At 37.4% G+C, this 72,089-nt stretch overlaps 2 protein-coding genes across 2 annotated transcripts in view; one reads left to right on the top strand and one right to left on the bottom strand.

Annotated features, from left to right (window-relative positions):
• Nucleotides 1–26,569: 26,569 nt before the first annotated feature.
• On the bottom strand, nucleotides 26,570–44,807 carry MDH1 (malate dehydrogenase 1). Its single transcript, XM_029937463.1, has 9 exons — nucleotides 44,660–44,807; nucleotides 39,332–39,430; nucleotides 38,392–38,488; nucleotides 35,767–35,942; nucleotides 33,868–33,990; nucleotides 28,682–28,858; nucleotides 28,075–28,188; nucleotides 27,444–27,533; nucleotides 26,570–26,893 (listed from the first exon to the last, which is right to left on the bottom strand). The coding sequence occupies exons 1-9, from the start codon at nucleotides 44,660–44,662 to the stop codon at nucleotides 26,768–26,770; spliced, it is 1,005 nt and encodes a 334-aa protein (XP_029793323.1). The 5' UTR covers nucleotides 44,663–44,807; the 3' UTR covers nucleotides 26,570–26,767.
• A 19,113-nt stretch (nucleotides 44,808–63,920) lies between these two features.
• WDPCP (WD repeat containing planar cell polarity effector) overlaps nucleotides 63,921–72,089 on the top strand; it is a 370,463-nt gene continuing 362,294 nt past the window's right edge. The window contains exon 1 of the mRNA XM_029937462.1: nucleotides 63,921–63,945. Within this exon, the coding sequence (XP_029793322.1) occupies nucleotides 63,922–63,945 (24 nt within the window). The 5' untranslated portion in view covers nucleotide 63,921. The remainder of the gene's footprint in view (nucleotides 63,946–72,089) is intronic.

The raw sequence follows: 72,089 nt of genomic DNA, 5'->3' as shown, positions 1-72,089 counted from the left end.
GTTATTTCAACAAGCATGTGTTAAGTCCTACTCTTTGCCAGGCATTGTTCTTAATGCTAGGAAAAGAGTCATGAACAAACAGATGTGGTCATGGCCTACAAAAAGCTTATAGTCAATTTGGGGAGGTTGGGAGGAGAGACATTAACTGAATATTTATGGTAGTAGACAGTTTTCTAAGATGACCCCAGCCATTCCTGCCTCCTGGTATCCAGGCCCTTGTGTAATCCCCCCGCCTTGTGTGTAGGCTGAATTTAGCAACTTACTCGTAGTGCTATGGAAAGAATATAGCAAAACTGATGGAATATTATGTTTAGATTACAAAAGACTGTGAGTTCCATCTTCCTAACTCCCTAACTGGTTCTGTCCCTCTTGTCCTCTTCTAACATGTTGGGAGATTCCCTATGGAAAGGACCATGTGGCAATAGCCAACTGACAATAAAGAACTGAGGCCTGAGTGACTCAGTCAGTCAATTAAGTGTCCAACTTTGGCTTGGGTCATGATCTCACAGCTCGTGAGTTCGGGCGTCATATCAGACACTCTGTCATCACAGAGCCTGATTTGGATCTTCTGTCTCCCTCTCTCTACCACTCTCCCACTAGTGTGAGTGTGCTCTTTCTCTCTCTTAAAAATAAATAAACATTAAAAAAAAAAAGAATTGTGGCCTCACTTCAGCAGTGGGTGAGGAAGTGAGTTCTGCCAACAACCAGTTAATTGAATAAGCTTGGAAGTAAATCTTCCTTAGTTGAGTCTTCAAATGAGATGACAGGCTCAGCTGACACCTTACGGCTTTTTGAGAGACCCTGAAGCAGAAGACTTAGCTAAGCAGAAGACTCTGGTGCCCAGAGAACCTCTAGAAGCTGACCCATGGAAACTGAGATAATAAATGTGCGTTATTTTAATCCACTTAGTTTTGAGGAGATGTGTTACATACATTCATACAAATGAATATATAACTACAAACGATAAGTTCTATGAATGAAAAGAATGGAATGAGAAATTATAATAGTGTTTCCTAATTTATATTTAGATTTCCTCCACTAAATGTCCCTGTGTTTTTCACTCTAATCTCCCTTTCTCTCATAAGAATACATGTGATTTCATTTAGGGCCCTTCTAGATAATCCAGGATAAGCTCCTCATCTCATAACCCTGAACTTGAAATCGCATCTGTAAAAAATCCTTTTTTTTCAAATAAGGTAGCTGACAGGTTCAGGGATTAGGGCATGTCTTTTGAGGGCAGCATGCAGCCCTTTATATCTAGTTTTAACTTTTTTTCTCATGAACACTGAATTTTTTTTCTGAACTTTTCAGTCATGTGTGGTCAGACCGAGGCTTGTTTTGCCAAAGACACTCATCCACTTGAGAAGAAGTTGTCAGTAGCTGTCCAGCTGAATGTTAAATAGTAAGGAAGCCTGAAGAGAGAAAAAGTGGGCCAGAGTGAGCTAGCTAGCTGAAGTAATGATAACAACAACAAAACAACAGTTACACTTGTGGAACAATGTCAGCATTTCCCAGGGATTCCAAGAAACACTCAGATCAGAGAACCCAACAAACCACTGGACTTCCTGCCATTACATAGGATGGGGGGAGGTGCAATTATTGTTATTTGGGCATTTAAAAGAAGCGTATATCACCCTTGACTTCGAGTACTACTAAGTTACATGTATTCCCATAGTGTTTTGATTTTATAATAAATAAGGATATGCATTATTTTTTTTCAGTTTTTAAATTTATTTTGAGAAAGAGTAGAGCAGGGGAGGGGCAGAGAAGAGGAGGAAGATAGAATCCCAAGCAGGATCTGTACTGCCAGCACAGAACCTGTTGCGGGGTCTGAACTCATGAACTGTGAGGTCATGACCAGAGCTGAATTCAAGAGGTGGATGCTTAACCAACTGAGCCACCCAGGTGCCCCAAGGTATGCATTATTTTAAAAAATATATTTAAAAGAGGCAAGGGAGAAATCTCAAGCTGGCTCCACACTGTCAGAGCAGAGCCTGCCATGGGGCTTGAACTCATGAACTGTGAGATCATGACCCAAGCCAAAATCAGGACCTAGAACCCTCAACCCAAATGAGCCACCCATGCACCCCAGGTCACACATTATTTTTAAAGTCTCATTTTGGTTGAAATACTTAATTCAAGCAAAATACTCAATTCTGTTTAAAATGGTTTTCTCTTTCATATTCTCTGCTGTTCATCCTAGGCAGCCACTTTCTCTCACTACTGGATCCAAATGGTCTTTCTGCATAGTCACAGGGCTGATCACACCATCAAAGAAAAGGAGTAGAAAAGTACATGACTGCAAAACAGCTGACACATCCCAGGAAAAACTTTCATAAACCACCCACTCTATCTTTTTCTAAGAATGCATTTTAACATTGGACAGAGTTTATTCAAAGCAGGGATCATCTGGATCTTGGACACTCTCCTTGCACTATTGCAGGGCATCTCTATCCAAGCCATTCAAAACACATCCTGGGCTTGTTTGTTTTAAAGACCAAGTCAAAATCAGAGAGTTACAATATGAAGTAATTGTGCTATTTAAGTCAAGGGAGATGTAAAATACTACTCAGACTCATATTTATATTATTTCCGATAGTTCTTTTTAAGTTTTTATCTTCTAACTCCATCATCTGTCATTTCTGGGTCTGTTTCTATCAGACTGATTTTTCTATGGGCTATGGGTTCTTTTCCTGAGCCATTGAATGTCTAGTAATTTTTATTAGATGTTGAACTTAAATTTCACATTACTGAGTGCCGGACACTGTTTCATTCCTACAAAGATTGTTTGACTTCATTCTGACAGGAAGTTGTTTGAAGACTACTTTGATCTTTTCCAGGCTTGCTTCGATGATTTTCTTAGGATATGTCTAGAGTAACCTAACTACAGATCAAGCTTAGCCCCACTATTAAGGCTTGACATATCTGGGGTCTTTACTAAACTCCCCACATATTTAGCAATGTCTTTCCACTCAGGCTGGTGGGAACTTGATTCAGTCTCAATTCTATGTGGGTTTTGGACACTATTTGGCTTACAGTTTCCTAGTAATTGTTCCTTCCCAATTCTTTGCCCAGCCCTAGGGAGTTTCACCCTTTGTATGCACAGACTGATAGACAGTCAGAGTCTCAAAAGAACCTCTGTGCAGGTTTCTGGATCCGTTTCTCTGCAAAACTCCCTCCTCCCCATCTCCTCACCTCAAGGCCACCAGGATCTGTGTGGGCACCCTTTCCTGAGCCACTGCCAAGAATTTGCTTCCAAAATGAAAAGGCAATTACAGAGTTCATTTTGTTTTATTCCCTTCTCTTAAACATCATAGTACTGCATTGCCTATGATCCAATATCTGAAAATGATTTTCCAATTTTTTGTCAAATTATCTAGGTTTAAAAAAATTTTTTTTAACGTTTATTTATATTTGGAGACACAGAGAGAGAAAGAGCACAAGTAGATGAGAGGCAGAGAGAGAGGGAAACATAGAATCCAAGGCAGGTTCCAGGCTCTGGGCTGTCAGCACAGAGCCTGATGTGGGACTCAAACTCATGAACCACGAGATCATGACCTGAGCCAAAGTCAGATGCTCAACAGACTGAACCACCCAGGTGCCCCTTTTTGTAAGTGGGAAACAAGAAAGAGTGCAGTTCTCTAGTAGTTACTCTCTTTTTTAATGTTTATTTATTTTTGAGAAAGACAGAGAGAGAGAAAGAGATAGAGAAGAGGATCTGAAGCAGGTTTCAGGCTCTGAGCTGTCAACACAGAGCCTGACACAGGACTTGAACTATGAGATGAAGTCAGACGCTTCACCAACTGAACTACACAGTAGTTACCCTTTTAAGGACCACAGTCTGACATTTAAACTCTCTTATCAGGGATTATATCTACCTATATACTCTACATTTTGGCTAAGAACAAGTGAGTCCAAGATCTATAGCCCACATTGAATCAGACTTAAGTTCTCTCAAAAGGTGCTATAAGCTGTTTGTATTAAGTTTGGCAAGGTTTATCTTTAGAGTCAATCGCCTTTACATTTCTGAGTCCTTTTATCCTCAACTTCCTGCAGTCTCTATCCTTTTTGTCAAAACCTTTTTCTCAGAAAGTCTATAACATTTTAATAGTGATTAAGCCTTTACTGAAGGGAATGAAGCTCCAGTGCTGATATAGTTCAGCAGATGGTAGAGACTTTGAGGCAGGCAGGAGAGCCATCTGGTGGGATCCTTTGACAGAGTTGCCCAATTTGTAAACCCAGAGACAATCCTGGTTTTAAGCAAATCAATTCCTTATTTCTCTCAAGTAAAAATACACCTTTTCTTGAATTGATGTCTATTTCCACAGAGGGCTTTACTGCTTCTCAGTAAGAGTTCGAATCCTTGAATTTCATGATTCGTGTATTGCATAAATCTTGTGACCCATCTTTACCCAGAAGGTGTGCCATACAAGTTGTTGGATGCCATGTACAAAGCTCCAAAGTTAACTAGACTCTGTGTGTGTGTGTGTGTGTGAGTATGTGTGGGTGAGAGAGAGAAAGAGAGAGAGAGAGAGAGAGAGAGAGAGGAACTTCCACTGAGCTAATGTCTGTCCTTGCCAGAACTTCACAGAAGCAATTCTGCAAATGTCATACCAGTGTCCGTGTGTGGAACCATCAGGGACATTTGCACAATTCAGTATTGCATTATCTGAACAAACACTCCTTAGAATTGCAGCTCTGATTGAGCCAGATTATGGGCTTAAATGATCTTTTTTCCTGTGTGGAGCTAAGGATTAAATTAGGCAGTTTACACCCATGAAAAAAGTTGTTACACATTCAGCAACACATGGCCAGATAATAAGCTTTTCAAAATCAGCCTGATTTATGCCACATACCCATTGAAATCTTATCCATTCTTCAGGATTCAGCTCAAATACCACTTCCTACAGGAAGCTATGGTTAGTTTTACAAGTCAACTTGGCTGACTATAGTTCTGAGTTATTTAATCAAATACTAATTTCGATATTGCCTTGGAGGTAATTTGTAGATGTGAATAACATCTACAATCAAGTGACTCTAAGTCAAGATAATGTCGGTAGGCTTTATCTAATTAGTGAAAGTCTTAAGAGTAAAAATTGAGGTTTGCAGGAGAAGAGATTCTGCCTCAAGCCTGTAGCATTAACTCCTGTCTGAGTTGCCAGCCTGCCAGCCTGCCCTAGGGAATTTAGACTTTCTAGCCTACACATTGCATGAGCCAATGCCTTAAAAGAAGTCTCTGAATGCATATATTTATACCATGGATTATATGTGTTTAGCATATATATAATAGACTTTACTCTGGAGAACCCTGACTGAAACAGAAGACTTCTGTGACATCTCCAGCCCAGAATGACTTCTTCCTCTGACTTAGCACTCATCATACACTACCTTTATTTTCATAATCTTATGTCGTCTCTCTCCAACTACATTAATAGTATGTATTTATAACATATCTAGGACAAGATGGCTATAATTAAGACTCAAAAGTACAGTGGCTTTAAAAACGAAGAACTTTTGTCTCTTTCAGCATTTAGTAGGGCGAGCGGTCCAGGGTGATAATTAGCTATGCTCCATATGGTCAGAAAGCACCCGAGGATCCATATTGTTCTGTTGTGGCCACAAATGGTGTCCTTGTCTGATGATAGTCCCAAGTTTATCTCTTTGTATTTGAAGAAAATTTCCAAAGCTCTGTAAGTCTTAAGTCCACTGGGCTCCTGCCAGGTCTCCACATTCCAGCTTTTAGCACACTTGGCGAGACATTTGGCAAGATACTTGAAAAGCGTTTATGTTGCCTCACTTCCTTACCAAGAAAACTACAATTATAGTCATTTATATTCCCACCATGGAATTTGTCAGTCCCACTTCGTTGCACCTCTCAATGCATGGAAACTATCGAAGGGAACCTCTTCCTTTCTCTCAACCTCCTCGCCATGGAGCCTCTGGCAGCTGGTCAATTGCTAAGAAAATTGATGGTTACTATGGAGGACCTCCAGGGACCCCTCAGACTGGCTAAGGATTAGCTTAAGAAGTAAAAGCATCAGTTCAAGATTTTTCTCATTTTAGTCCCTTCTCTCTAATTGTTACTTACAGCTGTGTTAGTTACTCTGAGATGGTTCTCCCTACAATCCAGTTTTTCCCCCAAAGCCAAGTAAGTTGAATATATAGGTCATATAAAGACCAGGGGAGTAGCTATGGCTAACTCCAGTACTAAATGTACTGGCAAGGTGTTAAGTCCTGAAGGGAGTGATAATGGGAACCACCTCACGTCTTCAAAATGCTTTCCACTGGGATAAAGCTATTCACTAAGGCAGAGGTTCTCAAAGTGTGGCCCTTGGACCAGTAGCATAGGCCTCAATGGGGAATTTGTTAGAAATGCAAAGTCTTGGGCCCCAGCACAGACCTGCTGAATCATAAACTTGGGGGATGGGGCCAGCAATCTGTATTTTAATAAGCTCTTCATATGACTGACTCAAACAAAAGATTGAGAAATATTGTACTGAGTAGATCTGGGAAAACTCCATCCCATTCCACCTTCAGCAAAGGTAACACCCAAACTGGATACCCTAATACCTCAGTCCAGACCCATAGAAGAAAGCACAGCCCTTGCTGATGTCTTAGCTCTACATATCGAAGTCTTGGGGAATCTCTCTGGATCACACCTCCTAGTCTCCCTGACTTACTGCCCTTGTTTCTCGTTCCTGAGCCCTGCATTGGGCCTCTCTTGCCAAATCCTCTATATCTGTTGCCTTGTCTGTTTTTTTGTCTTGTTTTGTTTTGTTTTGTTGTTGTTTTTGGTTTCTGAACCAACCTCTTCCCCAGGTCCTGTCTGTTTCCCCTTTGCTCTAAGCTCTGCAGCTGTTGGTCAGCTCTGCTCTACTCCAGACCTCACTCTTTCCAGGAGAGGGAGTAAGAATGCAAGATTAACTATCTCCTTTTTAAAAAAAGTCAACTTACTAGCCTGGCTAGCCAGGGGAATGATTTTGATGAATGATGAAATTTAAGAAGGACAAATGTATTTCTGTGGAAAATAGACAGTTCCTCAGAAAATTTAAGAATTATATGATCCAACAACTCCACTCCCAGCTATATACCTGAGAGAATTGAAAACATATTCACATAAAGACTTGTTTACAAATGTTCATAGCATGATTCACAATAGCTAAAAGGTAGAAAAACCTAAATGTTAATTGATTGATGAATGAATAAACAAAATGTGGTGTGTGCGCACAATGGAATATTAACGAGCCACAGCACAGATACACCTTGAAAACACACTAAGTGAAAGAAGCCAGACATAAAAGATTGCAGATTATGTGATTTCATTTATATGAAATGTCCAGAATAGGGAATGCACAGATACAGAAAGGCTGGTGGTAAACAAGGGATGAGGAAAAGACAGAATAGGGACTAACTGTTAATAGGTATGGGGTTTCTTTTTCGGAGTAGTGGAAGTATTCTAGAATTAGATCATGGTGATTGCTGTATGTACATTATTAACATGGATAATCTTATGTCACATGAACTGTATTTCAGTTTTTAAAAATACCATACGGAAAATAAAAGTTAAGTGTTAAATGTTGTATTTGAGTCTCAAATATCATTTGGATCCAATAATTGCTGAACAGCAGTACATATCAAAATGGTTTGGGATATTTAGTTGGCTGTAGCCTAAATGAGACAACTTTGCAATCTGACTGCTGAGAAAGCTAGTGTGCTCTTTGCTTGCAATTATTAAAGACCAGTGTTCCAATTAAGAGATAAAGTAATCATTTTTCCTGCTGTGTTCATCAGAGTGAACTACTTCCAGGGTCTTGGGTTCAGTTTGCAGCATTTAAGAGTGCTAACAAAATTCAAGAATAAAGAGAGATGTTCTGAGGCATCTGGATGGCATGGTGAGTAAAACATGTGACTGTCAACCTCAGGGTTGTGAGTTCAAGTCCCACATTGGGCATAGAGCCTACTTTAAAAAAAATGGATGTCCTTATGGATGCAACAAAGTGAATCTTAAAAGCATCATGCTTATAAAAAGACACATTAAAGGCTACATATTGTTTGATTCATTTTTTATGACATCCTAGAAAAAAACTATAGCAACAAAAATCATGTGGTTACAAGTTATTAGGGGACAGGATTGACTGAATGAGGGACACCATTTTGGGGAGATGTAAATACCTTGATTGTGGTCGTGGTTACATGACTACATTTATCAAACTCATTGAACTACATACTTTAAGAGAGTGAATTTTACTGTATATAAATATACTTCAATAAGAAAAGAAGAACTGAAAAATTCAATTTTAGAGTGACTAACTTAGTCTGCATGTGACCAGCACTTTCTCAGTGTTAGCAAAGAATGTTCTACATCCTGGGAAAAACCTCAGTGCTGAATATATTGGGATGAATGAGGCCAGGATAGTGAGGGAACTTGAAACCTAATCTAATGAGAGAAACAAGGGGTGAAGAGATGGCCTACAGAAAAGCCCTAGATCCAGTGGTGTCTTACAGGGAGGTAGATTTAGGCTCAAAACGGAAGAGCATTCCTACCATGATACTCTCCCATAGTGGGATGGGCTGCCTTGACCAGCAGTGGGTCCATTCAAGCAGCTACCCAGGGATCAGCTGTAGGGAGGGTTTGGGTAGGAATCCATGCATCAGTAAGAAGCTGGGCTATCACAGTCCTTTTAAAACAGTAGTGTACACACCAGTGTCAGGTTAGTGGTTTGAAAATAGCCAAGAAAGTTGTTAGAAATACAGATTCTTGGGGCACCTGGGTGGCTCAGTTGGTAAAGTGTTTGACTCTTGATTTCAGCTCAGGTCATGATCATCAATTCATAGGTGTGAGCCTTGTATCAGGCTCTGCACTGTTAGTGCAGTGCTTGGGATTCTCTTCTCTCTCTCCCCCCTCTCTCTCTCTGCCCCTCCCTCACTTTTGTTTTGTGCATTCTTTCTCTCTCTCAAAATAAATAAATAAGCTTAGGAAAAAAAAAAAGAAATGCAGATTCTTGAGTCTCATTCCTGGGATCCTGATTGGTCAGGTAACAGATGGGACCCAAGACAGAGAACAGACATTCTTATCTTATCCCTGATCCTAGAGGAAAAGTGTATTAGTTTGCTAGGGCTACCATAATGAAATATTAAAGAATGGCTTAAACAACATAATTTTATATTTTCTCAAGTTTTGGAAGCTAGAAGTCTCAGATCAAAGTATTAGGTTTGGTTTCTTTTGAGGCCTCTCTCTTTGATTTGCACAGGGCTGGCATGGCCTCTTGAGTCTCTTCACATGCACACCCAGAGGTCTCTTCTGGTTTTCTAATCTCCTCTGTTTGTGAGGATACCTAACAGCCTCATTTGAATTTAAATAACTCCTTAAAAGCCCTATGTCCAAATACAGTCAAGTTCTAAAGTATTGGGGATTAGGACTTCAACATATACTTGGGGGTGGGGGAGACACAATTCAGCCCATAACAGGAAGCATTCTTTCACCATTGAATATGTTAGCTTTAGATATTTTTTGTACTTGCCCTTTATCAAATTAAGGAAATATCCCTTTATTTCTATTTTCCCTGAGAATTTTAAATCATGAATAAGTCCCGAATTTTGTCTGTATCACTCAATATGATTAGGTGGTTTTTCTTCTTTAGCTTTTTAATATGATAGAGCACACTGATTATTTTCAAATATTGAACCATTCTTGTGTCCCTGGAATAAACTCCACTTGGTCATATTTGGTTTAAATATTAATGAGAATTTTTAATATTTTGTGAAGTGAATATTCATGAAGGATGTTGATCTGTAGTTCTCTTTCCTTTCTCTTCCTTCTCTCCCCCTTCCTTTCCTTTTTCTTTTTCTTTTCTTTTTCTTTTTGTGTTTGTGTAGTTTTGCTATCAGAGAAATACCACTTCTCCCACCTCTTGTAATTTTTGAAAGAGATTGTGTAGAATTGGTGTTAATTCTTCTAAACATTTTTTAGAGCTCTCTAGTAAAACTATTGAGGTTTGGAGATTTCTATTTTTTAGAAGCTTTAAAAAAATTTTTTTAATGTTTTATTTATTTTTTGATACACAGAGAGACAGAGCATGAGAGGAGGAGGGACAGAGAGAGAAGGAGACACAGAACCGTAAGCAGCCTCCAGGCTCTGAGCTAGCTGTCAGCACAGAGCCTGACGCGGGGCTCGAACCCACGAACATGAGATCTGACCTGAGCCGAAGTCGGAGGTTTAACTGACTGAGCCACCCAGGCGCCCCCCTTTTTTTTTTTTTTTTTTTTTTTAAATTTAGAGAGTGAGCATTGGAGTTGGGGAGAGGGATAGATAGAGAGTAAGAGAGAGAGAGAGAATCCCAAGTTTGATCCCATGACCCTGGGATCATGATCAGAGCTGAAATGAAGAACCAACTGAGACACAAAGGCACCCCTATTTTGGAAGCTTTTCTCTCATGAACTCCATTTCCTTAATAGTTACAGGGTGATTCAAATTACCAATTTAAATTGGATGAGTTGTGGTAATTTATATTTTTCAAGGAATTTGTTCATTTCACCTATGTTGTTAAATTTCCGAATGTAGAGTTATTGTTATAGTATTCACTTATTATTCTTATTTTTGAGAGAGAAAGAGACAGCATGAGCAGGGGAGGTTCAGAGAGAGGAGTTGCAGGATCTGAAGACAGGCTCCAGGCTCTGAGCTAGCTGTCAGCACGGAGCCCGATGTGGGGCTCGAACCACCAACTGTGAGATCATGACCTGAGCCGAAGTCAGACACTTAACTGACTGAGCCACCCAGGCGTCCCTCACTTATTATTCTTTAATGTCTGCAGTCTATCATAATATCCTTGCTTTATTACTGATATTAGTAATTTGTGCTTCTGTTTTTTTTCTTTGTCAACCATGCTGGAGGTTTGTCGATTTCATGGAGCGTTTCACAGAACCAGTTCTTTGTTTTATTGATTTTCTCTATTTTTCTATTTTCAATTTCTCTGATTTATACTCTTATGTTTACTATTTTATTCTTTCTATTTTTTATTTTCTCTTCTTTTTCTAGGTTCTTAAGGTGGGAATTAAGAGAACTGATTTGAAACTTTTTCTCTTTTCTAATGTATGCATTTAGAGCTATATATTTTCCTCTCAGCAGTGCTTCAGCTGTGCCCAACAATTTTTGATATGTTGTATCTTCATTTAATTTTGTTTCCAAGTGTTTGGAGAGTTTCATTACTTTTTAATTACTGACTTCTAATTTGATTCCATCGTGATCAGAGAGCATATTCTGTATGATTTCAACTTTTCTAAATTTGGTTAGTTTCATTATAGTGCCCAGAATACGTCTATCTTAGAAATATTCAGGGAAACTGAAAAGAATGTGTTTTCTGCTGATGTTGGGTGGAGTGTTCTATAAATATCAATTAGATACTCTTGTTGGATGTTGTTGAGTTCTTCTGTGTCCTGCTAATTTTACCCCTGCTTTGTTTTGACTAATATTTGCATGGTGTGTCTTTTGCGATTTTTTTTTTGCTGTTTTTTTACTTTTAATCTGTATCTATCATTATATTTGAAGTGAGGTTTTTTTAGACAGTACATAGTTGGCTCCTGTTTTCAAAATTTTTTGATTTTTTTAGATTTTATTTTTAAGTAATCTTTACGCCCAAAATGGGGCTTGAAACTCACAACCCTGAGATTAAGAGTCACATGTTCTACAGACTAAACAAGCCAGGCACCCTAGATCCTGTTTTTTAATCCTCCCTGTTAACCTTTGCTTTTAATTGGTGTATCCAGACCATTCTCATTTAGTCTAAATATTAATAAAGTATAGCTTAAGTCTGCCATTTTATTTTTGTTTTCTGTTTTTTCTGTTTTCTTTTCCCTGACTTCCAGTGGATTTCTTGGATATTTTTTAGAAAGGTAGTTTAATTTTTAGTTTTTTGAGTGTATCTCTTTGTTATGTTTTTTAGTACTTGCTCCAGTTATCATATATGTACCATATATATGAGATATAGTTTTTAGTGCTTGCTACTATCATATATATATTTTTATATATATAAGATATATATATAACAGGCTGAGACTTTCTAATTTTTCATTTATTTCAAGCATGGTCATAATTGCTCACTGAAAATTTTTATAATGGCTATTTTAAAATACTTGTCAGATAATCCTAACATTTTTGTTAGCTTGGTGTTGGCATCTATTGGCTATCTTTTTTCATTCAGTTTGAGATCTTTCTAATTCATGGTATAAGTGATTTTCAATTGAAATCTGGACATTTTGAGTATTATGTTATGAGATCTTAAATCTTACCCTAGATCTTACTTAAACCTTTTGTTTTAATTGATATCACTCTGGCAGAGGGTGGTGGGGAACTACTTCATTATTGCCAGCTGGGGGGAGACATCGAGATTTCTCCCTTAGCCTGTGTTGATGTGTAGTCAAGAGTGTGGGAGAGATTCCTCAGTACTGCTGGTTGAAGACAGAAATTCCAACTCTGCACTCAGGTTCCACTGATATTTCCCTGTCTGGGAGAGGTAGGAATGCCTTATTATTGCTTCCCATGTGGCCTCTACTGGCACCAAGGAAGGACTGGCCTTCTTATTAGTGACACAAGTCCTGATCCTCAAGTAGACCTTCTCTGCCAACACCATAACATGAAGGTAGAGGAAGGGGGCCTCATTACTGCTTGCTAGGGTAGAAATTCAGACTCCCCGTGTAATTTCCACTGATATCATAAAGATGGCCTCAAACTGCCATCCCTGTAGGGATGAAAGTCCTAGAATCCTGCTGAGCCTTTTTGATACTACTTCAGGGGTGTAGCTAAGATGACTCTTTACAGCATGGCCTGAGTAGAATTCTAGGATCTCCATTTGACATTTACTGGTGTGGGTTAGTGGGTCCACAGTTCTTTTTTGTAGCATTTGGCTGGAATAGAACAGTTATTGCCTGGATACTTTTTCTCTTGGTATGCTGCCCCTTTCCTTTTCTTTTGGCTAAAGAAAGCAGGCTTACATAGGAGCTTTCTTTTGTCTGCACCTGCTGATAGCTAGGTTACAGGCTTCTGGGATATATAAGGCAAAAAGAAAACCCCAGGAACTCACCACCATGTTGTTTCTTGAGATCCCAAAGTCCTTGGCAAGTCTGCCTTCTTCTCTCAACTTTTCAGAACCTTTTTATGTTTTTTTTTTTTTGAGGATGCTATGCTGCTAGCTTTATTTATTTTTTTCATAATAGTTTGTTGTCAAATTGGTTTCCATATAACACCCAGTGCTTCTCCCCACAAATGCCCCCCACCATGACCATCACCTCCTCCCTCCCTCCCCCTCCCCTTTCAGTCCATGGTTCGTCTTCAGTATTCAGTAGTCTCCCTTGATCTGTGTCCCTCACTCTTCCAGAACCTTTTTATGTTTATGTATATATAATGTCCAGTATTTTTAGTTATAGTTAGAGGGAGGAATGGAGAAAATAACACTGACTCTTCTTTTCTGGAAGCAGAAGTCCTGAGGAGTCCTAGAAGCTCGTAGCTGAGTCTAAGTGTGGGTGCGATGGGCTGGGTAATGGTGAGGCCTGTTCCAGCTCTGAGGTGCAATGTTCTATAATCTGGTCCTGGATCTGGGCCTGTTGAAGGCCATTATATATTCTCCAATTTACCCAATTGATTGTTAAAGTAATTGCCATAGCATGTGCCTTTCTCCCAGACTGCCATGATTGACTTTCTTTTAAAAAGGTGGGGGCACCTGGGTGGCTTAGTTGGTTAAGTGTCCGACTTCAGCTCAGGTCATGATCTTGCAGTTCGTGGGTTTCGGGTCCCATGTTAGGCTCTGTGCTGACAGCTAGCTCAGAGCCTGGAGCCTGTCTTCAGATTCTGTGTCTCCCTCTCTCTCTGACCCTCCCCTGCTCATGCTGTCTCTCAAAAATAAATAAAAAACATTAAAAAAAAGTAAAAAGGTGGTCAGCTGTTGCAAATGGCAGTTGTCAAACTCCTTAATCCACATGCCAAGGTGATCAGTGGGGAGTTGCTCCTCTGTATGAAGAAAAACTGAATTCCCCTAAACCAGATGAAGCCTAAACTTACAGCTCTGAATTCCCTAACTGAACAGAAGCTTAGCAGTATTTTTTAAAATCTTAGACTTAAATCTTTCTCCCTTTTTTAACATCCCATTTAGTTTTTTCACAGTTGACATTTATGCCTTTTAAATAGATACTTAAAGATGAGCTCAGTTGTTGTGTCTGTTAATTAAGTCATAAGTAGAACAGTCAGAAGTGGTGATCACTATCAAAATTTAAGGCTTAATATCAATATGTATATTTAGGAGAGGAAAATTCTTCTGTACTCACTTAGCTTCTCTGGCTGGGTCTGAGCAGTAAACTGACAACAGGCAGATTAATAGGAGAAAAGGCAGGCATCTTTACTGATTGCAGTTGCTGCAGAGGGGAGGGAGCTGTGGTTGTGGAAAAGGACAGGAGAGGGGAGCAGACAGGGGAATGAATGCACAAGGAGACTGTTTCCCCAAAACCATTGGCTTGGATAATGAGAGGGTCTGAAGTTCGGGAGCTCTTGCAACCAATGGGGCTTAAAGCCTGGAGTTTTAAAGGTCAGTGAGCTTGGCTGGGATAGAGCCCTGAGGGCACTGCCCTACTCCTGGAGAGAAAGAAGGCAAACAACCCAGGGGCAGACAGTATAGAAACAGCGAACTGAAGAACACCTGAAGCACACAACAGGGAGATTTTTCACTCCTAAAGTGTCCCTGAGAGACCATGTTAAAAAAGACACCTCTCTGGGGACAAAGGAGCTGGCAGGCACAATTTCCCTCCCTTGCCTCTCAGCATAAACAGAGAGCCACCTGCAGGAGCAGTGGAGCACTTGCTTACATCCTCCTGTGCTCTGGTGGGACTGCCCCTCTCAGTCAAGCTTGACTCAGTCATAGTGGATCAGGTCCCTTCCTTAGAAAACCAGCACTAACCCCTGCCTACACCATGTCATTCAACCAGAGAGTTCTGCAGGGCCTCACTTCTGGTGGAAGTGGTGTCAGCTCTCATTTCATAAGCAGACCAGAGCACAACGAGTTAAAACTCACCACATTCAGGCCAGGAACCAAAGAGTGCCCACAGCAGGCAAGAAAAGCCTCTGCAGATGACTGGCTGGAAGGATAGAGCAGCTAAAACATAACAGCAGAGTGCACGCAGCACATGCTGGAGACACTCCCTGAAATGCCAGGCACTACACGACCTCTACTTCTTAAGGCTGTTGCTTTCAGGAGTAGGAGGTATAACTGGATTTTCTAACACAAAGAAGACAGAAACTTAGAGAAACAAGCAGAAACAAGACAGAGGAATTTATCACAAGTGAAAGAATAAGATAAGGCCACAGCTAGGGATATAAACATATCCCTAAACAATCATAAAGATACTTGCTGGGTTTGAGAAAAGAATAAAAGACATCAGCGAGACCTTTACCACAGAGATAAAAGAGTTAAAGAATCAGTGAGAGATAAAGAATGCAATAAACAAGATTGGAAAACAGGTCTGATGCAATGAACAGGAGGCTGGAAGAAGTAGAGGAACAAATTAGTGGTATGGAGACAAAATAATGAAAAATAATGAAGCTGAACAAAAAAGAGAAAGGAGAATTATGCAACACGAGGGCAGACTTAAGGAACTCAGCAACTCCATCAAACGTCATAATATCCATTGTATAGGAGTCTCAGAAGAAGAGAGAGAAAAGGGGACATAAAATTTATGTAAAGAGATAATAGCAGAAAACTTCCCTAATCTGGGAAAGGAAACAGACATCCAGATCCAGGAGACAAAGGACTTCCATCAAACTCGATAAAAGTAGAACAATGCCCAGATGCATAGTAATTAAATTTGCAAAATATAGCGATAAAGGAAAAAAATCTTAAAAGCAGTAACATTAGGAGTGCCTGGGTGGCTCAGAAATTTAAGCATCCAACTTCAGCTCAGGTCATGATCCCACGTTTTGTGGGACTGATCCCCGCATCGGGCTCTGTGCTGACAGCTCAGAGCATGGAGCCTGCTTCGGATTCTGTGTCTCCCTCTCTTTGCCGTCCCCCACCCATACTCTGTCTGTGTCTCTGTCTCTCAAAAATAAATAAACATTAAAAATTTTTTCTTAAAAAAGCAGTAAAATTTAAAAAATGTCTTTAACTTACAAGGGAAAACCCATAAGGTAGCTGGAGATTTCTCAACAGAAATGTGGCAAGCCAGAGGGAGTGGTGTGATATATTCAATGTGAATATATTCATGATATATTCAATGGGAAAAATCTGCAGCCCTGTATACTCTATCCAGTTAGGCTATCATTCAGAATAGAAGGAGAGGGAAAGAGTTTCCAAGACAAACAAAAACTAAAGGAGTTTATGACCAGTAAACTAGCTCTGCAAGAAATATTAAAGGGAACTCTTTGGGAAGTAAAAACCAAAATTGACAAAGACTAGGAAGAACATAGAAAATTTTCAAAAACAACAACAAAGAAAGTAATAAAATGGCACTAAATATACATCTATCAATGATTACTCTGAAAGTGAATGGACTTTCAGTAAATTACAAGACATAGGATTCCGGAATGGATAAAAAAGACAAGACCCATCTATATGCTGCCTATAAGAGACTCATTTTAAAGACATCTGCAGATTGAAGGTGAGGGGGTAGAGAACCACTTATCATGCAAATAGATATTAAAAGAAAGCCAGAGTAGCACTGTTTATTTTGGACAAACTAGACTTTAAAACAAAGACTCTAACAAGAGATGGAGAAGGGGATTATATAATCAGAAAGGGGCTAATCCAACAAGAAGATATAATAATTAAAAATATTTATGCACCCAAAAGGGGAGTACCCAAATGGGACCACACAAATATATAAAAAATAACAAACATAAAGGAAATGATTGATAATAACACATTACTAGTAGGGGACTTTAACATCACACATCAATGAACAGATCATCTAAACATAACATGAACAAAGAAATAATGGCTTGAAAGACCCTGGACCAGATGGAATTAACATATATACACAGAACATTCCATCCTAAAACAGCAGCATATGTATTCATTTCAAGAGCACATGCAATATTCTCCAGAATATATTACATATTAGGTCACAAAAGAAGTCACAATAAATTAAAAAACTGAAATAGAAAACTTGAACAGAGGTGCCTGGGTGTCTCAGTATGTTAAGCATCTTACTCTTGATCTCAGGGTCATGAGTTCAAGCCCTACAATGAGCTTCATGCTGGGTGTGGAGGCTATTTAAAAAACAGAAGAAAGAAAAGAAAACTTGAACAAAAAACTCCCAAAAAACAAAAGTTTAGGGCAAGATGGTCCACAGGGAAATACTACCAAACATTTAAAGAGTTATTACCTATTCTTCTGAAACTATTTCAAAAAGTAGAAAAGGAACAAAAACTCCTTCTATGGGGCCAGAATTACCCTGATACCAAAACAAGATAAACACTCTACTGAAAAAGAGAATTACAGGCGAATATCCTTGGTGATCATGGATGCAGAACTTCTCAATGAGATACTACCAAACTGAATCCAACAATACATTTAAAAAATCATTCACCACGATCAAGTGGGATTTATTCCTGGAAAGCAAGAGTGGTTCAATATTTTGAAATCAATCAATTTGATACCCACATTGATAAAAGAAAGGATAAGAACTATATTATCATTTCAATAGATCCTGGAAAAGCATTTGACAAAGTACAACATCCATTCACGATAGAAACCATCAACAAGGTAGGTTTACAGGGAACATATGTCATCATAATAAGGGCTATCTATGAAAAACCCATAGCTAATATCCTCAAATGGGAAAAAAAACTGAAAGCTTTCCCTCTATGGTCATGAAGAAGACAGCGATGTCCACTCCCACCAGTTATTTAACATAGTACTGGAAGTCTTCACCACAGTGATCAGACAATAAAAAGAAATAAAAGACATTCAAATCAACAAGGAAGTAGTAAAAGTTTCACTATTTGCATATGACATGATACTCCATATAGAAATCACAAATGATTCCACCAAAAACACTTAAAACTGGTACACGAATTCAGTAAAGTCTGAGGATATAAAATCAATGTACAGAAATCCATTGCATTTCTATACACCATAATGAAGTAGCAAAAAGAGAAATTAAGGAATCAATCCCATGTACAATGCATCAAAAACCATAAGATACCTAGGAATAAACCTAACCAAAGAAGTGAAAGACTTGTACTCTGAAAACTATAAACACTGATGAAAGGAAATGAAGATGACACAAAGAAAAGGAAAGACATTCCATGCTCATAGATTGGAAGAACATTTGTTGTTAAAATGCCTATACTACCCAAAGCAATCTACATATTTAATGCAATCCCTGTCAAAATACCAACAGCGTTTTTCACAGACCTAGAACAAACAATCCTAAAATTTGTATGAAACCACAAAAGACCCCAAATAGTCAAAGCAACCTTGAAAAAGAAAAGCAAAGCTGGAGGCATCACAATCCCAGATTATACTACAAAGCTCTAGTGATCAAAACAGTATGATACTGGCAGAAAAGTAGACATGTAGATCAAGAGAACAGAATAGAAAACCCAGGAATGAACCCATAACTATAAGGTCAATTAAACTTTAACAAAGCAGGAAAGAATAGGCAACGAGAAAAAGACAGTTTCTTCACCAAATGGCATTGGGAAAACTGGACAGCCACATGCAAATAATGAAAGTGGACCACTGTCTTACATCATACACAAAAATAAATTCAAAATGGATGTGATACCTGTATGTGAGTTAACATACAATGTTATATTCATTTTGGGAGTACAATATAGTGATTTAGCAGTTCCATATATTTTTCAGTGCTAATCAAATAAGTGTACTCTTAATCCCCTTCACCTATTTCACCCATTACCCCACCCCCAGTAACCATCTGTTTATTCTCTAGTTAAGAATCTGTTTCTTGGTTTTTCCCTTTTTTTGTTTGCACTTATGAGTGAGATTATATGATATTAATCTTTCTCTGAGTGGCTTATTTCACTTGGTATAATACTCTGTAGCTCCATCCTTTTTGCAAATGGCAAGAATTCATTCTTTTATGGCAAAGTAATATTCCATTGCATGTATATGTGTTTGTATATGTGTGTGTGTGTGTGTGTGTGTGTGTGTGTGTGTATGCCACATCAGTTGATAGGCACTTAGGCAGCTTCCATAATTTGGCTATTGTAAATAATGTTGCAGTAAAAATAGGGGTGCATATATCCCTTTGAATTAGTGTTTTTGTATTTTTGGGGTAAATACCCAGTAATGCATTGATCAAGGCTAGTTCGATTTTTAATTTTTTGAGGAACCTCCATATTGCCTTCTATAGTGGCTGTACTAGTTTGCACTTCCACCAACAGTATATGAGGGTTTCCTTTCTCCCCATTTTTGCCAACACCTATTATTTCTGTGTTGTTGATTTTAGCTATTCTGACAGGTGTGAGGGAATATCTCATTGTAGTTTTGATCTGCATTTCCCTGATGATGAGTGATGTTGAGCAGCTTTTCATGTGCCTGCTGGCCATCTGGATGTCTTCTTTGCAAAAGTCTGTTCATGTCTTCTGGCCAATTTCTAGTTGGATTATTTGTGTTGTTTGGTGTTGAGCTGTATTAGTTCTTTATATATTTCAGATATATATAACCTTTTTTAGATATATTATTTGCAAATAACTTCTCCCATTCAATAGGTTGTCTTTCTCTCTCTCTCTCTCTCTCTCTCTCTCTCTCTTTTGTTGTTGTTGTTGTTGTTGTTGTGCAGAGGGTTTTTTATTTTGATGAGGTCCCAGTAGTTTATCTTTGGTCTTGTTTTCCTGACCTCAGGAGATCTATCTGGAGAGAAATTTCTACAGCCAATGTGAAAAAAGTTACTGCCTGCTGTGTTCTCTTCTAGGATTTTTATGGTTTAAGGTCTCACATTTAGGTCCTTAGTCCATTTTGAACTTATTTTTGTGTATGGCTTAAGAAAGTGGTCTAGCAGCCGTCCAGTTTCCCAACACCAACACCATTTGTTGAAGAGATCAATGCTTCTCGGGTATTATGACTAACATGACTCTAGAAATGACAGTCTTGAGTACAGTTAAGAATAAATGAGGTTTAGGTTTTGAACTAAGGGTTGTCTACAAGGTATCCTTTTTTTTAAATCAAGATAAAATTTTAGTATATGAGAGTAAAGTTTTAGAAAACAAAATGAGTTAATCGTGATCAAAGCAGGAAATTGTCTTTTCATGGAAATAGTCACCAAATGTGTCATTTATCTAATTTTTCATGTGAACCAGTTGTCTGGTGCTTATATTTAAATTAACAATAATTTTAATAGTCCATTACGTATGAAGCACGGTGTTAGGCTATTAGAGAACATACAATATACATCCTCTCTTCATGTGCTTACAATCTAGTGAAATAGCACATAGATCCTTGGAAAAGTAAATGATGATAGCAGTTTAGGTTCAAAGGGAGTAGAGATGAGCCAGCATATGATAAGTGGCCAAAGGAGTTAATTGTACTGACAATCTTTACAGGAGTTTTGAGGAAGAAGAATCTCATCAGACTGGAGTTTTCAGAGACAGTGGTCATTGAACAAAGTCTTGAAGGATGAGGGAAGTGGATAGATGGAGGTGAAGGAGGATGGGCACGTCAAGCCTTAAAATTTCTTCTGTTACTCTTTTTAAAGGAAGCTGGGTGATTTTTGTGGATAATCTGAGTTACCCATGACCCAGCATACTGATGTCAGTTTAAAACCCTTCGCTGCCCTTCATTCTTTTTTCTTGTTCCCTAAATGGTCAGCAGATTGACATTGGCTGGGGAAAGAGGCAGTGGTCAAGAAATGAAAGAGGGTCAGAGAATAAAGAAAATCCTCCTGGGAAACCTGCTAGTGGTTGTATTTAATTTTACATCTTAACATGGATCAGTGCTGAAACAGATCCTCCTCACAACATACAATTTACGGCCGATTTAAAACTAAATGATTATCCTTCTTCTATCAAGAGGAACATATTTTAAGGGCTGTGGTCCTTATGCTTCAAAAAGTGAACCAAGGGCATGCAGAATTGTGTCAACTAGAGCCCAGGGGTATTGAAAGAGAAATTGCTCCAGCATTCTGGGTGATCAGCATCTAAAGGATGAAGATGGGAGATAATCACTTATCATTTGACAATTGCAGTAAATAGAGTCAGAAAAAAAAATAGGTTTGACACCTGGGCAATTAAATTCTTAATAGTAAGTTAGTGATTACACTCAACTGTGCTGGATGTGTTGCAGGAACACAATGAAGTTCATTTCTACCTAAGTTGCAGATTGTACCTCCCCTTAAGCTATTAAGTTCAAAGATGCAACTCCCCCCAGGAAATAAAGCATACTCCCCGCCTTCCCAGTTCTCTACTCCATGCTGGCTGAGTTTTCATTCTGAGCATTTGCTAGAGCATTTTGGAGAATCTTCTTCTCAACAGGACGTTGGTATCTGAACAGAAAAGAAAATTGTTTCTATTTCCAACTCAAAGGTGGTTGTATTTACATAAGCTCCTCTTTCATTTAAATCTGTCTTAATCCTCAAGGATTTAGTAGTTGAAATGCAAAATGCATTTTTTTAAATAAATGAAACAACCATAAGGAAAAACAAATAGTACAGAGAAAGAATTTTAACAAATCACCTTTCTTTTTTATTTCCGTGTTGCCTAGCCTAAAAGCCATGGGGTTTCAAGATATTTGTTTGTATTTTAGTAAAAGGTTAGAGTGAAATGTATATGCATGTACATATGAAATGAAGGAATGAGGTCATGATTTCATCTGAAAATACAATGTAATCATTTTATTCTGAATTTCAGTCCACCTTTAAATTTAAAGGTAAATCTGCAAAATTTTGAGTTTGATAGCTGAGTTGAAAGGCAACTGGTGTTTGTTATCACTCCAACAGTTCCATTAAAATATAGTTAATTATTAGCTCTTGGGATTGCAAGAGCATAGCCAATGTAGATTTTTTCCCTCCTAGAGTAATGTGCAAGAATTTATTCTGGGTCATGAATGGCTTAGTTGAGAGTTTTAAAAACCTGGTGAGGTGCTAATTGTGAGAACTGACATGGCAAAACTCCTGGTTTGCATTCATTTCTAAATTTGTTTTTTTCCATTTAAACAAGCTAGACTTTCACTTCTGCCTGTGTTGGAGAAGGCATTTTGTTTTTTACAAACAAAAAATACTTAGACTTTAAAAATCCTTTAAAAAAATAAATGCAAAGGTATTTTACTAATCTCAAAGGTTTCTTTCAATTTTAAAATCCTTCTATGGATTGTAATTTATTTAGCTCTTTTCACATTATCACTACAATCCTTATTTGCATATACTTTTTTCTTTATAATAATTTTTTTCTCTTATGCATAGGATGCTGTGTTTAAGTTATTCTAATATTTGCATTGTAATACTAAAGGAAGGTAGTAGAGCAATACGGCCTCTTTCCAGTCATGAGAGGCACAACTGTCCACTAATCTGCATTACTGGCAACATTAGTGGCCAATAAAGCCACTGGAATCTTAAAATTATCTTTATTTTTCTTTGAGATTTCTTATTATAAGCTACATAGGATATATAAAGGACTCAAATTTGCATGGTAGGCTTTTTCATGTTAAAAAAATACCAAGCCTATATAATTTTCCAGTAGATTAGTCTGGTACTTTAGCAGTGGAGCAAGTGATTTCCTTCTATCACTAAGCACAGTGTATGTAGTGAAGAGAAATAACATTTATTTGTCACCTACTGAGTGTCAACAACCAATATAAACATTAATTTAATCATATGTGGTAGGCATTGTTAATCTTATGAAAACTCAGGATGGCTAATACTGTCAATACAACCCACAAAAGTATCAGTCACCAATTAGATGACATTAATAGGAAAATACGTCAAAGCTCACACTGTGTTCCTGCTGAGTCAGTAACCCTCGTAGTAACCAATCAATATTCAGAAACCAAAACATGGATAGGTTTCTGGTTTTGTTAAGGTTGTTTAAAAGCCATCATGGATTCTTATTCCACTTCCTTCCTTCCAACCTATTTTTGTTGCTTTTTGGTTTTCATAGTGAAATTCTTCAGTTTGTATACTAAAAGGGTAACTTCTAATAGACTTTGTCTCTGGCCAATATTCCTTGGGAAACAGTGTGGCTGGCTTAATAAAGGTCTTGTTGAAAAAAAAAAAAGAAAGGGTTTAGAAGAAAACCAACTAGAATGTACTATTAAATATGTAACAATAAGACCCAGAAGGCTGTTGCTTTTAAAATAAATCAGACTCAGAGCACCTGGGGTGGCTTACCTGGTTAAGCATCCGACACTTGATTTTGGCTCAGGGCATGATCTCATGGTTTGTGGGTTCGAGCCCCATGTCAACAGCATGGTGTCTGCTTGGGATTTTCTCTCCAGTTCTCTCTGCCCCTCCCACACTTGTGCACGTGTGCTCTCTCTCTCTCAAAATAAACTTTAAAATACAATAAATCAGATTCAACAGTGTTAAAGAAATCCACCATGCTTTCAAAAATTTATCCACACATATACGTACATGTGTGAAGTAACCTATTTACAAAAATAATGCAGAATTTTTACAGTAGTAAAAACTAGAAAGAATCTAGAAGTTCATCAACAGGTGACGGACTACATAAAATTGATATATTCACTTAATGGAATACTGGAATATTACACAGCTGTTCAAATGGATTAGGCAGCTCTGATCTATAGAGCTCTAAAATATATATTTATATTTTTCTTTTATAGTTTGTCATGTAGATCTAAAATATATTATGAGGGGGGAAAAGAAAGCACAGAATTGTTTATTTAGTATAATTCATGAACAGAAAAAGGAAAGATAAACATATACCCACATATATACTTGGATTATACATTGAATATTTCTGTACTATAGGCAAGGAGACAAAAATGGGCTTTAGGTGGGTAGGAGATAGCTGAGTAAAGTTTCTTTTCGCTATGTAGCTAGCTCTTCACTCAAAAGGAAAAAACCTCAAAATAAATCTATGCATTTGTATTTTTTTCTTCCTGGAATGTTAAAAAAAAAAACCCAAACAAACCCTTTTTTCGAGTTTGTATCTGTGAGAGAAGGAAGGGGCTTTTGGTTTTCATTTGATGTCATTTCACTGATATTCTGACAAGTATCTGTTACTTTTATATTGAAATATGACTTAACTGGTAGCAAGGTTATAGGGTTTTTGCACTTGCCCTTCTTTATGCTTTCATGCAATTAAAAAAAACCAAAACTTTTATTTTTTATTTTTTTGAAAAAGTTATGGCTGACCCACTTCTCTGTTGTTTAGGAAACATTACCAGGGTCATGATCTGCCGAGGCCAATTCTCCTCTAAGGTTAATTTTATTCAGAATGTATCTTTTCTGGAAAGTTTTTGAATCTAGCTTTATTGGTTTAAAATGTAATGTCCTTTGCCCTATAATTTTCCACCCATGTGTCATTTCCTCAAGTTCTAGTAAAATGCTTTGAAAGTCCTGGGACTTTCACAAATGACCACATGCTTCTTAGGGGCACACTTTCCCGGGCCTGGGAGAGGAGTCAAAAAAATGCTTTATTCTCTTAGGGTGACAGAGGTGAATAGCATAAAGAAATGGCAAGTAGGGGTGATGGTCAGCTTCAAGTTGTGATTATTCAAACACAAAGCCATGCTTCAAAAGTACAGTTGGTGAGAAATTATTTCTACAAGTAACCTACCAGATCTCTCCAAAGCATTATGACCGCTTTATGTGATCCCTGATTTTAAGGTGTCCTTGAGGTTAGTTTACAGAGTCAAATAATAGGCCAGTTTATCCAAAATGGACTACAAAATAGAGGTGAATACATTATGGAGTTAAATTAATTTTGTCTTCCAATTCTATCATGTGTATCATCTTATAACTTTTATACATTCTTTCATCTGACATTAAAATGTGCATTACATTTTGTCTTCATGCCCAAAGACATTATTTTTGAGAGACAGAGTGTGAGTGGGAGAAAGAGAGAGGGACACATAATCCAAAGCAGCCTCCAGGCTCTGAGCTGTTAGCACAGAGCCGGACATGGGGCTTGAACTCACAAACCATGAGATCGGTGAAGTCAGATGCTTAACTAAGCCACCCAGATGACCCTTTATTTACTTAAAGTAGGCTCCATGTCTAGCCTGGAGCCCAACACAGGGCTTGCACTCAGCACCCTGAGATCAAGACGTGAGCTAAAATCAAGAGTCGGATGCTTAACCAACAGAGCCACCCAAGTACCCCTTAATTGCTCTTTTAAAGACGAGTTTGACTTCTTTTCTGGCTTATGTATCAAGAGGAGTGAAGGAAATGATAAAAGCCAAAAGGGAGGAGCAAGATTATGTTGTCTTCCTCCTCAGCCTCCTGGTCTCCCTCTAGTACTGTTTCTCAGAGTTTTTAACTCAAGAAGCAGCTGGCAAAGAAATATTTGCAGAGTCCCAGCCCCAGAGTCATGAGCAGAGTATAGAAGGGTATGTTTGGAACTGAGGCTAATTTAGTAACTGGCACACATTCACACTTCCTATACATTACATTAAAAAATTCATTCATATGAAATTGTTTTATGCATCTGATTAATAACAGTTCTTTTAAAAAAAGTTTGAGAGAGTGTGGGGAGAGGGAGACAGAGAATCCATGCAGGCTCCACACTATCAGTGCAGAGCCAAATGTGGGGCTTGAACTCATGAACCACTGGGCTCATGACCTGAGCTGAAATCAAAAGTTGGACCCTTAACCAACTGAGCCACACAGGAGCCCCTGATAACTAGCAGTGCTAAAAGCGCTTTTCATTCACTTGCTGTTTTTCTTTTTTGCATATAAAATGAGATGATATACGTAGGTTTATGTAACAAATCCAACTAGGTAGCTGAGCACCCATTAAGAGCACAAGGTTAGGCCCTGAGAGATTTGATATTATGTACAATTAATTAAGTATAAGAATGGAAAGCTAGGTCTCCTTATGAATTTTGGAAAAAAGGACTAATTTTTTTTTGAATAATACTGTTTCTAGTAAGAAGCTGAGATTGAGAACATTCCCACTAGCATACATTTCTGTGGCATTTACCAGGGTCAAATGTAAATTATTCCTTATCTGCTGTAAGGTATTACATCCAGGGAAGATTTATTACCTTTTCTTCCATCACAAAAATGATTGTTCTAATTTCATCCAATGGCATTAAACTGTTAACAGTATTTCTGCAACCTATTTAACAGATAATGTTAAAATCAAATTACCTACAGAGCATGAAGTAACCTTTAAGATGTAAAAAATGTAAGTGTTTAATAGTCTAATGTAGGGACGTTTAAAAATATATCCTTCAGCAGACGGATCCATTAGCACAGGGGGATTTTCCTATTCTGTTTATTAGAAGAGAATTATGCTTTATTTTGTAACATTTTCCATCTTTATTGCTTTTCTCTGGTTAGAAGGAGAAATCAGTATTAAGCTGGGGTATGTGCACATTTGTTTTCTGAACAGAAAGGAAATGTTAGCTGGAAATTAGAGTCTGAATCATCTTCATTTGAATATATATTTTATTTAGAATGCAGCACTAACAGCATGATGATAAACTGTCACAAATCTATACCAAGAAGCACACAATGTCTCAAATGTGTTGTTTTTCACAAGAGATTTAAGTAATAGCATCACTGTTGTTTGGTACGAGAGTCAAAGACGACATTTGGATTCTTCAGCTCTGGAGCTTTTAGTACCATCGAAACGATGGTCTAGTCAGGCAGAAGAGAGAAATTCAAAAGCAGTTTCTTTTTCTTCTGCCAGTTCCTTTGCAGTCAGATCCATCTTCTCACGAGAGAAATCATTAATAGTGAGACCTTCAACAACCTTCCAGGTCTTATTCTGTTTAAAAAATAATTGCGAATAAAAGATTTACAATTAAATGAGAACTGATCTTTCAGCAAGCAACAACTAAGATTGATGTTAAAGCTACAAGAGTATCTGTTTTTAAAGTCTGAATCCAAAGAAGCAAATCAAAATCCAGATCTCACTAATATATAATTCTGGTAAAAATTCAACACTTGGATTTAAAACTCACTGACTCTAGGAAAAAAAAAAATCTTTAAATGAGGATTGTTAGCAAATGTGAAAAAAACCCAACAACCAAAACCTAATGACTTTAGTATGGTCATAATCAAAATAAGATTCTATCGGTAGGTAGCCAATACTAGAGACATAATAACAAAGTGTGTCAGTGGCAAGAGCTGAATCCTGCTTTCCAGATTAATGTCATTCTTTTAGTAACCTGAAGGTGTCCTTAACACAATTTTAAAGCTGAGAAAAATGTCTTAGTAAAAGAACAACCTTCTAGACTAACTTATACCAATATTAATAAAAACATGCAAGTACCCTCCCAGAAGGGAACGAGGGAAATAACCCCAAAATACCTCACCTTGATTGTAACAGGGAATGAGTACAGCAGATCATCAGGAACACCATAGGGGTTGCCATCAGAGATAATGCCCATGGACACAAATTCTCCCTAAAAATAATCATCAACATTTTGTATTCTCATGGTGCTTAGCAATTAGTTTACACAAGCAAATGAACATGAACTAATGAAACTACACCAGGTCCCGCTTTCTCACTACGTGCTAACTCCAATACTGTGTAAGACAGCATCACCAGGCACTTGCACGACAGGGTAGCTTTTGTGTGTATTCTCTCATTCCACTCTCCCCATCCATGTGGGAAATAGGCCAGAGAAACATAATCCTCGTTTTCTAAATGAGGGAGCTATGGCCTTAACATAGGTTTTAGGAAAACAGTCACAGTCCCCATGTGAGCTAGGTGTTTTCCATATGTCATCTCATCTAACCCTTAACAACCCTGTGAGAAAAGCCACGTAAAAGACACAAATAGTTCAGAAAGGTTAAGTAATGTTCCCAAGATTTTTCAGCCAGTAGGCAGCGGAGCTAGGATATAAACCTAAGCTGCCTGACTGCAAGGTTATGTTCTTTGCACAGCACAACATCAGAGGCCAAAAATAAAAGAGCGGCCTGTACAGATCACTGAGTCCTCACCTCTGGGGTTCCAAACCAGATGTCTCTGACATGGTCACAGATGGCTTTTGCAGCAGACATTGCACTGGAAAGCTTTCGAGCCTTGATGACAGCAGCACCACGCTGCTGCACGGTCTGGTTGGGGACAGGCAGAAACAGTGTTACTTGATCATGAGAGCAGATGAGAGCTAATCCTGGGATGAGAGACTGCAACCATAGTTTAACGTCTTCTCCAAAATTATGCGACTACCCGGTGGGGGCCTTACCAACCTATTTGAGTTGTAAGCACCAGTGTTTCTGAAAAAAGAAAACTACAAGTTCACACAGGAAGTTTACTCCATTCCATACAAAGAAATGGATCTCATTATAAAGATGAACTGGGTAACTGGAGGGAACTTTAGTGTTTCCCATTTTAGCAGTCAATCTTGACTGCCACACAACAGACCGGATCAGACTGGATCAAGACTGGCTTTGTATGACCTGCAAAGAAAGTATGTCGTCACCAGAGCAGTTGTGAAAGGCCTGCTCTCCTTGAGAACCACTTCACCCCCACCCCTTGGAGAGACACTCAGGTCAGGAATGTGGTGTGTTTCTCAACAGGCACGGCGGCTGAGAGAGGTTTTCTTACTGTAATGAATTCTCCTTTGAGCCAGCTGTCATCCTTCAGAGCATCATAAACACCAACTTCCTTTCCTTGCAGTTTCACCTTGGCATGGCTGACATCTGGATACTGAGTGGAGGAATGATTTCCCCAGATAATGACATTCTTTACGTCATCAGAAGTCACACCAAGTTTAAGAGCAATCTAGTGAAATAGAAAACAAACACATTACTTACACAAATGCTTTTTATTTCAATTTGTGCCTGACAAACACCCTTAAAATAAAAAGCCTCTGAAACTTCAAGTTACGTTGATTTGTAAAATAATAGTGTTATTATTATTATAACTTATTGCTTGGTTATTTCCTAAAGCTTAATAGTATAAGCAAAATGTGAATGTAAAACATTACAGAGTAGAATATTTGAGAGTAGAGAGCACCTCAGTTTGTGCTTGACTTATCATTACAGTGGGTTTGTAAAATATAAAACACCAGCAAGAGGTTAATATGGTTTGAATATATAAATGTGACTCTTGCTTTGTTGTTAATACTTCCTTGGAAATGTCTCCTCAATACTTCTGGGCAATCAGATCAGAAGATGGAAATTCCTCCATATTTAGGGGAAATTTTTATTATATACCATATAAATAGATTAGCTAAGTTTCAAATAATCCTATGAAATGTTGGAGTTGGAAGGGATTCAGATTGCCAAAAGGATGACTGTCCTCAGTTTACAGAACAGGAAACCAAAGGAAAGACTCAATATAATACTAAAATGATACCAGAAGTAACAATTTTTTGCTGTAGGTTCAAAAAGCACTTTAAGGGACATCTAGCTGGCTCAGTTGGGAGAGCATGTGACTCTTGATCTGGGGGCCATGAGCAGGAGATCCATTTTAGGTGTAGAGATTACTTTAAAAACAAAAAAACAACTGAAAAAAAAAAAAGCACTTTAGGATCCTGTATGTCTTATAGTTACACAACTATGAATTAAGCTATGTAGTACACTAGCCATAGAAAAGGTTAGAAAGTTATGTTTGGGGTGCTGGGTGGCTCAGTAGGTTAAGCATCCAACTTTGGCTCAGGTCATGATCTCACAGTTCATGAGTTCAAGCCCCACGTCAGTCAGTGCAGAGCCTGTTTGAAATTCTCTCAGCCCCTCCCTGGCTTATACTCTCTCTCTCAAAATAAACAAACAGCGGCACCTGACTGGCACAGTTGGTTGGGCATCTGACTTCAGCTCAAGTCATGATCTTACAGTCTGTCGGTTCAAGCCCCCTGTCGGGCTCTGTGCTGGCAGCTCAGAGCGTGGAGCCTGCTTCAGATTCTGTCTCCCTCTTCTGCCCCTTCCCCGCTCTCGCCTCTGTCTCTTTCTCTCAAAAGTAAATAAACAGTAAAATAATTAAAAAAAAAAAAAACTTAAAAAAGAGTTAGGTTTTGAAAGATTTAAATAAACAAAATCAGTAATTTTGCTATTGCCTGATAAGATAATGTACAAAAAGAAATTATGGTCAGTTGTATGTTTATTCTTAGATAGCAGAATGATGATCAACCAGAAGGGAATGTTTCGGGAAATAGTTTTTAAGAGCTGATGTGTTAGGGTAACATTGTGCGTGATTTCTCTTTCTTTCATATTACATTAAGAATGGGAAAGAAAAACAGCTGTGCCAGAGCTCACAGCTTTTGCATACATAAATAAAAGCACTGCATCAAAAGGATAAATATGCTGATAATTTAAAAAGATTTAAAAATGAAGGATAGCCCCAAATTTGAAACAATCCCAAAGTCTTTCAAAAATGGTTAAACTGTGGTCCTTCCATATGATGAAATAAATGGGAGTAAGTGGAGAAACAAGAACAAGGAATAAACTAATGATAGAGGGAACAACTTAGATGGGTAGTAAAGGCATTTAACAGTATAAAAAGGCCAGTACAGGGATTCTCTGTACTGTTTTTGTAACTTCTGAGTCTATAATTATTCCAAAATAAAAGTAAAAAATACAACAACCAACCAAACGAAAAGGACACTGATGGAAAGGCCAATACCTAAAATGCTTGCAATGACCGGATTCATCTTTACCCTAATTTATTCTGCCAAGTAAGAATCAGATTGTGTGTACTTTCACTATAACCCTTAAGTTGAGACTGGTTTCTTAAATTCTACAATCCTTAAGGGTGCCTGGATGGCTCAGATCACAATCCTCATGGCTCATGCTTTGCACTGACTGTGCTGAGCCTGCTTCGAATTGTGTCTCCCTCCTGGCCCCTCCCCCACTAGCGCTCTCTCTGTTTCAAAAATAAACATGAAAAAAATTAAATCCTACAATTGGATGATTTTAAAAAAGTAACCTAAAATTTTGTTTCTGACATTTAAAATCACTTCTCACCTAAACCCTGCTTCATCTAGAGTTCTGCAAGTATTAAGACTATTAAGCACATCAGTCTTCACAAAGTAGCTGGATAGTTTGTTTCTAGAGAATCCAGTTACTGACCTACTTAGTGGTTGAGGCAGAGTGGTGTGCGGTGCAATGAGTATCATTTTCTGTGTGTGATGCCCTTTCACGGACTAGGGAAGAACCGCCCTTACTTATATTTAGTAGGTATCAGAGAGAAAAGGGAAAATTTAGCACGGGCAAGCAACCTAAGATGTCTATTACCAAGAAATAAGAACCTATACCTTCGCTGAATGCCAACCTCAACTGCTCGAGTGCGGTTAAGATAAACTCCTTCCGGGCCTCTCTCCTCCCTCCAGGAAGCTCCCTCCTTCCTTTGTCCTTTGCCTACTTCCTCTCTCTCTCTCTCTTTTTTTTAATTTACTGAGCTAATTCACTTCTGTCTGGACAGCAAAGGCCAGTACTTTGCAGATGTAGTTTCTAAATTTCACTCACATCAGAGCAAGTCTAGATTAACATGTATCCAGGACTGCACTCCCCTACTCCATTAGATGCTGTCATGTCTGCCATGTAGATGTGTTAAACAGTTTTGGACTGATCCTCCAGCCCCAGTAATTTTCTTTCCCTTGATACCAGCTAACTAGTTGTACTAGCAAATCACTCTGTCCGCACAGATACGTAGCTCTGGTTTGCAAACACACAGGGGAATTCTGCAGGAGCTAGACAGTCACTAGGTAGCTAGGTCCTGATTTCCAAAATGGATTATGTAAGTTTGGCAACATTCATGTAAGAAATAGTCTTCGGATTTGTTATTTTTCTCACTGGATTAACAACTTCTATGGGAGGAAGAAACTGCTTTTTCAAAAACTTCCTAAAAGCTCTCACTGTGCCAGACTGACATGCTGGAACATGTGCCAAAAGTTAAAGTCTAACAAGCTGCTTTTTCTCTTTCCTCATTAGACTTTTGCCCCTATGGGCAAAAGTGTTTCAAGCACTGAGATAAACTGTCACTTAATAGTACCTCTAGAAGCAGAATTTTCCAGTGCCTACCTCCACCGAGGTCTCAGTTCAAACAACAGAAAACCAAGTGTCCTTACCCTTTTTCCCTGTGGTAAGCAAGTAACTATGTTGCAATCCAGAGCCCACAAATGCAACAACGTTTCATAGTCCCCAAAGCTCCTGTCTCCACTTATTCAAACTAATTCCTGTTCCTTCCACCCACCAGACTCTAGCTAAAAAAGGGAAAAAGACGTAAGTCACAGCCTAAAGTCTCACAGGAAATATTTGCAATTTAAGCTTGTTACCTGATGACCTTCTAAATTAACTGAATATTCAAGGAGATATATCTGAGGTGTGGCTCTTCTCAACTTTGGTTATATCCTTCTTACTACTACTAATACTACTATTACAAATCATTAAGATTAAGTAAGAACAACCAATCTTTATTGAGTTTTACTATGTGAAAGGTACCATGATAAGCATTTAATGTAGATCCTATTTAATCCACATAGCTTCCCTTTGAGATAGATGGAATTATTATCCCATTTTATACCTTAAATATACTTTCTCAAGGTCACACAACTAGTAAGAATGGACTTAGGTCACCTGACCCCATTATGTAAGAACACACCTAGGGGTTTGGAGTCAGATGAGTCTAGGTGCCAGGATCCCTGACCTTTCTGGGCTTCAGGTTTCTCATCTGTAAAACACAGATAGTAACATACTTCGTATCATTTTTAGAATTAAATGATAAATTACATGTGGACCATTCAGCTTAGGGTAGAAGCTTAACAAATGTCAATTTTTTTCTTCTTTACCAGGTACTCCAAACTTGAAAGTTGATCAATTATCAGTTTAAAGCAGTGCTTCTCCAACGTAGACTTCAGACTATCTTTTGATAAAAACTTTTCTTGAAACTAGAACCCTGAGCTTTGCCATGGCTTTTGAAGTGTACCCGGATTATCTAGACTCAATAAAGCCTAGGAAAACCAGTACAGATGACTGGATGTGGCTTCTCATTCTTTAAAAACCTACTGTTATTACCCTGGTCACGGATTCTTTGGCACATTTATCTACGACTCCAAGGGGTAAGGACACTTGAGAACAATTAAAACTTAGTTGCTAAGTAGTGATAATTAAGAAGTTTTATGGAAACATGTAGAATATTAAAAATATACAAATAAAATTAAATATACAATTAAAAATTAAAAAATCTGAATCTGATTGTTTAGCAGTAGGGAAAAAGGAGAATCACACAAAACAAAAGCTTAAATCTTTCTATGAAGTTCTAAATATCTGACAAAAATCAACTAAACTATGTATTGTCATGTTAATTATACTAATGACTGATTTTAACTACTATAGTAAGAGAGCATTAGGAACAGCATTTTAAGTAGAGTTATCAAATGAAATATAGTCAAGAAAATTTTTTTCATTTTTTTAAAAGTTTATTTATTTATTCTGAAAGAGAGAACGATAGAGTATGGGAAGGGCAGAGAGAAAGGGAGAGAGAGAGATCACAAGCACTGCACGATCAGTGCAGAGCCTGATGCAGGGGTCGAACTCATGAACTGTGAGATCATGACATGAGCTGAAACCAAGAGTCAGACATTACGCCAACTGAGCCACCCAGGTGCCCCTACAGTTGAGAAAATTAAGTATGAAGCTCAGCCTCCTTACGAGACTATAATTAAGGGCTCCCTAATAAATTAGAATAGCTTCCTACTAACAAAAACAATAAAAGAAAAGATTTAGCTACTTTAAAAGTGAGAGAAAAGGTTTTAAAGTTGAGCACTCATAAGATTTTAAAAGGTATTTTTCTACCTGAGCTTTAGCTCGGTTGTGATCCAAACGAGTCAAGCAGCTGAAGTTCTCCTTGGGGATGGATGGTGCCGACTTGCAGGCAGTCAGGCAGTTGGTGTTGGCTGGGTTTCCCACTACAATAACCTAGGACGCGCAGGAAGCACAGCAGTTACAGACCGTACACTGACTGACTAAACTATCTCAGAGTAGGACTGACGAACAGTATCATGGAGTCTTTGTATCAGGTTTGTGTGAACAAAACACGCATAGTTACCACTATAGTTTCTACTGTTATTTCCACCCCATTGTTAGCGTTTGGTGCATTGACTGAAAATGTGTCTTTAAGAAAGCTACCAGTACGCACACAAGTTGCTCTCCAGGTGGCAGTGTCCAAGACCTGAGGCACACGTCTTTCTACTTTGTTTTGTGCCCAGAGACGGAACATTTATCTATTTGCCCCAAAAACAAGAAAAAAACTCAAAAAGTAATCTAAGGCTCTTAGACATCAATTCATTCATAAAGTTTTCCTTCTTAAGTAAATAATCCAAGAAAAAATTTCTACTTGAGCAGTTCATTTTGGGACAATGATTTGTCTTTATTAATTGGGAGTTTTTCAGTCTTCTCCAATCCTAAGAATTGACTGGGATTTGCTAAATTACAGATTACCAAATCCTACCCACTCCATACCTATTTAGTCAATCCTCAGTAGAAAGCACTTCAGGCCACTTTTTTTTTTAATTGAGGAGGTATGATATACTGCTTTATGATATAGTACAGGAAAATATATAGGAAAATCCACCATGGATTTCCTCATTCAAGTTTTTTAAATCTTTAATAAAACTATAAACTTACCATGAAATAATGTCAAAGTTACTGAAGAGTTGCAAGAATAGTGCAAAGACTACTGCCCACATCCTCTTTACTGAGATTCCTCAACTTCCTCCATCTCTCTCTATACACACAGACACTATCTATTCTGTCTTTTAATTTTTTTGGCCCGTTAGAGAGTAAGCTGAAGACATGATACCCCAAAGTCCCTGAGTACTCCAGTGTCAGTGTGTATTTCCTCAAAATGGCACTTTTTCGCTGAGGGGTTAATTACTGTGGAAGCAGTACTGCAACTCCAAGCAGCCTGGAGCAGTCCCAACAACGTTGTAATTTTTTAAAAGACCTATGGATTTCTCCTCAACTTATTTCTACTATTTTCTATTAATGACTACAGAAGAGTAAGCTATTTGAAATGAATTCCGCAGAAAGCAAAAATTCAGGTTTATGTAAATTATTATAACAGAACATGGTAATGAGCAACTTTAAAAATCTTAAGCATTTTTCTCTTACCTTGGTTTAAAGTCAAGATAGGGAAGAATAAGTGTATCAAAATCAGTAAAAGCTCTAATAAAGTCTTTTTGCTATGACAGCTAAGTTCTGGTTAACTGACACTTAATTGGTAAAGGAGTCCTGATTATCTTGAACACAAAGAGATAAAAGGGAGTTATATCAATCCCACTGAAGCATATCAAAATTCCTCTGAAGTGAGAAAATCTGAAGCATTTCAGAAGCCACCACCTCCCTTTGCTGAGAATGCAACTTACAGCCATCTCTCTCTACAATCACAAATCCAAATGTCTGAACAAGTATTTCCACACAGCTAAAAGGCACCAGAAGGTTGTGCCTTTTCTAGAAGTCTGTAAACTAATGCCAAGTTTCCATAGTACAGTAAGGGGAGAAATATTTTTGAAAACCTTTAAATAAAAATTTCTACATTATAGGGAAAAAAAGTTCTATCGAGAAAGTTCCCTGTTTACTGAACACTGCACAGAACTCGGGGGGGGGGGGGCAAATAATTTTGCCTTCACTTAAATGCTGAAAGGAGTTTTAAATGCTGATAATGAAAAACCCCATACAATACTGTATGGTCACCTTAACTGACTTCTTGGCATATTTCTCCAAGGCTGCACCCTGGGATTTGAAGATTTTCACATTTGCTTTGAGTAAATCTTTCCTCTCCATGCCATCCCTTCTTGGCATAGAGCCCACAAGAATGGCCACATCCAGGTCTTTGAAGGCAACATCTTCTTTATCTGTTGCGATGACATCTGCGAACATGGCAATAAATACAAAGAGCTACTGAAACACCAAAGTCTGAGGTCTTCTTTTTCACATTGCATCTACCCAGTAATTCTTTCCCTTTGTAGCAAATGTTAACTTTTATGTATCACAATGTTAAAAGTTTTTGGGCCTAAGAAGGGAAAGACAATATAGTCAAAAAACAGAACATCAGCAGCAATGCAAATTACATTTATTTTGCTTTTCCTATTTCAGTAATTGTTTCAAATCCAAAAGCTCTAGAGCTGTTTTATAATGAGACTGTAAGGTATGATAACTTTCAAAGCAACATTTGTGATTCATACTAATTATCACAGATAGCATGAAAGAGAAACTAATTTATCTAATTTTTAAGTTGTAATTACTTTAAGGTCTAAGATCTGAATCACACATTCAAAATAATGTTCATTGAGGAGTTTTGTTCCAGGAAAAACACTATGAATTTTATTTTATCAAATTTAACCTTAATATTTTGAGCACGAAGACAAAGAGGCTTAAACAGATTAATTAGCTGCCATCAAAAAGCAGTGAAGCTGGTAATTCCAGCCTCGGGCGGTCCAGAGGTCAACCACTATTTCACTGTATTAGTCCAGAAGCATCCACTACTTGTTTTTTGATTAAAGAACATATGTCATTACTCTCTTTTGTTGACATTATTAAAAAGGCCATGACCAGTGCTACAGACTGAATGCTTTTGTTCCCCACAAAATTCATATGTTGAGACCTAATCCTCAATATGATGGTATTAAAAGGTGGCGGTCCTGTGGGAGATGAAGAGGTGAGGACTGTACAGCTTTTACGAACGAGATTAGTGCCGTTATGAAAGAAGTCGGAGAGGCCCCTCACCCCTTCCACCGTGTGAGGGCACAGGAGGAAGACAGATGTCCATGAACCAGGAATTGGCTTCTCACCAAAGTGTGACCACGCTGCTCCCTTAATCTTGGATTTCCCAACCTCCAGAACTATGAGAATTACATTTTTGTTGTTTGTAAGCCACTCAGTCCATGGTATTTTTGTTCTGGTAGCCCAGATGGACTAAGACAACTGGGATTTAGCATGGTCACTGGTAAATTTTTAGGGTGGTCAACTTGTGTCACAGTAAGGGTGTTGTAAAGCCCCCAATAGGCATATAAGGAAACGTCAGTGGGGGGGGGGTATTCTTCTTCTAGACATGCATCCTTATTTGCAGAACTTTCCCTCCCTGTTCACAGCTAACCAGGGACAAGCTGACCATTACCTAGACCCATTAGACAGAGGAACTCAGCAGAGAAAGGAATAAAAATGCAACAATGCAACAAAGTTGATTTGGAAAAGGAAGGTGAGTTGTGTTCAACTATACTTCAGTTAAAAAAAAAAAGAAAGAAAGAGGGCGAGGAGGGGGAGCCAGCAGAACAGCTTGGGCAGGGTAATGCACTCTCTTATATAATATGCAAGCAGTGGTTTAGGCAGCTCAGTACTCCTTCTAGTAAATGTTTATGGAACAGGTATGAATTCTGAGCATGGTTTCTCTTAGGTGTGCATATATTTTGCTCTGTGTGGACTTATAAGAGAACATTATTAATTAATCCTTACTGAAAGAAAAAGATCATAATAAAAGTATACCTAAAGAAAAATATTCAAATTAGTATACAACTTGACCTAATGTTTTAATGAAATTTTCATGAAACTCGATGAAAGACTTCTGTCTTACATTTGTGCAATAGTTCAATGATTCTCAAAGGCTCTTAGCAGAACTCTCATGGGCTTTCAAACTATGCAGCATATGATTAGGCCTATTTATGCTATATCTCAATCTGATGACGGCTGTGGGTTGGGACTTTACGTGAGGGACCAACCATTTTCCAGCCTCATGGCAATATGGCTTTGAAAGACATCACTTAGAGTTCAAAAGTTCTCCATTAAAGGTGCTACTGCTACTTTAAAAATAGATTTTAAAGACCAACACAATGTAGATAATCTCAGGTGCATTAACTCTTGTGCAATATTATGCTTAAATTATATATAAGCACCTTTGAAAAAAGGCATAGTCCTTTAACTGACACTGGTTATTTCTTGCTTTTCCCCTTATTTATTCTTGGTATACATTTTACCAAGTAGTTTTAGCTCAAAAAACAAAAACATTTCTATTTTTTGAAATAAATATTTTTAAATATTTATTTATTTTTGAGAGAGAAAAAGGGCGGGGCAGGGAAAGAGAAGGAGACACAGAATCCAAAGCAAAGTCCAGGCTCTGAGCTATCAGCACAGAGCCACATATGGGGCTCAAACTCACAAACCATGAGATCATGACCTAAGCTAAAGTTGGATGCTCAACCGACTGAGCCACCCAGGCAACCCCCCATAACACTTTTATGAAATAGTTTCTAACTGAGAGGCTGGTTAAAAATGTAGCTTTTGAGTGACATAAAATAATCTTTTTTTTCCTCCACTCCAACTCACCTTTCAGGAGGGGAAGGGCACAGTCTTGTAGTTCCATTAGGACACCATCTAGGACACCCATCATGGGAGTGATATCCAACAGCACGAGAATTATAGGCTGCCAAATAAATAGCCAAAGACAGCATCTGTCAGTGTAGCTTATGTCACTCAGTCACAAAAACATCCTCCTGTGAAGTCTTTGCTTATTTGGTGTATGTATGTGTATAATTCCCATTATTTAGTTATAATTATTTTAGGAGGTCAGGCTATCATGCCACATTCAGAAAAAGGAATGCTATAAAACAAGCAATAGTGTGCTAATAGACAAAGTAAAAAGTATCACTATTATTGAATTTTAAAGGAGCATACAGGGAAGAAATATCAAATTGAAGTGACATGCCACAGCTCGCTCTTATAGTTCACAGCTATATATCTGATTGTAGTTCATGGAAAGCTAAGTATAGTGTCTGGCATGAAAGAAGAACTTGATATCGATGGGTGAAGAGAAGTAATAAATGAATTCTTTAGAAGCAGATTTTAGCATAACCAGACCTGCTGGAATAGGGGGTCCCTGCTTTAAACTGGAAAGCAGATTTGCCTGTCCGACTATTTTGTGTCTAAAGACCATTCATGAACAATGAAGTGCTAATTCGGTGGCTTTCTCTCCCACATGACTCTCCCTACTAGTTACTGTTACTAGTGAAAACCGTCCACTGACTGGCTGATACCTGTTGGCGGTACCAAGTCAACTAAGTACAGTATGTGGAACAGTTCGGATTTGCAGAGCATTTTCAATGTGCAGAAGAGCACATGTTAGTAAGATACCAGCTTATATTTATAGCAGTGTGCCTAGTACATTTATTTGGATAACCCATTCCTTCATCATTTAAACATTTCTTTGAAACTAAATACAGGGTTTGTTGACAATATTGTTTTGACTTGAGGTATATAGAAGACCTACCTGGTCTTTACCAAAGACAGATCCATTTCCAATGCTGTACAGCAGTGAATATGCAATTTGACCAGCTGCTCCAGTCACAAGAACTCTGATTGGTTCAGACTGTAATGAAAGAGACTCATTAATTAACATCTTATTTACAATGCCATTTTACCCTAAAGATATTCAGGATTTTCTCTGTAACAAGACAACCACATACTTTAAAAAAGTTACCATAAAATTGTAAAGTTTCTTCCCATTTGGCTTAGTAGAAGACTAACTTATTTCAGACTTGTCCCAGTAAATATAGCATGCACCAATCAACTCAGCAACTTCTGGAACATGTGTTCTTTGGCTGCATTATTTCTGTGGTGTTATTTACCTCTGTTATCCTGGATTTACTTTCAAAATCATATCCATCTTTTTAAGACTATTATGCCACTACAATAGGCCTAACGATGTGGATGTGCCTTTACGTGGTGATTTAAACTCCGGCAGCCATTATAGCTTTATGCAAATCTCCCCACTCCTATCTGCTCAACAGAACCCTCACACCAGGAAGAGGAGTAATAGTGGTTAAAGTTTTCTAATTACAATGAATCAGAAGGTTTTAATAAAACTATTAATCATGATTCAGCTTAATTACTTGAAGGAGGAAAATTAAGTCTTGGAGAGAGAAAAACAAGAAAATTAAATCTGGATTACAATAAATTTTAGTATTAAGTAACAACAGCAAAATACAGTGACAGTTGATAACCCGATTCCAAGGGAAAATTAATTTTAAAAGAGAGGAAGAAGTACAGAGAGTGTAATAGTTATAATAGAAGTTGCCTTATAGGCCTTAACAGATCCTGAACAAAACACAGATGTATGGACAAAAATAATAACATGTTCAAAGTGATGATCTGGAGTCACTAAAAGAAAAAAAAAAGCTCAGAGAAAAAGATAGAAATATTTCTATTAAAAGGAGTTAAACAAAAATGTTTGGAAACTTAGTGGATACAATTTACTTAGATGGAAACATTTAATCAAGGTCAACTGTTCCTTTCCTTGACCAAGCTGGGTAAATGGACTTCCATTGTTTCACATCTATTGTTAACCAGCAGGAGAGAAGTGGCCCACTGAATTGAATGGTGAAAGAAGCCTTGGATTTCTTTATATTTAGAATTCTCTCTTCCAGGTGAGTCATGTCTTTGGGATAGAAGGAGACATCTCCAATGACCTTCCAACCCTAACCTATGAAGGTCAGCAATTTGGAATCCATAAAAATCAAAGGAAAAAATTCTCAGTAAGAAGTGTCAACAGTTTTATCTATACATAGCAGACTATGTATGCTTTCTTCCCAAAGATGTGACGAGGGAGTGAATGGAAAAAGGGAGAAAGCTATGGAGAGTAACTATGTTGGTTACTTCTCGACCTTCTAGGTCTCTTCACCATCCTCTTCAACTTTTCCTGTAGGCCTTCCCTACCCCTAGAAAAACAAAATAAGGTAATTTCCCCAAATAAACCAATTTTATTACAATACATACTTCTGTTTCCAAAGAGATTTTAGGTTCATAAAGAACTGATTGTACATGGTTATCTTTTTTTTATCATACGGCCTTTACATGTTTTTAATTGCTATTTTCCCCTCTTCCCTTGAAGTAGAGTAGGTGAAAAAAAGGGAATAGAGGAAGAAATTATTCTTTCTCTTTGGAAGGCGATCTTTTTTGTTTTGTTTATTTATTATTTTTGAGAGAGAGAGAGAGAGAGAGAGAGAGTGAGTGAGCGAGCGAGCAGGGGAGGGGCAGAGGGACAAGGGGACAGAGAATCTGAGCTGTCAGCACAGAGCCTGATGCAGGGCTCATACTCAGAAATCCTGAGATCATGACCTGAGCTGAAGTCAGGCGCTTTAAGTCACCCAGGCGTACAAACTTCTTAAGGCCAGGGACTTTGTCTATTTTATTTACTTTGTATTGCAACTGCCTACAACAATGCCTGGCATGTAGCTGGAGCTCAAATACTTGCTGAAGAATAGTTGGGTCTTGTAAAATAACTACTAAAAACCTGGAAATGTCAAAGAATGGTTTGGAAGCAAACTTAACATGCTTTAAAAATTTGTTTAAGTTATTTTATTCATATCTACTTGCATTGAGAAGGTTGGAAACTTAGTGACCACAATAATGCCAGCTATAGTTGGCAAAGTTATGTCACTATTTCTAATGATATGGTCTTATAAATCAACTGATATACTGTTATCTCACTTCATTCATTAAACAATACACTAATGAATATCTATTATGTACCTGGTACTACTTTAGGCCAGAGGATCCATTAGTGTGAACCATGAGGAGGAAACAAGATAACCCAGCTTTCTAAAATGAGGGCCAGGGAGGTGGCAGAGTGTAGTAAAGAGATAGCCTCTAGACCCAGATGTTATGATTTTAAATCCTGACTTTACTACTCATTAGCTGTATGTTTTTGGCAAGTTACTTAACCTCTCTGTATTCAGTTTCTCCACAGTAACATGGAGATAATGATAGTACCTAACAAATAAAGCAGTCATAAGGACTGAAGAGAGTTAACATAAAAGCATTAAGAACAGTAAGTAGCAAATACTATAATTATAGGTCTCTGTCACCATAAAATTTTCCACTAAGGACTCTTATACCCTATGGTTTTCTACTTACATGGCTGTTACTCTCTACTAGACTGTGTGAACCACTACCCCTCCCTTGCTGTGAGAGCAGTCCGCCTTTGATTCAAATTTGCCTGCCCAGATAGTATTCAACAAATATTTGTTGAATGAATGAAAGTGCAGAGTTAGGAAACGTATAAACACAGGCTACTTCAATGTAAAGCAAGCCAGGATAAGAAATGAAGGGCAGTGTGAGCATCGCTATCTGTAAAGCTTACAGGTAGATTGTTAGAACACAGTAATGTAGTCATCAATCTTAGGTGTTAATTTTAGCTACTAAAAAATGTGTTCCCAGGACCACAGTCCTTAGTGAAGAGGTTGTGGCCAACTAATCAGCAACTACTAATTCAATCTCAGCAGTTTCCTTCTATGTCAACGAGCAAACTATTTCCACAGATAGGTATTTCTGTCTTGTTAAGAGGATATGAAGCCTAGTCAAGTGTCTGAATGTCTGATTATGAAATGGGAAAGGATGTGTATTTGGTTCTTTTTGCTCTTTGCAACATTGCAGTTGAAAAGCAGGAGGGTGGGAGATTCCTGCTGACTTTCCAGAACATTACAGTGTGAAGACAGGTTACTATTCTTTGCTTAGACATCTGGGCAGTCAGCCAAGATCCAAAGAAGGAATGTCTTTGCTCTTGGCAGGGCTCTAATGACCTTCCTGCAGATTCAGACTCTTGCGCATGTCTCAGTTGTCAAGCTTGAATAGACGTGTCCCTTCTGTTATTCTACAGAAAAACCCATGTATTCTTTTTTTTACTTTCTAATTTACATCCATTTCTGTAATATAAAAGACAAACAGTATCACTGAGATTCCTTCATACAGTTAATTCTTGCTGTCGCTCCCTAGTCCTGCTTTAAAAAAAATTGCTTTGAACAGCTTACAAAAGATGGCCCTTTTTAAACTCAATGATTGTTCACATATTCTCCTGAGGAGGAAAGAAAATTCTGAGTCACGTGAGACTGCTGTCAGTTTCAGCAGACTGACAGGAGTATTCTTTCTTATGGACATCTCTTGTGTTCTCTGGTGCCTGAGTGACCTTCTGGGGGTAAGGCCTAGTTTTATCTACTACGTAGCAGAACAACCTAAGAATGGGGGCTCAGCAGTCTCTATGTGACCTTGGGAAAAATCATTTAACCTCACCAGACTACTTTGATTTTATTTGTTTATTTATTTTGAGAGAGAGATGGGGGTGGTGGTGGTGTGAGAATCCTAAGCAGGCTCTGAACTGTCAGCATGATGTCACCAGGCTACCTTTTAAAATTAGACTAACCTCTAAATTCCCTTCCAATCCTAGAATTTCAATATTCTGAATTGCAGGGACAAAAACTATCAGGTAATACAAATGCTGATAAAATACTTTAGTTTGTATTTGCAGTATGTACTTTTATCTTCCTCCAGATGAAAATAAATTTTCAAAATGACTTGGTAATTGTATGGCACAATATGGTAGGATGAAAAGAGCTGTAAGACCCTTAGGAGCAAACTGTTGTATGACCTTGAGCAAATAATTATTTGAGTTTCAATAAACTCAATTTTAAGACTTGAAGTGGGGCAGATTTATCAAGATGATATTTAAAAGGTCCTATCCAGTTCTAAAATTATAAAGTCTCAGATTCTCTAAGAAGTACCCTTGCATTCTCGCTAAGATTATTAGGTCAGAGACCAAACCATCATTTAAATGACTAATTAAAAGTAAGAAACTGAGATTTAAGAATTAGTAGCTGTCACCGCTGGCCCCTTATAAAGGTAGAGGAGGTAGTAATCCCCTTACTTTGAAAATGTGTCTTACTGGGTTCAGGAAAATTTCCAAATCACTTAAAAACAACGGGAATAATGGAGGAAGAATAACTTCAACTATAAATATAAGTACTGAAGAAGTCTGATGTCAAATGTCACCTTCAAACAGCATGCAGATTATTTCTACGTCAGAGATGCCTCACCCCGACCCCCCTCCCCCTTTGCAGCAGGGACAAGATAATGGTGATTTAGGTATCCAGACCTTCACAAGATGGTTACATTGTATAACATTAAAAGTAGTGGCTCAAGAATTTATAACATACAGATCTGTGCTAGTGATGCTGCCACTGCACCACGTCGTAGCTTTACAAAAGATCAATGAACTGGTTTTAAATAACATTTTGTGAAATTAGATATGGCGGAAACACAGCTCTCGAAAACATCGATTGTTATCTGGAGTACCTAGTAAGCACTATCTTTAACCAACGGCCTCCTGCTTTCAACGGCTTTGTGAGAAAAGCCCTTAAAAACACTATGGGCTCAAGGAAGAAAAGGAGGTTAGGATCAAATGCCCCCCCACCCCTCCCATATCAAATCTTATTATCCTTATCAAACCCTATATCGTGCTTTGGAGAACACCCGAAGCTTCGTATTTTGCATCCCCGCCATGCAGCAGGACTGAGATCGTGCCTCTCCAAGGATAAATTTCTCTGGAGTCCTTGTAATACCCCCAAGTGGAAATCAATCTCTTCCCAATTACTGGGTCACTGCAACAACCCCCAAAAGAGGATTCGGGGCTTTACCAAAGGGCTCCAAGGACAGTGCTTTGCACAGCCGGTTCCCCCCTCCCCTTCAGCAAGTCCTTCAAATGTAAGAAACCACACACAAGGGCGCGAAAGTCGGAGGTAGGCAGGATCCAGGGGCCCACACTCACCATGATTAGGAACTGCGCGAACAATTTCGGTACCTGCAAAACGAACCTCCAGGAATCGGGTCACCTCTACCGCGGAACTGACTTGGGGAGGGCGAGCAATGTGAGAAAGAAAAGGCTCGGCTCCCAACCGCAGCGCCCTCTGGGAACTGTAGTTTATGCGACACAGATTCTGGCGCACTCTTCAACTAATTTCCTTCAAATGTTGAACTACACTTCCCGAAGTCAGAGAGTCTGCTCACGCCCTTCTCCCTGCGCTCTTCGTTGACTGCAAAGTAGTCCCTGAGAGCCGGCCGCTGTGATTGGAGGACGGCGAGGAGCATAAGACTTGTCCTTTAGGGAAAGGACCTGCCTGATGGCGCCCAGCAATTGGTGGGAGGGGAGGCATGTGGAGCTCGAAGGAGGAGATATAGATCTCTTAGCTACATCCCCCGCACGTACGCTTCTGCGACTTCTCTTATTCTCCAAGGGTAAATGTGGGAGGTAAAGAGACCTTCCGCTGCGTAAAGTCGTCTTGACCCGGAAACAAAATCTTTTTAAAAACTATTCACACCCTGGAGGGGCGGGAGGAATTGACGTGTCCCGAAGACTGGAAGGCTTCGCAGGTTGCTAAGCGACGAGGCGGGAGAGCGCGCGCAGGCACGGGCCGCTGGGGAGTACTTGAGGGATTTGTAGCTGCCGCAGCTCCGAATCTCAGGAGACAGAGCTAGCGTGCCGTGGTCTGCACTGTCCTCCTTCTCTAGGTGCCAGCGGACGCTCTGCTCTGATAGTGTCCGGTGACGAGGTAAGCAGTTTGTGGGGACGCTCCTTTGAGGTGGCCAGGGCTACTCCCGAGGCTGGTGAGCCAGGGCCCGGGGGCTAGGGGTTTGCGGTTAACCTGAGCGTTCGGAATGCCGGGTATGCGCCTTTTTTTTTTTTTTTTTTTTTGACCCGGGTGCTGACCTACTGGGCAGTGCCCACGAACTCGCCGGTCCCTCAGGGCTGAGTGTTAGAGCAACAGCGTTTTGGAGGGCGTAGTGCCCTGAAGTTCGAGCCCCTTCTCTTCTGTAGGATGCAGCTCTCTTAAAGTTAAATAAAAATATAGCGTTTGCCTGTGGGAAGTAAGCCCTTCCCTTCCTGGAGTTCACAGCTCAAGGGTCTAACTTTTTCTTTAAGTCATCCGGAATGTTGACACTTTTGTCTCTTCTTTTTTGAAAACTGGTTGCTGCATAAACCATCTTGACCTTTTGTAAGGAACATGTGGCACTTGAATGGGAGACACTAGTTCTTTCAGTCAGTATCTCACCTGGTGTACAACAACTCAGGATATTTTCATTTAAAATGAACGCTGCTCAAGAGAATTGTGCTCCCTGAAACCTTGTTTGATGTGGATAGGGAAAGGAAGATGTTCTGCTCTGGAATGATATATCTGTAAAGAAAATGAATGCAGTATCTATATTAGATGACATTGCTCTGACTTCTAGTTTTTCTCTATCACTGGTAATTGAATGCCAGATGGTATCTTTCAGTTTTACTCTCTTCATTTTGTACGGCTTGCTATTGTAGGAAAGAACTATAACACTTTACTTTCCAATTTGTTTTATCAATATTACTTATCATAACTGAATAATTCTCTTTTCTTTGAGTCACTTTATTCACTTGTTATTCTGTTGGACCCTTTTCTCCAATGCGAGTCACAGAGAATTGAATCCACGAACACAAATGGAGTTAGTTAATGTGATTTATTTCGCTTGGCCAAATAGCTAGAAGTCCTCAGAAGAGAGAGTGCCTTGGAGTATAAGTTCATGGCTTATACAGGCCAGAGTGTAAGACACCGGGGCACTGACTACATGACTTTCACCTGTTGACTTTGCCTTTGCCAGGTGGGGTTAACAGACTCTTAAGAAACAGGTTTACCAAGTTACATTCCTAGGGTTACCAGGATGGAAGTGGGTGAGTGAAAACAGTAGGTGGTATTTTAGGGTCTAACAATTCATATAACATACTTTCCCCAGTTTTCCTCTTAAGTCACATGTTGTCCCTTCTCAGTGTTCCTTGCATATTCTTTTTTGCTTTTTGACTTCTTAACATTGTAGTGTCTTTGTTCGTCTATCTACAGTTAATCTCTAAATGATCTACATCTTGAGTTGCATAGTTACAAATGTCAAATGCATGGTTACTTCTGTGTCAAAAAACTCCCAAATTTGTATTTTGTCCTAAATTCCAGACTCTGTGTTGAAGTACTTCCTCATTATTTCCACTTGATTTCCTAATATGCATCATTTTCACTTTTTATAGTGTTTTCTACTGAGCAATTAATTGTATATGGAGGCAGAACACCAAACCCTTTGATTTAGATAAAATGACCTTGGATTGCTCTAGTTCTAAGATGATGGTTGTGGATGGGATTATAGGCTCTCAAATGGTACACTAGTAATGAGCTAGGATTGGTTAGATGAAAACTAGTGTGGGGAGCCTGGGTGGCTCAGTGGGCTAAGTGTTCAACTTTGGCTCAGGTCATGACTCTTTGTGGGTTGGGGCCCTACATCGGCTCTGCGCTGATGGTGTAGAGCTTGCTTGGGATTCTTTCTCTCCCTCTCTTTCTGCACCTCCCCCCACCCCTTGTGCTCATTCAAAATAAACTTAAAAAAATAAACTGGTGTAAAAAATTGGCCAGGAAAATGTAGGGTTAGGGTTTTAGGATGTGGCACCCTGGTAACCTCTGGGAATTCAGAGAGTAATATGATATAATAGCTGCCGTTTTAGAGCCCCCATAATAGCAGAGAATACAACTATATAAATGACAACCTGGTGTGGCCTGGTTAGTAATAGTTACAGAGTCAGCAACTCCAGGGTGCCAGGACTTCGCAAAGGAAGTGCTGCCTGAATGAAGACAAATGGATGTTTTTGCCAGGCAGCTAAGGTAAGAGAGAGAACCACCTTTGCAGTTTTGTAGGTAGGGTTTTGGGTTGGCACTAAGGCAGCTGCTTTAAGTTTCTGGGGTTTTTTTTGTTTCTATTTTTGTTTTTTTTTTTTGACCAAGACTCTAGAACTGTGTTACCCAAGACTGTAGCTGTGGATCACATAGCTATTAAACTTAAATGAATTAAAATTAAACATAAAATTTAAAGTCCAGTTCCTTAGTCACACTAGTTACATTTCAAGTGTCCACATGGGGCAGAATGTTGAACATTTTCATTATCACAGAAAGTTCTTTTGCACAGCTGCTGGAAGTTAGGGTGAGCAAAACATCACCCAGAGCAGAAACAGCTGCAACATATTTTTGTAGGGGCATTTCTTTTGCCCCTGAGTGTACAATGGAGTGCATAGCTGTCTGTCATACTGACTACACAGGAAGAGTAGTGTCAGAGGCAAGAAACTCAATTCTAGTCTTAACTGCCTTTGTTTTTTGGAAGAACTTACTTTGATAGTCTCTGTGTGTGTCTGTTTGAAAGAATGTTTCCAAACATTGCATTGTCCTGGAGCTTGAACCAGACTTAGCATCAGCAAGCCCAGAGGGGTTGAGAAAGCAGGCGTTCCTGCCACATTCTAAATAGATGGAAGAGTACATACAACATATAGAAGCGTGAAAGAGCTTGGCAGGTTCAGACCCCATCAATGATGGGGGTTAGGAGAGAAAGGAGCCCAACTGGGATATCTTTATACTTTAATGTGTACAAGTGCATGTTCATATATGCTTTTAATGAATTGTCATATGTTTTGTTTGGATATATTTGTTTTCTATGACTTCCCTCTTATGAGTTTTTCCTATTACATGTCCATCTGGCTTTATAATTTTTAATATATTCAGATTGGATTAAACAAACATTTTTTGTTTGTAAACCAAATTTCACAATAGGTGTGAAATTTCTAAGGAAGGAGAAAGAAGAGAGATGTTACTGGACAGTGGCCTAAGGGTGCTTTCAATGATGGGAAGGTAGGGCGCCTGGGTGTCTCAGTCTGCTAAGCATCCGACTTCAGCTCAGGTCGTGATCTCGCGGTCTGTGAGTTTGAGCTCCGTGTTGGGCTGTGTGCTGACAGCTCAGAGCCTGGAGCCTGCTTTGGATTCGGTGTCTCCCTGTCTCTCTGCTCCTCCCGCACTCATACTCTGTCTCTCTCTCTTTTAAAAATAAGTAAACATTAGAAAAATTTAAAAAAGTTAAATGTATGGGTAGGTGGACAATATCTTGGGAATTCATTTTATTATTTGTTCAACTGTACTTACCACCCAGTTTAACAAAGAATATTACCAATCCCTTCCCAGAGATCATGTGTTGACATACATGCACGTATACTCACTCTTGTGTATATAGGTATATTCTGTAGTTATTAAAAGAAAGTATTTTTATAAAAAAAGTCAACTACTGCTTTTTCTTTGTAAAGTTTATGTATTTATTTTGAGAGAGAGAGCATGTATGAATTGGGGAAGGGCAGAAGGAGAGGGAGAGAGAGAGAAGCCCTGACAGGCTTTGCACGCTCAATGCAGAGCCTGATATGGGACTCGAACTCATGAACCATGAGATCATGACTTGAGCTGAAGTTGGACGCTAACTGACTGAGCCACCCAGGTACCCCAAATAATGCTTTTTCTTATCCCCTGCCAAGTAGAGATTATGAAATTGTGTCTTATGTTACTGCTAATGTCTTTACATGTAAAAAAAAATATGTAAGCACAGACATATCTACATTTTCCCATAAATATGCCCAAAGGCATATAATTATGCCCATGTTTAAAGAAATTAAGACATACAAAAAGACTGTATTGGATCAATTTATGACTCATAAGAGATGGGGAAGAGTGGGAAGAGCTATACTTGGACAGTATGTAAAAGTATGGGCAGAGCAGGAATAGGAGAGTAGGTCAAAAAGATAGCAATTGAGTGTGAGGAATTAACATACGGAAGTGAAGGTTAAGTGGGAGGAAGCTGTCAGTACAGAGCCCGATGGGCTGGAACTCACAGACCGTGAGATCATGAGCCAAAGTTGGATGCTTAATTGACTGAGCCACCCAGGTGCCCCTTATGTCTTGTACTTTAGCCAGTCTTGCTGTTGCTAAAACATGTCCTTTCATTTTCTGCCTCCATATTTTATACATGCTTTTTCCTTAACTGGAGTCTTATCCTCCGTTTCTGCCTATTAAAAATCTGTTCCACCAAGCTCTTTCTAAATACTTTCACCATTATGAAGCCTTTCTTTCCCCCACCGCTTTTTTAAAGTACTACAGAAAATGTAAAACATAAACAAAATGAAGATATAGTGGTATAATTTTCTCAGTCCAGCATCTAGTTTTTACAGTTATTAGTTTGCCAGTCATTTAATAGATGCCTTCTTGCTTCTTCCCTCCCCCAATGTTGTCAAACACACAGAAAAGCTATACAGTAAATAATTCTTTATAGTAGTTTAAGTTCAGTCAGGAGACAGAACTCTATTAGTTATTTAAAATTTAACATGATGAAATGTTAACTAGAACAAGGACGTGGGTTATACTAAAAGGGAGAAAAGAGCTCAGAGTCTAAGTATTCCAGAAGTAGCAGGTGATGAAGAGCACCTAGTATTTCTGGGATGAGAAAGAAGGACTGGGAGAGTACCCTTTTCTCCAAAGCTTGTGTGCAGATCTGTCACAAAGGGCGTAAACGCCATTGATGGTCCCCACTCTTAGTGGGGAGACTGGAACCTGTGGCCATAGTTGGAACTTGTCTCTTCAACAAGGCTCTTGGGCTTTCATGCTGAATAATGATGATGGTGATGATGAGGATGGTCATGATCATGATGATGGAAGCCTGAATTCAGAAAGAAAGTGTCTCTCTAATGCTGTCACTTTCCACGGTCACTCCATTGCCCTAGCTAAAGCTGGCAAAGGAGAAATGTTCCTAGTGTCACAAAGCAGGGTAAAGAAAAGTAGATTTGGAGCTGAGAGATAGTAAATTGCTAACTGATGCACTCCTACACCCACCATCTCATTTCTACAATTGTTCAGCGTTTTTGTTATATTTACTTTATCATTTTTCTATACAACTCTTCATCCACATGAAGTCTTTCTGGATTCCTCAGTCTGATGATCACTCTTTCTTTTAAAATCTGAATTTAAAAATTATCTGAAAAACTGATCAATGATGGGGAAAAAAATCAAGTGGTTCCCTTTAAGTGGGAGTTGAGGTGGAGATTGACTGCAAATGGGTAAGAAGAAACTTTTTAGGTGACAGTAATATTGTATATCCTGATAAGGATGTGGATTACAGAGGTATAGACATTTGTAAAAATCTGCAAGTGAAACACTTAAGATTTGTACATTTTATATTTGTAAACTTTCTCTAAAAAATGTAAAAATTATTAAGCTCCAGCTAATGATAGTTATGCTGAAGTATTTAGGGGTGAAACTTACTTACATCTGCAGCTTTCTTTGAAATGCATTTTGGATGCCTGGCTGGCTCAGCCAGTGGAGCATGTGACTATTGATCTCAGGGTTTTGAGTTGAAGCCCCACATTGGGTGTAGAGATTACTTGAAAATAAAATCTTTAAATTAAAATTAAAAAAATATAAGAAAATAAAAAAATATAAAAAAAATAAAAAAATACAAGATGGGTTGATGGATATATGGGGGGTGAATAGTTTTATCCATATAAAATTAAAATATAGATAAAGCAAATATAGTTACAGGAAACCCTATATAGTATAATATTAATTCTAGAATTTAGTTGTTAGTCACTGTGCAATGCTCTCAACTTCTTTGTATTAGACTGATGCCTCATAGAACACAACATGATATCTTCCTCACAGTGTGCAAGAGAAATGTCTTCAAAATTGCTATTGTGGAAGCTTGAAGACTAATAATCTTGACGTAATGAACCTAATCATCTTCAAACTTTCCTAACTAGGCAGAAAATTTTTAAGTGCAAATTATATTAGAAAATGATTAGAAGAAGTTGTAGCATACTGAGCATATCTGAAATATCACAGGTGTTATTTTAGTAACACTTTAATAAAAATTGATATGTTACCAATTTTTGGTAAATAGCTTATTCACTTGTATACCAAATCATTTAGCTAAATTATCAGGCTTAACCTATAGGCAGAATTAAGAACAGTTTCAATTATAAAAGATGTAGCAAAATTATTTATTTTAATATGATGTATTTATTGTCTCGTATGTGTGGTTTGCCTGCGGAATACAGTTGGCTCCATCTAAATGAAACTCCTGAGGTCCGTGGATGGAGGCCTGGAAGGTGGCCCCGTATTATTCTTACTGGTTTGTGTTATACAATGCTTATTTTAGGATAGGAAGTTGCAAACTCTCCCCAAAAGATGGAATTGACTAGGTAAGGCTGGCCCTCTGTAGCCTTGTTTCTAAATGTAAGACACCCGTTTCCTTTTTACATTTCAGTGCCTTAGTCCTCAAATCTGGTTTTGTAATACCCTCTTATGTTTGGCTAAGTTTAATTTTAAAGAATCGTGGTGCATAGAAATTTAGTTACAGTTCAGTTAGTATATAGCTTCAGGAAATGAATCAAATTTTTATGACTTGCAGCTGAGATGTTTCATGTGATGTCTTAGTTGGTCTGTCTAGTTGATATAAAGTCTCAAAGTTAAGAGAGGTGTTTTTTCTAGGCCCTATAAATTTAATCATATTGTTTTACATTTTACAAAAATCAGATAGTGGATATGTGTGATATTACATATGTATCATCCTGAAGTAGAGTGAATATTATCCTCAGTTTAAGAAAGTCAATTTCAGAGATTGTGATTTGTTCAAAATCTTCTAGCCATATCTAGAAAACTAAGATCTGCTTACGTTAAGAAACCAAACTACATATCCCCTCGTACATTTAAAAATTAGTATCAAAAATGTATCTTGTTTATATAATTATAAAAATTATAATATCCAATGTACTATGAATATCAAATTAAAAAAAACTGTTAGATTATTCTTCAGAAAACATGCGGTGGATGGGTACCTGGGTGGCTCAGTCTATTGAGTGTCTGACTCTTGATTTCGGCTCAGGTCATGCTCTCACAAAGTGTCAGCTGCTCTTTGTCAGGCTCCGTATAATCAATGCAGCCTTGCCTGGGATTCTCTCTCTTTTCCTTTCTCTCTGCCCCCCCTTCATGTGCTCTCTCTCTCAAAATAAATAAATAACCTTAAAAAAAGTGGAATCCAAATATCTTCTTCCATTGTCCATTTAAAAAAATTGGTAAATATGTCTTCTTTGACAGTCAAAAGTTGAGGTTTCTTTACATTGCTAATCTCAAACTTCCAATTTTATCTTACTTTAATGTATTTTAATGCTAAAAAGTCTTTTTATGAGTATACTATTATAGTTTTTATCACAAAAATATTAATATAAATTGAAACTAAGTTTTAAAAAACTTTATCACTTATGACTGTTCGTATAAGAACACTTCTTGTCATTACAGTTCTTAATAGAACTCAGTGTATCAAAACAAATATGTTACAAATTTAGATACTTATTAAAAATTAAAAGTACAAATTTAATGGGATGTATCTCAATGGATGGGACTTTTTCTCCCCTGGTTAGTTTGTGTACATGTGAATGATTACTTGTGGTTAGAATGAGACTGGATTCAGTGTCAAATTTATTCCTGTTTTCCAGAGTTATAGTTGTAAGTGCTTAGAAACCTTATTCACATAGATAAGAAGATGAGAATTCTTTGAACTTTTTCCATATCACTTGCAAGACAAAATCATGTAATGGCCTGTAATCAGAAATTGTTTTCAGTGATCTAACTCATTTGGGCCATTTCTTTAATTTGTCTGAAAACAAAAAATTGAAAACTACCTGACTTTCAAAAGTATTTATTACTTAGTCATTCAAAGCTTTACTAAAATTTGCCAAAGATTATACAGTACTCTTTGATTTTGAGTTACCTTGATTAATTCAATAGCTCTGAAAGTGTTAGGAGAAATGGAAATAGCATTTTATTATCTCCTTCCCCAAACAATATTTATAATTAAATGCTTTCATCTTGCCATATACTTTTAATATATTTTGTCGAAGCCTTGAGGTAGCTTACTTGCTTATTGAATTTTCAGTTTTGGATGAAATATTGCCATATTACCTAATTGTTGAAACCCAAACAAATAAGATTGACTTACTTAAAAGACTTAATTTTGAATTAAATTGATGCAGTAATACCCATGTTGAAAAATACTATAAAAAATTGAGAAATAAATTGTGGAATGCCTTTGGAAGAGATTATTAAACCAATAAAGTCAAGGTTTAAATGATGCAGAGATAAAATAGGGTTTAAAATAACTAATTAAAATCATGATAATGCTATTTCTCATTGCCTGATTTATAATAAAGTGATAAAAAGTAGACCTAAAATTATAAATTACTTATGAATTGAGGAATATGGTAAAAGGTGTCGTATTCATTCGGTATATGTGTATCAAAGTCGAAGTTTTTGAGCTGCAGAGAACTTAATCATGTATACAAGTTAGAAGTGAACACATACATATCATTAGACTTGTTAGACTTCAGCCAATCACTTTCACAATCAAACTCTGCCTACTCTCATGGTTTCTGCTCTTGATTTATAGTGAATTTTCAAAGGAAGGGTTTTCATAACCAGAAAGCTTACTGCAGTCCTAGAGCACAGTGGGAGATCTCCATATACCCAGAAGGCCACAGGCATGCATGCCCCTTTCCCCTCTTCCAGTTCAGGTACAATCACAGTCAACTGGTAGTTCATGGTCTTGTTCTTTTTATAGTTCCTTGTTAGATTAAAGAACACATTAGCACTGATTAGTTAATGTTAACTTTCACAGGTAATGCAATATGTTATAAGAGAAGATTTTTCTTGTGGTGGGCATATTAGCACATTTCCAATTATACTAATAATAAGGTCTTCTTTGCCTTCTTAGAGAACCATCTCTGGTAATAATTAACGGCAAGTAGTACAAATGTCATTGCGGTTCATTGTGAGTTTGAATCTCCAGGTGATTTCTAAATCATTCGCTTTTGTTAAAGCAACAAACAATAGAGCATTAATCTATCATGCTGGATTTGGAGATGTTTTTAACATTTTTTTTCCCAGTTCAGCATTATTTCGGTAATGTTTAATTAAAATTACAGAAAATATTTGAAATCCCATTCTAACAACATCCAACAGAGCTATTATTAGAGTATTAAGTTTCAGATTCCTAAAATTGAATGTTGGCTCTTGATACTCTTGGTATTTTGTAGTTTACAAGATTTTACACTTAACACTGTAAGAAATTATTTAACCTCATTAATTTTACTTATAGCAAAAATAAGATTGGTATGATTCCAGTTAAAAATAATTCATTTAAATATTTTATTTAATGAACTACAATGAAAGTTCTTTATGTAACAATTTTGTTATAATCTGATTCTGTTTCTTTGAAACCAGAAAAGTAATATTTACTGAATAATTTTTTTTAGAGCGTAATCTTTAAAAAAATTTTTTTAATGTTTTATTTGTTTTTGAGAGATAGAGAGCATGAGCAGGGTAGGGTCAGAGAGAGAGGGAGCACAGAATCCAAAGATAGGCTCCAGACTCTGAGCTAGCTGCTAGCACAGAGCCCGACGCGGGGCTGGAACCATCAACCATGAGATCATGACCTGAGCCAAAACCGGATGCTCAACCGACTGAGCCACCCAGGTGCCCGTAGAGAGTAATCTTAAGATGGCTTTTCTGTTCTGTTAAGTATCTGCACCTTTAGAAATATGTGTTTTGCATAGCATCCATGAAATTAATAAAGAGCCATGATAGATTATAGTGTGATTAAAAACAGGATCTTTTAAAAAGCAAAAGTAACACTTGTGAAATGAATCAGATATCACATTTTTATAAAATTTGTTTTACTATGGTAAAATACATCTAAGATTTACCATCTTAGCTATTTTTAAGTATACAGGTCAGTGGCATTACATAGCTTCATAATTTTTGGCAACCATCATTATTCATCCCCATGACATTTTTCATCTTTTTAAAAGAATTTTTGTTTCAGAGAGAGAAAGTGGTGCAAGAGGAGAAAGAGAGGCAGAGGGAGAGACAGTTCTAGGCTCAGCATGGAGCCTGATGTAGGTCTTGAACCCATGACCCTGGGATCATGACCTGAGCTGAAATCAAGAATCAGCTGCTCAGCTGCTCAGCCAACTGATCTACTCAAGTGCTCTACACTTTTCTTCTTGTAAAGCTTAAACTCTCTACCTATTAAACAATGACTCTTCCATTTTCCCATCTACCCAGCCCATGGCAACCACCATTATAATTTCTGTCTTTATGATTTTGAGTACCCCAAACACCTCACATAAGTGGAATCATATACATATAATTATCTTTTGTTACTGGTTTATTTCACTCAGCATAATGTCCTCAAGATTCATCCATGTCATAGCATATTGCAGAATTTTCTTTTTAAAGGCTAGCTAATATACCATGTGTATGTCACATTGTGCTTTTCCATTCATCAGTTGATGGACCCTTGGTTTGCTGTCATGTTTTAGCTATTGTGAATAATGTTCTATAAACATGGGTGTACAAATGCGTTTTTGAGATTCTGCTTTCAGTTCTTTTAGAGAAATACTCAGAAATTGAATTGTTGAAGCATATGGTAATTCTGTTTTTAATTTTTAAAGAAACTACCATATTACTTTCTGTTAACAGCTGTTCCATTTTACATTCCTACCAGCATTGCATGAGGGTTCTGATTTCTCCACATCCTTGCCAAAACATGTTTTCTGTTTTTCTTTTTGATAGTAGCCATTCTAATGGGTCTGAGATTATACCTTATTGTAGTTTTGATTTGCATTTCCCTAATGATTAGTGATTTGAGCATCTTTGTATGTCTTTATTGACCGTATATCTTCTTTGGAGAAATGTCAAGTAAAGTTTATGCCCATTTTTGAATTGGATTTTGTTTTTAAGATTTAACCTTTTTAAGTAATCTTTATACTCATTGTGGAGCTTGAATTCAGAACCTCAAGATCAAGAATCACGTGCTCTACTGATCTAACCAGCCAGGTATCCTGTTTTTTGTTGAGTTTTAGAATTTATAGATTCTGGATAGTAATCTCTTACCAGACATATGATTTGCAAACACTTTGACACATTGTGTGGGTTGACATTTACTCTGTGGATAGAGTCTCTTTTTGTTAGTAGTTTTTTTTTTTAATAAACTTTTTCAGACAGTTGTGGATATTCATCTTTAATACCAAATTAAAACCACACACATGGTAATTTCTCAAAGGTTATTTGCAAAATGGAACCTGAAACAATATCATTGAATATTTCTTATTTGATTACATTAAATTTTATGTGTTTTTCTTGTACATTGAATGGCTCTTGTGCCAATGTGTGACTTTTTAATTTAAATATTTATTTATTTTGAAAGAGAATGCGTGAGAGAGCAAGTGAGAGCACATAAGTGGGAGAGGGGCAGAGAGAGAGAGAGAGAGGAAGAGAGAGAATCCCAATCAGGCTCTGCGCTGTCAATCTGGAGCCTGATGTGGGACTTAATCCCATGAACCTGGCTGAAATTAGTAATTGGACATTTAACCAGCTGAGCCACCCAGACACCCTCAATGCATGATTTTTTAAGTAACTGTTTCACTAAAGATAGTATTTTTTGATGCCTAAGATTTAAAAGTTTTCATGTAGTCCAATTTGTCTGTTTTGTCTTTTGTTACCTGGGCCTTTGGTGTCATATCCAAGAAATCATCACCAAATCTAATGTCATGAAACTTTTGTCCTATGTATGATTTTAAGAATTTTATTGTTTTAGGTCTTAGAGTTAGGTCTTTGATCCATTTTCAGTTAATAATTATATATGATGTTAGCTTTATTTTATTGCCTGTGCATCTCCAGGTTTGTTTAAAAGACTGCTTTTCTTATTGAATGGTCTTAGCATCCTTGTCCAAAGTAATTTGACTATATATGTCAATTTATTTCTGGACTTCCTGTTCTATTCCATTGGTATATATATCTCTGTCTATAGCTGTATATATCTATAAGTTAATCTATACATGCCAATACCATAGTTACTGTTTTAATTACTGTTGCCTTGTACTTAAGTTTTGAAATGAAGTGTGAGCCCTCCAGTTTCCCTTCTTCTCTCTTTTTTCAATTGTTTTGGCTCTTTGCAGTTCTAGATATTCCATATGAATTTTAAGGTGAGTTTTACCACTTCTGCACAGTATGTCATTGGGATTGCATTGCATCTGTAGACTGCTTTGGGTTATATTGACATTTTAACTAAATTAAAGTCTTCCAGTCCGTGAACATGAGATGTATTCCCATTTATTTATGTCGTCTTTCTTTTTTTTTTTAAATGTTTATTATTGAGAGAAAGAGAGAGAGAGAGAGAGAGAGAGAGAGAGCGCGCGCGTAAGTGCATTCAGGGGAGGGGCAAAGAGAGAGGGAGACAGAGGATCTGAAGTTGGCTCTGCGCTGACTGCAGAGAGCCTGATGTGGAGCTAGAACCTATGAACTGTGAGATCATGACCTGAGTCCAAGTTGGACGTGTTAATTAACCTGCTGAGCCATCCAGGTGCCCTTGTCTAATTTCTTTCAGCAGTGTTTCCTAGTTTTCATTGAACAAGTCTTTCACCTCATTGTTTAAGTCCTAAGTATTTTATTCTTTTTGATGTTGTTGTAAATGGAATTTATTTTATAATTTCCTTTTCAGATTGTTCATTATTGGCATTTAGAAATGCAACTAATGTTTGTTGACTTTGTGTCCTGCTACTTCATTAGTTCTGACAGCTATTTTGTGGAGTCTTTAGGGTTTTCTAAGTGCAAAATCATACCTGCAAACAGATCATTTTACTCCCTTTCCCATTTGTATGCTTTTTTTTTCCTCCTTGCCTAATTGCTTTTAAGTAGAACCTTCAGTACTGTGTTGAATAGAAATGGTGAAAGGTAGGCACGTTGCCTTGTTCTTAGGGGTAAAGCTCTAAGATCTAAGCTTTTAAGTCTTTCACCATTGAGTATGCTGTTTGCTCTGGGCTTTTCATATGTGGCTTTTATTATGTTGAGGTTGTTTCCTTTTATTTCTAATTTGTTGTGTTATGAAAGGATGTTGATCTTGTAAAGTACTTTTTCTCCATCAATTGAGATGATCATGTGCTGTTTTCCTTCAGGTTGTTATGTGTATTATATTGATTGATTTTCATATGTTGAGCCATCCTTATATTAATCCCATTTGGTCATGGTGTTACCTTTTTAATATGCATGCTGTATTCTGTTTGCTAGTATTTTGTTGAGGATTTTTACACCATTGTTCATTAGAAATATTAATTTGTAATTTTTCTTACATGTCTTTGGCTTTGGTATCAGTATTATGCTGGCCTCTTAGAATTTTCTGAGTTAAAAAGTGTTCCCTTAGAAAAGTTAGAGAATTGATTCATTTTTCTTTAAATGTTTGGTAGAATGCACCGTGACAGCTGAGCTGCAGGACTTTTCTTTATTGGGAGATTTTTATTACTGATTCCATCTCCTTACTAGTTATAGGTCTATTCACATTTTCTTTGTGCTTTAGTCTTGGTAGGTTTTTGTTTCTATCATTTTGTCCATTTCATCTGCAATATCCAGTTTCATCTACAATATCCAATATACATACAGTTGTTCATAATAGTTTCTGGTAATACTTTTAATTTCTGTAGAATCAGTAGTAATGTCCTCACTTCCATTCTGATTTTGATTTTGAGTAATTTGAATCCTTTCTCCTTTTTTCTTGGTCTATCTATCTAAAAGTATTTTAATTTGGTCAGTTCATTCAAAGAATCAACTTTTTGTTTCATTGGTTTTCCCTATTGCTTTTCTATTCTTTATTCATTTGTCTCTAATCTTTATTATTTCCTTCCTTATGAGAGTTTTGGGTTTAGTTTTGTTCTCTTTTTTCTGGTTTCTTAAGTTGAAAAGTTAGGTTGTTGATTTTTAAAAACTTGTTTAATTTTTTTTTAAGCATGTATAGTTCTACTTTCCCCCTTAGCACTGCTTTTGCTACAACCATTATTTTTGGTATTTTGTGTTTTTAAAATTTATTTCTAAATATTTTCTAATTCATATTGTGATTTCTTTTTAAAAAAATTTTAATGTTTATTTGAAGGAGGGAGGGGCAGAGAGGAGGAGACATAAAATCCAAAGCAGTGTCCAGGCTCTGAGCCTGATGCGGTGCTCAAATCCAGAAACCGCGAGACCATGACCTGAGCCAAGTCAGACGCTTAACTGACTGAGCCACCCAAGTGCCCTTTATAATTTCTTTTTTTGAAATATTAGTTGTTTAAAAGTATTTTCTTTAATTTCCATAATTTTCTGAATGTTCTAGTTTGACTTTTGTTTTTGGTTTCTTTAAAAAATTTTTTTTTTAATATTTATATTTTTGAGAGAGACAGAGTGTGAGTTGGGGACGGGCAGAGAGAAAGGGAGACCCAGAATTCGAATCAGACTCCATGCTTTGAGCCGTCAGCACAGAGCCCAATGCAGGGCTTGAACTCACCAACTGTGAGATCATGATCTGTGCTGAAGTTGGTCCCTTAACCAACTGAGCCACCTAGCTGCCCCTGTTTTTGATTTCAAATTTCATTTTGTTGTGGCCAAAGAATATAGTTTATATGATATCCTTTTAAATATACTGAGACTTAATATATGGCATAATATATGGTGTAGCTTGGAAAATGTCCCATGTCCACTGGAGAAGGATGTCTGTGCCATTGTTTTTGGGTAGAGTGTTCTATAATATGTGTGTTAGATCTAGTTTGGTGTATTGTATTAAGTGTTCTGCCCATGGTTGTATCCATTACCGTGAATTGAATATTGTATTTCTCTTTTAAATTCTGTCACTTTTTGCTTCATCTATTTTGAGTGTCATTAAATGTATAAATATTTGTAATTGTTATATCTTTTTGCTATATTGAAGCTTTTATTAATAATATGTAATGTCTTTCTTTGTCTCTCATAACCGTTTAGGATTTAAAGTCTGTTTTGTGTGACTTAATATAGCCACACTGCTCTCTCTTGCTTGCTGTGTGCATAGAATATTTTTTTCATTCTATCACTGTCACTTGTTTGTATCTTTGGGTCTTAAGTGGGTCTCCTGAAGACAGCATACAATTGGGACATATATTTTTATTCATTCTTTTATTCTCTGTCTTCTCTTTGGAAAGTTTAATACATTTACACATGAAGTAGTAACTGATAAAGAGGGACTTTTGCCTCTCTGTATGTCTACAGTGTTTTTCCCCTCACTTCCTAAATTGCTTTCTTCTTTTATGTTTAGTTGATTTTTTTTGTAGTAAAATGTTAAATTCCTTTTTCATTTTCTTTTGTGTATATTGTATAGTTAATTCTTTTTGGTTACTGTGGGGAATATATTTCACATCCCAAAGTCATAACACTCTAATTTGAACTTATACTAGCTTAACTTTAGTAACATTCAAAAACTGTTCCTTTACAGTTCTAGCTTCATACTTTTGGTTGCTGATGTCACATTGTGTGGTCTCAAACATAAATAATTCTTGTAAATGCATTAGTATCCTAGTTATATAGAAAACAAGGTTTGGAGTTACAAACCTAAGTAATAGTAATAATACTTTGATGCTAATAAAGTTATTTTTTTCCTTAAAATGTATTAGTCTTTTAAATCCTGCAGAAAACAGAAAGTGCAGTTGCAGACCATTGATAAATGATACCAGTTTTTAAAATTGCTCAACTATTTACCTTTGTGGATATCTTTTTTTCTCAGTATGGCTTTAATTTATTGTTGAGTGTCTACATCATTTGCAGGAATCCCTTGAACCTTTCTTGCATGGCTGGTATAACGTTCCTAATACTCTCAATTTTGTTTGTCTGGGATTATCTTAATTTCTCTTTCACTTTTGATGGACAGTTTTGCCAGATATGAGATTCTTTGTTGTCAGTTTTTTTCGTTAGTACTTTGACTATATTTGCCTACTATCTTCTAGCCTATAAGTTTCTGATGAGAAATCTGTACATAATCTTAAGGAGGATTCCTTGGATATGATGACTCACTCTCTTTTGCTTTCAAGATTCTGTGTCTTTTCAAAGTTTGATAATAGTGCATGTCTGTGTGGGTCTCTGAATTCATCTTACTTGGAGTTTGTTGAACTTCTTGGAAGTGTATTTCATGTATTTTTTTCAAATTTGGGAAGATTTTGGCTGTTATTTCTTCAGTTATTCTCTTTCCCTTTTTTCTCCTTATCTTCTTCTTCTGGGGTTCCTATGATGCATATGTTGGATTGATTGATGGTATCCCACAGATTCCTTAGGCTGTGTTCACTTTTCTTCAATTTTTTTTTCTCTTTGTTTCTGAGCCTCAATAATTTATATTGTTCTATTTTCAAGTTCACTGATTTTTTTCTTCTTTATGTTTGGGTTGGTCTTTGACTCTATCTAGTGAATTTTTCATTGCAGTTATTGTACTTTTCAAGTCTAAGTTATTTTTGGTATTTCCATTTTGTTCACTGTTTTTTTTTTTTACTCTCTCTACATTTTTCTTTGGTTCTTTGGGCATATTTAAGACAGTTGTTTTGAAGTCTTATGTTTAGTATATCTGCCAGTAGGTCTTTCAGAGACAGGTTCTCTTAGTTTTTTCCATTGAATGGGCTATACTTGCTTATTTCTTTCTATGGCTTGTGATTTCTTGTTTAACAGTAGGCATTTGCAACTAATAATATTGTATATCTGGAAATTGAATTCTCTCCTTTTCCCAGGTTTGCTGTTGTTAAAATGTAGGCTGTTTCTGTACTGAGGATCAGACTGAGGTATAGACTTAATGTCTGCTCAGGTCTTTTCTGAGCCTTTTCTCTGGGCATTCATGGTCACTTTCTAATTTTCCTTGTATATGTAGTAATGAAGAAGGGGAAAAATAGGCATTGGCCTTTTAAATCCTTTGGAAATCACTTCAGCAGTAGGGGAAGGGGCTTGCAACAATGAAAGGAGGTGCAACAAGAATGGGTGTCTGCTTCTTTGTACCTCTGTGAGCAGAAGCAGTGATCAGTTATCAATATTTGGAGGGCAGAGTTTTTTTTAACTCCACTCATCTCTAGCAAGCTGTGTACAAGCTGCTCCAGGAGCACAGCACAGCTGACTGCCACCTGGCTAGGACTAGAGGGCTGGGAAGGTCCTACTGTGCAGAAGGTTGAAGTGGACTGAAGTTAACAAAACTGCCCATTCAGGTCTTCTGAAATTTGCAAGCTTCCATCTGACTCCGACATCCGAAATAGTTACACGAGACAGATTCTGCCAGTGTAATTGTTGCCTAAGTAGGGAGATAGTTCCCTGGTGTTTCCTACTCCACCATTTTCCCAGATTCCTCTCCACGTAAGTACTTCTAAATTGAAGGATTATTCTGATCTAAATAGTTACGAGTTGACCCAGGTATTAAAATTTTGCATTCTTTTTTAAATGCAAGAATAATATTAAGTATCTTGGAAATTATTTGGATTAGGTGACTTGTAAAATAGTTTTTGCAAATACTCTCAAACAGCTTCTAAAGTGAATACAGAGTGTTTTAAAAATGATCATTACATTCACTTCAGTGGGTCTTAAACATAATAATTCCAAAATAAAACTTAGTTGTGGAAGAAAAAAAGTTCTTGTACTTTAATTTAAAATTGTAGAGTCAATTGGAAATACTTTATTACTATTTTTAAAAAATATTTTATATGCATATAATTTACATACATCCCAGCATATTTAACTATAAAATATTTGACTAGATTTTCAGAAATGGTGAAGTACAGGGTATCTTAACAGGATGAAAGTTATAGTCATGTGATTATCGTATAACCAAGTTGCTATGAGAGGTCAAGAGGTAGAATTGACTGGAATCAGTTGCTAGACCCTCCTCTTTTAACTCCATGTAAAAGAAGATAAAATATTATCTATGAGGATTCTTTTTGATAAATAGTTGTTTCCAGGACTATGAGCTACCTAATCTTGAGATTTTTTTTTCTTGTAAGTAAATGGAGGACGATTTATTTGTTTTAACATATCTGGCTAGCTTTGTGATCTTGAATAAGTTTCTTGGTCTCTGTAAGACTCAGTTTATCAATGAAATGGGGATCATAACACAAGAATGGCCATAAAGTCTGGAAACATGTGGCAACTCCTGAAGATACCCCTTTCAATCAGGAGATGTATAAGAATGTTCATAAACGGTTTCTGAGATCAAAACTCTAAACACCCATTTTGTCCATCAATAGGAGAATGAATGAATATACTGAAAATGAATGGACCATAACTACATACACCAATATGGATGGATACCAAAAATGCAATGTTGAGTGAAAAAGCAAATCACGTAATATATACAGTATGATCCTATTTTTATAAAATTTAAAAATGTGTAAAAATCTTTTTAGTGTTTCATATACATCTAGTAAAGCCATATAGAATAGCAGAAGAATGATTAATTCAGAAGTGAGTTCTTTGGTAGAGAGTACAAGAGGATGTAATAAGGGCTTTATATGTTGGTAATCTTCTTAAGATGTGTGGGTACATGGAAATTTAATTTATTCATTTGTATGTTTTTAATATATATTTGTTACATATTTAAATATACATCTGATCACTCTTGTTTGTATGATATTTTATAAAAAATACATAGTGCTTAGAGCTTTTTCTTTTATCATGGAATAGCATCTTTGAAAAATATTTAAGTCCTTCATTAATTTTCTATCCTAATAGAAAAACCTACATTTTTGTAAATCCCATGTAGGTTTTCAAGGTTAGATTTATTCTTTCTAATTTTTTTAATGTTCATTTTTGAGAGAGAGAGAGAGAGAGAGATACAGAGATACAGACAGACAACATATGTGGGGGAGGGGCAGAGAGAGAGGAAGACACAGAATATGAAGCAGGCTCCAGGCTTAGAGCTGTTAGCACAGAGCCCTGTGCAGGGCCCAAACTCATGAACCATGAGATCATGACTTGAGCTGAAGTTGGGCGCTTAACCAACTGAGCCACCCAGGTGCTCCCTGCCAAGGTTAGACTTAAATTTATCATCTTGTTGTTTTCTATTCCATATGTTTTTTGATCTTTCATTCCTCCTTTTCTTCCTTATTTTTGATTTTATCCATATCTCTTTTGTTGGCTTATTAGTCATAATAGTTTTCCTATTTTCATGACTGCTTTGGGGTCAGTAACATACATCCTTTTCTGATGTGTGTCTTCGAGTATTATAGCACTTCACTTATAAGAACATTCAATATGTTATTTGCATTTCTCCCTTCCTTCCTTTTCTACTATAGTTGTTATATATTTTATTTCTGCTTAAGTTTGAACCACATACTACATTGTTATTTTTGTTTAAATGGTCAATTACCTTTTAAGGAGATTTAACTAATGAGAAAAAATACCTAATATTTACTCATGTAGTTGTTTTTAGGACTTTCATTATATAGATCCGTATTTCTTGTATGGTGTAATTTTTTTTCTGCTTAGGGATTTTCTTTTTAAAATATTTTTTATGGCAGAGGCTGGATGGCCTTAGTTTTATGTCTGGAAAAAGTCTTTTATTTGAAAGATATTTTCACTGTGTGTAAAATTCTAGGTTGACAATTTTTTCTTTTAGTACTTGAGATGGTGGTCCACTATCTTTTTCATTTGCCTTGTTTCTTTTTTTATTTATTTTTATTTTTTTATAGTTTGTTTATTTTTGAGACAGAGAGAGAGCATGAGTGGGGGAGGGGCAGAGATAGGGGGAGACACAGAATCTGAAACAGGCTCCAGGCTCTAAGCTTTCAGCGCAGAACCTGATGTGGGGCTGGAACCCACGATCTGTGAGATCATGACCTGAGCTGAAGTCAGACTCTGACTGAGCCACCTGGGTGCCCCTCATTTGCCTTGTGTCTGATGTTATCTGCTGTCATCCTTATCTTTCTTTTTGTGTGTGTATGTTTTTTTTTTTTTATCACTGGTTTTGAATGATATTAGAATGATATGCCCTGGTTTAGTTTTTTCATGTTTCTTGTGCTTGGGTTATTTGAGATTCTTGGATTGATGAGTTTACAGTTTTCAACAAATTTGGGAAAATTTGGTTATTATTCCTTCAGATATTTTTTCTGTCTATCGTCCATTGTGCCACTGTTTTGAGGATACAACTTATATGTATAATAGGCTGATTGAACTAGTCCCACTGCTCACTGCTGTTCTGTTCAGTTTTTAAGTTTTCTTTCTAGGGTTCATTTTGTAGTTTTTATTGCTATGTCTTCAAGATAACTTTTTTTTTCTTTTGCCACATATAATCTGTTAATTCCATCTGTTGTACTTTTCACCTCACACATTGTAGTTTTCATTTTTTAAAGAAGTTTTAGAGAGTGAGCATAAGCAGGGGAGGGGCAGAGGGAGAGAAAATCCTCTATTTTTAAAAAAATGTTTATCTATTTTGGGGGAGAGAGAGTGTGTGTGAGAGAGCATAAGTGGGGAGGGGCAGAGGGAGAGGGAGAGAGAGAGAATCCCAAGCAGGTTCTGTGCTTTCAGCATGGAGCCTGATGTGGGGCTCCAACTGACAGTGAGATGCTGATCTGAGCCAAAATCAAGAGTTGGAAGCTTAACCAACTGAGCCACCCAGGTGCCACATGGGGGAGAGATTCCCAATTGGGCTCCAGTATGTGTGTGGCGATCTCACAACTGTGAGATCATGATCTGAACTGAAATCAAGAGAGGGATGTCTAATCAATTGAGTCACCAGAGTATCCCATAATTTTCACCTTTAGAAGCTTGATTAAAAAATTTTTTTAATGTTTAGTTTGAAAAAAGAGAGAGAGAGAGAGAGAGAGAGAGAGAAGATAGAGATAGAGGGAGAGGGAGAAACAGAAAGAGAGGGAGACACAGAGTCTGAAGCAGGTTCCAGGCTCTGAGGCTGTCAGCACAGAGCCTGACACGGGGCTCGAACCCACCAACTGCATGATCATGACCTAAGCCAAAGTCAGATGCTTAACCCATTGAGCCACCCAGGCACCCCTATTTGGGTCTTTTTTAATATCTTTCATGGTTTTAGAACATATGAAATACATTTTTAGAAGATCTAAAATACATTTTAATTATTCTAGTTTCTTCATTATAATTGTTAGAATTGAGTTGCTTTTGATAGATTTTTCTTATTGTTTTGAATCATATTTTTATGTTTCTTTGGATGCCTGATAACTTTGTTTTGAATGCCAGATGCTATGAATATTATATTTTTGGGTGTTGGATATTTTTATTTTTTATACATAATTTTGAACTTTATTCTGGAATGCAGTTAAATATTGAGAAACAGTTCAATCCTTCAAGCCTTACTTTTAAGATTTATTAGATAAGACTGAGTTGTGTTCAACCTAGGGCTAATCAATTTTCTTTCCTTGGGTAAGACCTTTCTGGATACTCTATGCAATTACTGTAAATCATAAAGTTTTTTATTAGGCTAGTAGGAGCAGGTACTATTCCTAGCCTCATATGAATGCCAAGCAGTATTGTCTTTAATCATCTCTGGTCTGTCTTTTTTTGGTCTTGTGAAATTTCCTCATATGCATATACTGTCTGTACTTACCTGAGTTCTCAAGGGGAACTATCTGAAGGTCTCTGGAGTTCTCTGTGTGGCTGTTTCCTCTCCAGAGAGTTTTAACCATCTTGTCCTCCCCATTCAGTATTGTCTCCTCAACCCAGGTTGTCTCCTGAGCTCTTCCTGATTTTCTCCATTCTGTATCATACCTTCTCTCTCATAACACAGCTTCATAGGCCTTTGGTAAAAAGAACTTTTTTTGCTTGCAAGTTCACCTACTTTTTTTTTTTCCCCCCTCTTCTTATGGGCTAAGCTGGGCTGGTTTTCCTCATGTCTGCCTTGTTCCTGATGGGAGCATTTGGAAATGGCTAGTGCTTTTCCTGGGAGTTTTGGCCTCACCTACAACCCAACAGCTGGTCCATGGTGGAGCCAGGAAAGCTCCTTGGAAGCTCTCATGCCAACAGGAGACCTTAGCAGTCTTAGGCACTGGGATGGCTTGGATTGTTTTCTAAGTGGACAAATGTTTTACTCCTCTTGTGTAACCTTTCCTTGTAACCTAAAATGGAGAAATCATTCTCCAAACCGACTCAAGTGAGAATAAAAAATTTCCTTTATTAGCCAGCCTGACAGCACCCACATGAATCATTGTTTAGATAAGAACAGACCCAACCAAGGGTAATGGAACATTTCTTTGGACCTTAATTGATTTTTATGTTTGTTCTGCTTCTTTTACTTTTTTTGTGGAAAAGGGATTTGTAGTGCAAAGTGGCTTTCCGTGTTATATAGGTACTGTATTATGTAATACTGTTCTTATGAAAAGGTCGTTTTTGCTTGTTTTAGGTTTTTTCATTTCTGATCCAGCCCATGTATACTTTTATTTTTCATTTTATATATTGTTTTTATGTTTTTGTTTCTCTTATTTCTCCTGTTTTACTACCCCCCATCATCTTCCAGAGAAATGGGAGGGGATGGGGCACTTGGTTTATTTTTTCCCTTCCCCTACCCCTTCCCTTTCTCCTTTCCTTCCCTCTTTCCCCTTCCTTTCCCTTCTCTTTCTGTTCTGTCTGTCTTTTCCAAACCAATTGGGTGGATATCTTCAGAAAAGTCACCTTTTCCCTGGTGAGTTCTTCACATAAGGTGGAGTCTCATTAGTTATAATTCTGACCCCTAAGAAACTGGGTTATGTTTATTCCTAAGGATTAAGGCCATCTTTGCCTGGTTGCCCCTTTAGTGATAAGTGTGCTTTTTCATTCCCACCTCCTATTTTACCCATTCCTCCACCCACCTGCTCAGCCCTGGCAATCATTAGTCTATTTTTTATAGTTTCTTGGTTTGTCTCTCTCTTTTTCTTTAGTTGTTTTTTTATCTTAAATTCCATATATAAGTGAGAACATATGGTATTTGTCTTCCTCTGAATTTACTTCATTTAGGATTGTACTTTCTAGCTCTATTCATGTGGTTGCATTTCTTTTATTTTATATTTGACTAGTATTCCATTTTACATATGTGTGTGTGCATGTGTATATGTATATACATACATAGATACATATTGTAAATAATGTGACAAACATAGGGGTGCATGTATCCTTTTGAATATGTGTTTTTTTATTCTTTGGGTAAATACCCAGTAGGGATATTGCTGGATCATAGGGTAGTTCCGTTTTTAACTTTCTGAGGAACTTCCATACTATTTTTCACAGTGGCTGCACCAGTTTGCACTCCCATCAACTGTACACAAGGGTTCCTATTTCTCCAAATCCTCTTTAACACCTGTTGTTACTTGTGTTGTTGATTTTAGCCATTCTGACAGGTATGAAGTAATATGGTAGTTTTGATTTTCATTTCCCTGATGAAAAGTGGTGTGGAGTATCTTTTCATGTGCCTGTTGGTCCATATGTGTGTCTTCTTTGGAGAAATATCTGTTCATGTCTTCTGCCCATTTTTTAATTGGATTATTTGTTTTTTGGGTATTAGTTGTATTGGTTCATTCTATGTTTTGGATACCAGCCTTTTATTGGATATGTAGTTTGCAAATATTTTCTCCCATTCAATAGGTTGTCTTCTTTAGTTTTGATTGTTTCCTTCTCTGTACATTCTTTTTGGTAAATGAGAACTCCTTTTCTCAGAAGCTCAGCTATTTTTAAAAGTCTTTTTATCTTGAAATAATTTGAATTTATTGAAGATTTGTAAGAATAATACAAGAACTTCTCAGACCTTTCATCTAGATATGCCAATTAACATCCCATCACATTTGCTTTATTACACTGTTCTTCCTCTCCTTCCTTACTTTCCCTCCAAATGTTATTTTTTTCAGATCCATTTGATACTAAGTTGTAGACATCATGCTCTTTTATACTCCTATATTCTTAAGTGAATATTTTCTTTCTTTCTTCTTCCTTCCTTCTTTCCTTCCTTCCTTCCTTCCTTCCTTCCTTCCTTCATCCTTCTCCTTCTCTGCTTATTTTTGAGAGAGAAAGAGAGAGAGCAAGCATGTACAGGTAGGGGACAGGAAAAGGGAGGGAAAGAGAGAATCCCAAGCAGAATCCATGCTTGGTGTGGAGCCTAACATGGGGCCCGATCCTATGATCCTGGGTTCGTGACATGGGCTGAAATCAAGAGTTATATGCTCAACTGACTGAGCCATCCAGGTCCCCCTTCAGTGAATATTATCTAAGAACAGGCATATTCTTTCCTATATCCACCATAGAATTATGAGATTCAGAAAACATGGTTGTATACTTTCATGTAGGAAAAAAATCAGTCTTCCTCCTGGGCTTCTCCTTTACTATTCATACAGAACACTTCACTTCTGACACTTCTGGTTATCAAATGTGTGGGTATTTTCCCCACACCAAACAATTCTACAACACCGGCTGGATGTCCTACAATTTCACCCAGTTCTGACACTGTCTTCCTAGAGTTAGCCTCAGATTCCTTAGGTTAAGGCCTTAGTCTTTAGAGATTGTCCCTCACTTCATTGCCAGTAGGATGTTGTACATCTCCAGGTTACCTATAACTTCTGTCTAATTTAGCTGCAAATCAGAGGCAGATTTGATTTTTTTTTTTTTTTTGCCAAAGGAGCTCACAGAACTCAAGGAAACACGTATTTATCTGTACTCATGTTTTATATAATAAGTGATATGATAAATGATAATTATACATAGGGCAAGGACTAGGAGGGTCCTGAGTGCAGGAGCCTCTATCTGTATGGAGTTGATATGCACCACCCTCTTGGTACATGGATGTGTTCTCCAACCTGAAAGCTCTGCTATCCCCATAGTATTAGGATTTTTTGGAGGTTTCATCATGTAGATATGATCATTTATTACCTCCATTTCTGGCCTCTTTCCCGTCTAATGAATTGGGGGGCTAAATGAAAATTCCAAGCTTTTACATGGTTTGGTATTCTTGTGACCAGCCATATTCCAGGAGCCCACCTCATTAGAACAAAATACACTTCTGTTTGGAAAATTCCAAGGGATTTTGGAGTCCTATATCAGTAACCAGGGTCAAAGACCAAATATTCACCTAGAAAAAAATGGATAAATGCCTAGAAACATAAAATCTTCTAAGACTGAATCATGAAGAAATAGAAAATCTGAAGAGACGTTAGGAGCAAGATTGAATCAGTAGTCTGGACCTTCAAACATAACAAAGCTGAGGGCTACATGGTTTCACTGCTGAACTCTGCCAGACATTTAATGAAGATTGAACACCTATCCTTCTCAAACTGTTCCAGAAAATTGAAGAGGGGGGAATGCTTCTAAATTCATTTTATCCGACCACTTCCCTGATACTAAAACCAGACAGGGACACCATGAGAAAATTTTAGGCCAATATCCCTGAAGAGCATAGCTTTAAAATCCTCAACAAAGGGGCGCCTGGGTGGCTCAGTCGGTTAAGCCTCCGACTTCGGCTCAGGTCAGATCTCACGTTCCTGGGTTCGAGCCCCACATCAGGCTCTGTGCTGACAGCTAGCTCAGAACCTAGAGCCTGCTTCCGGTTCTGTGTCTCCTTCTCTCTCTGCCCCTCCCCCTCTCATGCTCTGTCTCTCTCTGTATCAAAATAAATAAAACATTAAAAAAAATTGAAAATCCTCAACAAAATAGTAACTGAATTCAGCGATACATTAAATAGATCATACACTATGATAAAGTGGGATTTATTCTAGACATGCAAGTATGGGACAACATCTGCAAATCACTGAGCATGATATACCACATTAACAAAATGGGAGATAAAAACCAAATGATCATCTCAGTAGTTGCAGGAAAAAGCACTTGACAAAATTCAAGACCCGTTTATGATAAAAAATTCTCATCAGAGCAGGTATAGATGGAATGTACCTCAATATAATAAATAACAGACCCACAGCTAACATCATACTTAGTGGTAAACAGCTGCAAGCTTTTGTTTTAAGATCAGGAAAAAGACAAGGATGTCCACTCTCACCACATTTATTCAGCATAGTATTGGAAGTCCTAGCCAGAGAAGTTAGGCAAGAAAAAGAAATAGAGAAGGCGTCCAGATTGCAAAGGAAGAAGTAAAACTCACTGTTTACAGAAGTCATGGATTTATATATAGAAAACTCTAAAGACTCCTCCAAAACACTGCAAGTACTAATGAATTCAGTAGGATACAAAATCAATATACAAGATCGTATTACATTTTTATACACTAACAATGAGCTATCAGAAAAAAGAATTATGAAAATAATCTGATTTATGATTATATCACAAAGAATAAAATACTAAGAATAAATTCAACCTAGGAGGTCAAAGGCCAGTATGCTGAAAACTATAAGACATGGATGAGAGAAATTGAAGATAATACAAATGGAAAGATATTCCATGCGAATGGATTGGAAGAGTTAGTATTGTTAAAATGTTCTTATCACCCCAAACAAACTATAGTTTCAGTATAATCCCTAGAAAATTCCAATGGCATTTTTCACAGAAGTA

This window comes from Suricata suricatta, chromosome 4 (assembly GCF_006229205.1).
Source record: "Suricata suricatta isolate VVHF042 chromosome 4, meerkat_22Aug2017_6uvM2_HiC, whole genome shotgun sequence".
In the NCBI taxonomy this organism is placed as follows: domain Eukaryota; kingdom Metazoa; phylum Chordata; class Mammalia; order Carnivora; family Herpestidae; genus Suricata; species Suricata suricatta.
The sequence above is the reverse complement of the archived record's forward strand: the minus strand, read 5'-3'. Positions and strand labels throughout refer to the sequence as shown.

Excerpts from the sequence above, each read along its gene's own strand:
- MDH1 (XM_029937463.1), bottom strand. Across the intron at positions 28,859-33,867 it reads ACAACCGAGCTAAAGCTCAG|ATTGCTCTTAAACTTGGTGT; the intron begins GTAGAAAAATAC and ends CTATTTCACTAG. Across the intron at positions 26,894-27,443 it reads CATTCCCTGTTACAATCAAG|AATAAGACCTGGAAGGTTGT; the intron begins GTGAGGTATTTT and ends TTTTTTAAACAG.